The sequence below is a fragment of the Budorcas taxicolor genome, chromosome 3 (genome assembly GCF_023091745.1).
Source record: "Budorcas taxicolor isolate Tak-1 chromosome 3, Takin1.1, whole genome shotgun sequence".
NCBI classification, from domain to species: domain Eukaryota; kingdom Metazoa; phylum Chordata; class Mammalia; order Artiodactyla; family Bovidae; genus Budorcas; species Budorcas taxicolor.
Genome location: NC_068912.1, coordinates 59,456,087 through 59,515,169, shown reverse-complemented (window position 1 = coordinate 59,515,169; position 59,083 = coordinate 59,456,087). Strand labels below are relative to the sequence as shown.

The window sequence follows — 59,083 nt, the reverse complement described above, 5'->3', positions numbered from 1 at the left end:
GTATCTAATTCTTGCAAGCAAACAATTCTTATCTAAATTATGTAGAAAAAAGCATGACTATGAGTGTGTTGCAAATCATTTCAATAAAAATAATAGAGAATTGTGTCCTAAACAAGTCTCAGAGTCTCATAACATTAGGTGTTTTACATACTAACATAGAATATGGGTTATAAAGGAGATACATTTGATATTGTAGCATGGCATGGTAAATATGCTTTCACAGGAAGCACTTGATGGGATAGAATAATAAAGAGTTATGACGTAGTTTCAAATATTCAGACATTTACTAGGGGTCTCATCCAGCTAAAGTTAATTCTTGATTAACTTTTAGTTTAATACACAGACAATTTCATCTCCCAAAGAGCAGATGAAGTGCCTAGAGGAATTTCAACTCTGAACCAAAACTTGCCAGAAAGGAGGAGTTTGTTGGTGAAAGGAAAGTAATGGTGTCCCAAGAGAAAACTCTGGATGATCATCAGGAAAACAGAAGTTGAATATAGCCTAAGATTGGAAAGCCTGAGATTGAGGTACAGAAGAAAATATGATTCCATGGCAGAAGATTCTTTAAGGGGATATAGTTTAAGGGGTTAAGAAGTTATCAAAAATGAAGTTCTGACTATGTGGTTTCTCTATGAGAAAGAAATGGAAAAGCAATGCAATTATACAGTTTTCTCACGAGGTTATATATAACAGTTGCATACAAAGCATAAGAGAAAAAGACCAATGAAAAAAGAATAAAAGAATGGCATCAATCTATATAAAGAATTACATGAAAGAAAAAAGGCTACTTGTTGCAAAATACGCTAAGGTTAACAAAAAAATGTTTTATGCTTATATTTGATCAGGATACACTGAAACAAATAGTAGTTCGTGAATACCAAAAAAAAAAAATCTTTGCCTCTTTTATTTCTGTCTTTTCAGTAAAGGTGAATGGTATTCAAACTGAGAAGGTATGGAAAAAATGGACAGGGATGACTAAATCAAGACTTCTGCAAAGTAATTTTAAGAAAGCATGTTTTAAGGAAGTTTCCTTACCTTGAGTTCATGTTTTCAGGCCCAATAAATTACAGATGAAAACCACTGAAAGACCAGAGATCTTTGCAGAAACATGGAGGACAGGCAAATATCATCTTAATTTCCAAAACAGGATGGAAGGTATGGTCTGAAATTTAATCACCAAAATGATCCTGCAGTGAATCTTTAAAGGGCAAGATTGTAAGCACTTAGAAAATGATCAGCTAGACAATCTGCAGGTGTGAGAATGAACCAAGCCCTCTAAGAGTCAGGCATCTCTGACCACCTCATTCCATGTGGACAAGAGTTACAGGTGGATCATTGGTAAAGAATCTGCCTGCCAATGAAGGAGATGTGAGTTCGATCTCTGGATGGGGAAGATCACTGAAGAAGGAAATGGCAACCTACTCCAAGTAGTCTTGCCTGGGAAATCCCATGGACAGAGGAGCCTGGCCAGTTAACAATCCATGGGGTCACAAAGAGTAGGATATGACTTAGTGACTAAACAGCAGCAACAGCAAAATTGTAGTAGGTAGGAAATCCTTGAATAGCAACAAAATAGATATCTCTCAATATCCTGTGGTCAAGATGATAACATTGTGTGAATGTGCATACAGACTGATGAATTTACACATTATTCAAAGTGTAGTCAAGTTGAATTTATGTCCATTTAAAAGGAAGTTCTTGGTGTCATACCAAAGAGCCTAAGCACTTTTTCCAATTTAATCCATCAAACATAGTCTGTACCAAACACTGTGATGAGCAAAAGGAACAACAAGGAACAAGACAGACAGTTTCTGCCCTTACGGATCTTAAATTTGAGTCTGTCAGGTCTGTTCATAAACATTTTTAGATGACTTTGGCGAGTATCCAGAAAACACATTAATTACATTTTTATATGACAAGCAGGTAAAAAAAAAATAGTAGATCCTGCAGATGACGAAATTTATTCCCAAGGAATCTTGAAAGGCTGGTGTAATAGATTAAATTAAATAATAATGAATATAGTAAAGATAAATATAATTCTCTTCCCTTGAATCCAAAATTAACAACCACAAAAACCACAATGACCATCATAGAGGTAACAGGTTGAAGGAACAAATAATTTAACAGCAGATGACAGAAAATGATTCATGGACTTTGCTAGAAAACACAATATGACTATGCAGTGTGACTGGCTGGAAAAAAAAAAGAAGATACTATAATACTGAGATGTGTGCATCAAACATATATTAGAAAGAGTAAGTAAATAGGCAGTGGCCCAGGTATCATCTTCATGAGATATACACAAACAGTGAAGGACGTGTACAAGAAATGGGCCACAATAAAGACAGCTTCTGTGACAGAAGAGGAAATAGTAGAAAGAAACGGAAATGTCTATCCCCAAAAAGGGTCACTGGGAACAGGATATAAATCTTCAAATATATAAAAGACTGTTCTGTGGAGGAGGGTCTATACTTGTTCTGTATGACATCTAGAGGCTAAGGTAGGATAAAGCAATGAAAACTAGAGTGAATCACATTCAGCTCAAATGAAGTACAGACCATGTTGTCCAAATATTTACCCGTGGCCAATGAGCTCTATGGGATCTACCGTACTAGGCTTCTCTCTAGCCACTGTCCCACTGCTCTCCCACCCATTCATTACAGGTCACCTACTGTCATCCTTCCTATTCCTCAAACTCACCAACCCGACCTCAGCATCATGTTCTTGCTACTCCTGCTGTCTGAAAAGCTTTTCCCCCAGACGTGTACATGGTTGGCCTTTTATCATTAAGGCCCTTAGCATCAAGGTAAATGCTGATGAGAAGGCATTTCTGGTCACCCTATCTAAGTTAGCATCTCCAGTCACTTTGCAATGCAGCACTATTTTATTTTAGCATTCATCCCTATATATTATCTTCATGGTGGTACATGGACTTTTGCTTCCTATCCACTGTCGAATTCCCAGCCCCTTGTACAATGCCTGGAACATTGGGTGCTCAGTGAATACTGGTCGAATGTATGAATGAATGTAAAGTTGGTGAGATCTGCCAGAATATACGTTTGAGTGAAGAGCAAAAGCTCATTGGGAAGGCTATAGTAGGGGAGTTAGCACACAGATTAAAAAGTATAACTGGGTGATCTTAAAGACCTTTTCAGTCCTGAAGTTCTACAATTAATCCCTAATTTATGGAATGCATTATAATTTCACTAGTGGTTCGAGAGAGATGATAAATGGAGACTGGAACAGCCAAGAAGGCTTCATCAAAGATGCAATTGTTGTTGTTCAGTTCCTAAATTGTGTCTGACTCTTTGACTCCATGGGCTGCAGCATGACAGGCTTCCCTGTCCTCCCAGAGTTTGCTCAAACTCATGTCCATGGTGGAATTTAGACAGTAGGAATGGGAGGAAAGATGTTTTAGGAGAAAGAAATATCATCAACAAAGTCTCAGAGGCAGACCTGAGTACCATATGAGTGAGAGACAACTGTAAGAAGTTAGGGTCATCTAAAGGAGAAGATGTGCTTTGGGAACTTGAGAAAAATGAGACTAGACAGATAGAGTAGGGCCACAATACAAGGTGGGACCTTAAAAACTATGAATTACACTCTGTGGGAAAATCCTGAGTATCCTTGAGAAGATAGGTGAACACCATGATAAGGCAATGATTTAAGAGATTTTCATCTCTGGTAGAATCTGAGCCTTGTAATTGATTTGAACTAAATGATATCCCTTCAACTATAAAACAATTTATTATTTTCTAATCTATTCCATTTTAGGAGGCTCTAACAATAATCCTGATGTAAAATATGAGGTCCTGACCTAAGATAGTAACAAGTGAAACAAAAAGATTAATGTGAGAGATTTTTTTTAAAAGCTATCAGGATTTCATGCCTAAATTAATAGTAACTATAGTTATTTCCATAATGGAACCCAAAATATAGTAGGTGCTCGATAAATATTTGCCTGTGTGCCATAAAAAGATTCTATTACTGAACATTGCAAGATACCTAGAATCCTTTGTGTGACAATGGCAATGAATTTGCACAGATCCTCTCACTCAGAACCCACTGTCACCAGTGTGCTGCAGGTGGCTGGGTGAGCATGGTCAGGTGAAAACGATGTCCTCTATTGTAAACTGTCCCTATGACTCAAATGACTGTGACCTTATTAGAAACATGCTCCGTTCAGAACAGTTGTTACAACCTCATGTGACCAGGCCTCTGTGAGGCAGCACCATAAAGGGATCAGAATGATTTCTTATCCATCTTGCCAGCACTTATACAATAAATACAGTCCTTTCTAATTAATCACTTTAAAAGCCCATCCCTTTCGTCTCATTCTTCCCAGCCTTCCTGACACTTCTCTTTACAAAAGACTTTTAGAAGCCACACACCAGCCAAACAATTAAAATAACTCATCACTCAATAGGCATTGGTTCATGCCATGTGACTCTCTGCCAGATCTCCTTAAAAGCATCAACACAACTCCCTGCTTCAGGCAGCAAGATCCCAATTGACCCCCACCCCCTTTCACTTCTTCTCCCTTGTTAACTGGCCTTTCTTCTTCTTCTCTCTCCATTTGATTCATTTATTTCTAATATTGCTTGATTTTTGTTGCTGTTTTCCCCCCCACATTTTTTTGCCGAAGAAATGTCAAATGTATTTGTTATGTGAATGAATTCAGTATGCCACCCTAGAAGAGCCCAGTTGAATTTGGGAAGAGGTGTAGCACAGTGTAACAGACTCCAGGAGATAGTAGCGGACAGAGGAGCTTGGCTGCCATCCATGGGCGTGCAGTCAGGCACGACTTATCGACTGAACGACAACACAGGGCAACTGCTCTGGAATCACACAGCCTGGGTTTGAAAGCTGGCTCTGTTGAACTTGAGCAACTATCAGCTGTATGACCTTCTACAATTATGTAACCTTTCTAAGCTAAACTGAAAAACAAGAATGTTAATAAAAGGAATAAGACAATCTTTGTAAAATACTTAGTTCTTAGCACATAAAAAATTTCCCCACCTTCCATTTAAAACTATCACACCAATAATAAAGATTAACTACATTAATTAATCTTAATAATTCAGAGATTGAGGGAAAATCAACTGCTCTGTCTGTACCACACTCTAACAACTACTCAATCCCATGAAGAAATTGGTCTAACAGACACAGGTGTAAATACAGTAAAGGAACTGAGAATGCCATTTATTTGAATTGTTCTCTTTCTCCTTGGTGATAATGTTTTCTCAGTAATAAACAGATGAATAAATAAAAGCCAGTAATTTTTCACTTTATCTCACATTTGAGGAGTCAAGAGGAAAGGATATAAGAAATACTCTCAGAGAAGAGAAAGGTGCAGGCATGAGCCTTACAAATATCCATGAGAATTTTTTGCAAGTGCTTTCAATACAAGATTAATAAGTAGACTAAAGGGCGCTGCAGCCATATTTGCAGAGCAAACAGGAATGAGGCCCTTCATGAGATCAGGGCTTTGAAGGTTTAAATTCCAATTCTGCTGCTTTCCATGCAGCCTAAGCCAATTTGCTTAAGCCTTCAAAGCCTTGATTTTCTCATCTGTGAAATGGAGACAATCAAGAAAAATAATATATGTAAAGTTCTTATACAAGATAAGCATCAGTGTTTATTGTATCCTTACTCCTCTAGGGCAATGTAAACTAAATAAAATAGTTTTGATCAGGGCTACTGGGCTACGTCACTCAAACTGTACATGGTACAAAGAGGATTTTGTATCTGGATATTAGGCAGGCAGGTCTTCAACAAATATTTGATCATTTGTTTTGGCTTTAATGGAATTACTTTGCATATCCCAACAGCTAATCTCAGATCTGCTTCATAACCTTTGTAGGTAGAGATGCTACCAGCTTCCTAGGTCTGCAGCATCCTGACCTAATCCCAAGATCCTGTCTATTTGATTCACCACAATTTCCTAATTTCCTTTAGTCTCAGAATGTTTCTGGTGGTTTGGCAGAAGAGCTATCCATGGAAGACAATCTTTTTAACATATTTGGACTGTGTTAAGCTTCCACTGTATTTAATTATCACTCTGTGGTCAGGAGGTATTTCAAAGAGAATTGAAGGAAGAATAATAATTTGAATGATTGCCCTGTACAATAAATTATATCAATGTCATGTATCTACAAACATCAGAAAAGAGGGCTATCTCTCTTTTTTCCATTTTGGGTGAGAAGATTGTTATAAGCCCTAGAGACTAGGGAGGGGAGAGACTGGTGGGGAGCTCCCAACTTTGGGGAGGTTTGGGCTGAATGACTCTGGGTCAGCTAAATGACTGGATTGTGGGTTGGGAGATGGATGGGGAGGTCCTTCAGAGTCAGGGGCAAAACAGGAAAATGAAAATCCTACTCTTTGGTGCATATTTTATGGGAGAGAAATATATGAATAAATTTGAAATAACTATTTCATAGACTAATTTTTTTGTATTCCTTTCCTGTTTTAAACATAATTTTTGAATTTTAAAATAGCTTTTTTTATTAAAAAAAGATACATGTTCACTGAAGAATATTATATAGACAAGCAAAAGGAAAATAATTCAAAATACATCTGCAAAAAAGCAGATGAGTGATTGCCTGGGCATGGAGGGTGGGGGAGATAGAATTGATTAAAGGGGACATAGAGAAACTTTTTGTGGTGGTAATGATTATGAATTCTTATATACTGTCAAAATTCATCAAACTGTATACTCAACCTGGATGTGATTTATTGTATGCAAATTATACCTAAAAAGCCAATTCATACTTTTCAAAGTACTTCTGTCATTACCCATACAAAACTATTGTTAATATCCTTATGTACATTTCTTCAAATGATTTTTCTATGTGTTTATGTATATACATGTTTATTTGTTTATACAAAAACGGTATCATTTTTATCAAGTGTAACAGCTTTCTATCAATTTCAATTTTTTATTCTCTTACTTGGAAGTAGATTTTACCACCATAACCACAAAGCATATTACATAACACAGAAGAGAAAAAATTGCTTTGGAGAAAGAGAAACAGGGGAAGCTATTCTGACTTTTACAGCCTTCAGGATCTCATTATAGATGATTCAACAATCACTGTACACCTAATAGGCACTGTATAAATGCTGGATAGCAACACCTGCCATTAGTAATGTCATGGTAACTGAGTGCTAAGAAGCCCACTGGCAGCCCCTGCCAATACCCCTGACTACATCACCTCTGCCTGTGAAAATGTGAGTCCACCTGTAGGTTTATGCCTGGTGTACACCCATACAACCCTCTGCTTCTAGAGATTTACTAGATATTTTAAAAGGTAGGAGAACAGAAAATTCTGACCACTTCTTCCAGAGGCGAAGCTATCATTTTCCAGAGCTAATTGTAAGGCAGGCAAAACTTTACCTCTACCCTCTTAGTTTCCAGCCAGGACTAAGAATTTACCTGATACAAGAGAGTGAACAGTGGGAAAATAATACAAGTTTTATGTAATATAAGTTTTACATAATAAAATTTCTAAGTTTATGGGCGCCTTCACAAGGAAATGAAGACCCAAATAAGTGGCAGAGCCTGAATGATTTCACACTAGGTTAAACAACTAGAGGCAATTGTAGAAAGTAACTAAAATAAACGGGGAGGCTAATGGAAGAAAGGAATCATTTAAACCAGGCCTGTTTGTACAGAATTCTCTTAGCTTCAACTCCTCACTTCAGGTGATCAGAATGTTTCTTTCCTCTTGGTAGAGACATGACATCTTTCACATGGAAGTTTTATCTCCTGCTTTTAGGAAGAAAAGGGGAGATCAGAGCACTCTTCTTACACTTGCTGTTTTTCAAGTACGTTTAGCTTAAAATAATCCTTCTGCAACAGTATCATATTTTGGAGTCATATTCTGGTTTCTTTTATAATTCTGAAACTCCAAGAACCAATTCTCTTATCTATGTGAGGATTTGAGAATAGAGAAAGAGCTGGAAGAATTAAAGTCAAAATCATCCCAGCAGTTAACACAGATGTCAGGGTACAGATACAATTACAGGGAAAGCAGCAGCAATTACCTCCTGGCTTCTGCCTCTGCATCTCTGGATATCTGTGTGTGTAGGTGGGCTACTCAGTCCAAGAGAGAGAATTATACCTCCTACCAGGGGTATTAAACAAAGATTCTAACTATGAGGTAATCTGTCTCTGGGATATATGGTTCCTAAAGAACAGAAAAGGAAGCTGTTAAACTCCAGCCACTTTTACCAGAGACAAAATAATCTGGCTTCATTGACAGAAAAACAAGAACAGAACACTAGTGAGATTTCATGACTCATTTAGAGCAGTACCATAGGCAAATGAGGGTTTAATCAGGGCTCCCTGATGACTCAGGTGTACACACCTCCAAGATGGAAGAGTGCCTAGTGACCAAGGAGAGGCTAAGCCAAGCTGGAGGCTTGCCAGGTGTACCTCTATATCCAAGAAGTCAGATTTCTGCACCCTCAGCTCTCACCTGAACCCAGGGAAGAGACCTGGAGAAAAGAAGGCCTGAATCCCTTTGGGCCAGGGCTCTGCATAAGGGCACCTGAGTGGCTGAACAAGCTGTTCCCCACATCTGCATCTGGACGTTGTATGGCTGGAGCTGCTCTTGGGCCCTCACTCAGCAAGTATGTACAAAGTGAGGGCAATGGGTGAAAAGCAGGGAGTCAGGACACACTGAAAACAGCAGAGAAGTGACTAAGGACAGGGTGGAGGACAGAAGAACTGCAAATGCACAGCTGTCTGGAGCCATTTAGCATTGGGCTAAGAGCCCTGAGGACCTCAAATATTCCTGAGGTCATGGCAGCATTGTAGCATTGAACAATGATTGATGTTCAAAGCAAGTCATCAAGATAAGGTCAAATTATATTCAGAATATTTTGTTTAAGAAGGCACAGTAGAGCACTTGGGAAAAATCACTTTCCAAAATGAAGTTTTAAAGTTGGCATTTAAGTTCAGGTTATATCATGTTGGCTGTTAACAGCACTTCCACTTAAAATATTAAGTATAATCCCCCAAAAAGAATAAAATACTTAGAAATAAACCTACCTAAGGAGGCAAAAGACCTGTACTCAGAAAACTGTAAGATACTGATGAAAGAAATCAAAGATGACACAAACAGGTGGAGAGGTATACCATATTCTGGGATTGGAAGAATCAGTATTGGGGAAATGACTACAGATTTGAGGCAATCTACAAGTTTCAATGTAATCCCTATCAAATTACTAAAGAATTTTTCACAGAATTAGAATAAATTTATAATTTGCATGCAAACACAAAAGACCCCAAATAGCCAAAGCAATCTTAAGAAAGAAAAACAGAGCTGGAGGAATAAGGCACTCTGACTTCAGACTATACTACAAAGCTACAGTAATCAAAACAGTATGGTACAGGAACCAAAAAAAAAAAAAAACGGAAAATAGACCAATGGAACAGGATTGCAAGCCCAGAGATAAACCCATGCACCTATGATCACCTAATCTATGAAAAAGGAGGCAAGAATATACAATGGAGAAAAGACAGTCTCTTCAATAAGTGATGCTGGGAAAACAGGACAGCTATGTGTAAAAGAATGAAATGAAAACACTCTCTAACACCACACACAAAAATAAACTCAAAATGGATTAAAGACCTAAATGTAAGGCTGGACACTATAAAACTCTTAGAGGAAAACAGGCAGAACATTCTTTGACATAAATTGCAGCAAGAATTTTTGATCCACCTCCTAAAATAATGAAAATAAAAACAAAAATAAGCAAATGGGATCTAATTAAGCTTAAAAGCTTTTACACAGCAAAGGAAACCATAAACAAAACAAAAAGATAACCATCAGAATGGAAGAAAATATTGCAAACAAAGCAATCAACAAGGGATTAATCTCTACAATACACAAACAGCTCATGCAGCTCAATATATACATTAAAAAAAAAAAACCCAATCAAAAAATAGACGTTTCTCCAAAGAAGACATACAGATGGCCAAAAAGCACATGAAAGATGCTCGACATTACTAATTATTAGAGAAATACAAATAAAAGCTACTATGAGGTATCACCTCACATGTTCAGAATGGCCATCGTAGAAAAATCTACAAACAATAAATGCTGGAGAGGGTTTGGAGAAAAGGGAACTCTTCTACACTGTTGGTGGGAATGTAAATTGGTACAGCCACTATGGAGGACAGTATGAAGTTTCCTTAAAAAACTAAAAGTAGAACTACCATATGACCCAGCAATTCCACTCCTGGGCATATACCCAGAGAAAACCATAATTTAAAAGACACAAGTACCCCAGTGTTCATTGCAGTGCTAGTATAAGAGCCAGGACATGGAAGCCACTGAAATGCTCATCAATGACGTGGTACATATATACAATGGAAAATGACTCAGCCAAAAAACAGAACAAAATAATGCCATTTACAGCAACACGCATGGACCTAGAGATTGTCATACTGAGTGAAATGTCAGACACAGACAAATATCACATGATATAGTTTATATGTGTAATTTTTTTAATTGGCAATTTAAAAAAAAATGAACTTATTTACAAAACAGAAGTAGAGTCACAGCTGTATTAGAAAACAATCTTACATTCCCAGGGGATTAGGGGTGGGAGGGGAGAGGGATAAACTGGGAAACTGAGACATATGCATACTACTACATATAAAATGGAGAAGGCAATGGCAACCCACTCCAGTACTCTTGCCTGGAAAACCCCGTGGATGGAGGAGCCTAGTAGGCTGGGGTCGCTAAAAGTCGGACACGACTGAGCAACTTCACTTTCACTTTTCACTTTCATACATTGAAGGAAATGGCAACCCACTCCAGTGTTCTTGCCTGGAGAATCCCAGGGACGGGGGAGCCTGGTGGGCCTCCGTCTCTGGGGTCGCACAGAATCAGAAACAACTGAAGTGACTTAGCAGCAGCAGCAGCATATATAAAATATATACCTAATAAAAATCTACTGTATATCATAGGGAACTCTTCTCAATACTCTGTAATGGCCTATATGAAGAAAGAATCTTACAAAAAAGAAAGAGTAGATGTATGTAGATGTATAACTGAGTCACTTTGCTGTACACTTGAAGGTAACACAATATTGTAAATCAAATATACACCAATAAAAAAGCTTTAAATATATATTAGGCATATTCAATATTACTATGCTAAAATCCCATCCAGAGAATTTATTTTTATCTATATAGTCTTGCTGATATATAAATATATATACAGACATTAGACACCTATTTTTAAATCAAACGAAATCTTGCCATTTCTTCCAGGAACTGATGCCATTAATTACTTCCAGCTCCTTGATCTCTACTAGATCTTTCTCTCCAACATATAAGCATATTCAAGTCTCTCCTAAACAAACCAAAATAAGAAACTCTGCCTAGGTCCTACTGCACCCCACCCTCTCCCAGCACTGACCTATACCTTTCCTTTCCTTCATAATCAAACTTTTAAGAATAGCTCTGAATCTTGTGGCCACTTCTCTAAGAAATTCTTTGCCATTTTCCAATGCTTTATTTTTATTAAATTCTTATCTTCTGCATATTTGCATTTGCAGTTGACTGCACCCCCCTTCTTAAGCCACGCTTTCCTCCAGGCCCCTGTGATACTCCCTTGCTATACTTTCTTCCTACTTCTGTCCTACCCAGGTCCCCTTTCAACTTTACCTTTCCTGTCTGAATCCTCAATATCAGTATTTCTTAGGGTTCTATCTCTGAATATCATCTCATTGGAAACATCCTCCCTGGACAATGTCTCCCACTCTTTCTTGGATGACACCTTCATCTATATATTTCTGCAAAGTTCTTACTTGTGTCCATTATTTGCATGTGACTGTGTAAACCAAAGTGAGTGACCATCTCCACCTGGATGGCACTTACAACATCTCATATTCAAGTCTTGCTCTTCAGACTTCCTCTTCCTTGGTTTTTCCCTATCTAAGAACCACTCATCAATAACCCAAATTTGGAGACACTATAGATTCTTCCCTTTCTTTCATTCACTCATCCAAACAACCACTATCTCCTCTTGATTCTACTTCTTTAGTATCTCTCAAATCCTTTAGTATCTCTCAAAGCCAGCCTCCAGCCTGGCTCCTGTGTGCTGCTTTAGTTGCATGTTGGATCAAGGTAAGTCTTCAGTTCTCACCTTAATACTTCAGTTATTGTTTCCTGAACTTTTTGCTGGTAATCTTTGACTTTTCTTTGGAATTTTGTATTTGCTAATCTAGATTTCTTCTCACTCACAATCCAGGACATGAGGCCCCTGTCTGGCTATACAGTCCAAAGATCATTCTTCCTTTTATCTTACCACCACCATCGTAAGGTGAAGAGAAACAGGATAAATGCTCTTGACTGAGGATACTCCCCCATAAACCATAGATCAGTCATACATGATCATCATTCTTCATTGATGGTGCCTTTGTTGGCCTCCCATTATGCTCTGAATTGTTTGATAGTTCCTGACTGCTGATTTCAATATTTAGATAGTCAGTGGGTCCACTCCTGCTGCTGCTGCTAAGTCGCTTCAGTCGTGTCCGACTCTGTGCGACCCCATAGACGGCAGCCCACCAGGCTCCCTTGTCCCTGGGATTCTCCAGGCAAGAACACTGGAGTGGGTTGCCATTTCCCTCTCCAATGCATGAAAGTGAAAAGTAAAATGAAGCCGCTCAGTCGTGTCCAACCCTCAGCGACCCCATGGACTACAGCCTACCAGGCTCCTCCGTCCATAGGATTTTCCAGGCAGGAGTACTGGAGTGGGGTGCCATTGCCTTCTCTGGGGTCCACTTCTATGATCTGCCTTTTCTCTTGATTATTAGCTACATTTTATTGCCTTATTGAATGTCCATTATTTTTATATTATATGCCAGACATTAGGCATAAAAATGTCATAAAGATTCCAAATGTTCCCTTCTACCAAAGAGAGCTCACCCTTTCCTCTATTAGGCTAACAGGATAAGGAGTTGATCACTTTCATTACATGAGAATATGATGTGCATTGGGCATGATTGTAGTTTTACAAAGACTTGCTCTACCTTGGATCTGACCCTGTTTTGAGCATATGGCTCTCCTGGGCTTGTGATTGTGAGCCTAAGGGTCTTCAGCAACTTAGCCCTGGAAGACTACAAGAGATCTCCATCTGCCCTTCAGAAATTCTAGCCCAGCTCTTCAGCCTCCTGTCCCACAGCACTTAAAGTCAATATCTTGAGGAGATACTGAAGGCAAAGCCTTCCTCAGAGGGCTTTTGTTTCCTAAGCATTTCAAGACTAAAGGAGGTAGATTTCACTTTGTCTTTTGAAAAATTTTCCCCTGGCTTTGTAGCCTCCTGTGCAGTACCTGAATTCAGCAAACATGTTATGGGGGAGCTCTGCCATATGGGTCTTCTTTTTCCTATTTTTCCCATTATGGCATTATACTTGCTAAGAACCTCACTGGTTTTTCTTTGCCCCAGCAGAGGTTTTCTGCCTAAACAAATCCTTTGACCACACTCAGAATCAGCAAGTGTCTTTGGGAACAAATAACAGACAGTGTCAACTCACTTTGGAAAGTACTCTATTCTCTCTCTGAAATTTTAGTTTATCTAATCCTTACTGCTTCCATAGCAACTTGTTGCCTTTAAAATACAATTATTGTCATTTATCCAGGTTAACCTAGTTGTTGTATTCGGAGGAGTGTTGGCTTGCCATGGTGTACTATATCTTACCCAGAAGAGAAAATCTCATGAGACTGTTTGATCCCTATCTCAATATTTTGTGCACAATACACAGTAATGTGCCATGAATTTTTAATTCATGAACAAAGAAATCATCTCAGTTTTCTTAGCATCATTTTCTCCTAGTGAGATAGTAATATTTTACATGAATCTAATGCTTAATGGTATATAAAATATTTTCAATTCAGGAAATAATTCATTTAATTCTCATAATACCTCTTCAGTAGGAGTTATAATAATGATTAGTAGGATAAAAATGGCTACTATTTATTGAGTACTTATCCTGTGCCTGCTGCTAAGCTGCTAGGTCACTTCAGTCATGTCCAACTCTGTGTGACCCCATAAACGGAAGCCCACAAGGATCCCCCGTCCCTGAGATTCTCCAGGCAAGAACACTGGAGTGGGTTGCCATTTCCTTCTCCAATCCTCTGCCTAGTGTTATGTTAAGTACTTTACATATATTATCTTATTTAATTCCTGCAATAAAGTTGGAATATAGTTCTCTCCCTTCTTCCATGAGAAAATGGATGCTAGACAATGCTAAGTGACTTGTCTAAGTGCTCAGTGGAAGAGTTGGGATTCAAATACAGTATGTCTGGTTCCCAGCCCAGGAAATTTTTCACTGCATTTCAGCTTTTTATCTGAGATAATATCAGTTTTCCTACTAGGTTCAATTAACATACCTGAAATTCTTCAGTCTATAACCTTTCCTAAGCACTGTGCTGTGCTTAATCGCTCGGTCGTGTCCAACTCTTCACAGCCCCATGGACTGTAGCATGCCATGCTCCTCTGTCCCTGGGGATTCTCCAGGCAAGAATACTGGAGTGGGTTGCCATGCCCTCCTCCAGGGGATCTTCAAAACCCAGGGATTGAACCCAGGTCTCCTGCATTGCAGGAGAATTCTTAACCAGCTGAGCTACCAGGGAAGCCCTTCCTAACACTACATAAACACAAAATATAATTGTGTCCCAACTGTACCAAGATTATACCAAAAACATTTAGAAGTAGGGTAAGGGAATTTAGTCACTTTCCTCTTGTTAATAATGATAGTTTTGCCTTATGTGGATGATATTTCATTGTCTGGTCTCAGTTCTGGACAGTAATAATTATTTGTAGGACAAATGACTAGTTAGGATTAAGGATGTGTGTGTGTCTGCTTATGCAACAGTAATGCATAAACCTAACTTCATAGGAATTAAATTTATTCTTTGAATTCATTAGCACTTCAGTTTGAATCACTGAGTTAACTAGCCACAGATCAATTTAATTCCAATTGCATTTCAAATGGAGGAATATATTGCTAAAACTGAAAGCTATTCCATTTGCTTTCTTAAAATTCACTACTTTATAATCTTAATGTCACTTGTTAAATTATTTGTTGTCATTTGGAAACAAAGAAAGATTTACTGAAAAAAAGCAGCCATTTTAGAAACTAAGTGGATAAAATGTACACTTTTCATCATATTGAACTAGATTTCTCTTTATTAGGAATCATGTATATTTCTTAATCATTATTTCTCTCAAAATGCCTACAAAAATATTTTGATTCTGAGCTTCTATTCAGAGCACAAATAAGACAAGGGGAAAGTGAACAAAAGTGGCAAAGTGTTTTATTAGGTCTTATCAGGTTTATTTTGAGGCCATGGCAACCCACTTCAGCATTCTTGCCTGGAGAATCCCCATGGACAGACGGGCCGAGTGGGCTACAGTCCATGGGGTCACAAAGAATCGGACACAACTGAACAACTAAACACACATCAGGTATATTATTAAATAAGGATAAATGTATATTATAAGCTTTAGTTAAAGCATCATCTGTAATTTTTTCCTTATAAAATGTGCATAGAAAAAAAATAAAATGTGCATGGGAAATAAGAGATACAAACTTTTCATCACCAAGTAAGAATTTTAGTAAGTAAATGATCATCAATAGAGACCTAGATTCTTTATTCAGCCTGTAAGCTATTATTATTCTCAGTGAGTAGAATAATTATTATAAACAATACAATATTTTCAGAAAGAACTGTCCTTACCTCCTTACCTCCTGTAATGTGTATAGACTTCATACTTACATATATACGTACATACACAAATCTATAAACATTCATATATATACATGCGTATCTTATACAGACACATCCACCTATATCTATATCTATATACATACACACATACATATATATGTGCACATAGGGTATATATGCACTGTGTATGCAGTGCATACATAACCTACATGCAGACACATATGTGTCAAACTAGATCTTTGTGTAAATTATTATATAGATATTTCCTGGTCTTTCAAGGTATTTTCAAACCTATCACATCATTTCCCCTTCATAATAGAGTGTGAAGTTAATAAAAGAAGAAATCGAGGTATAAAAAGTTAAGTTAGTGTTTTGTCCACAGTCACAGAGCAGAATCCAGATGAGAGCCTGGTCTCCTGACTCCTTTCACAATGCTGCCACCCTTGCTCGATAGGCTTCACTCCAGCTCAGTCTGAGAAGGACACTATGTCCCACTGATATCCTTGTATCAGTTCACTCAAGCAAAAGGTCATTTTAGACAGAAAACCGGTTTGACTGATTTATTCCACCGTGTTGACCAATTTAAATAAAATGAGCAAACCAGGGTGTTTGTTTCTGTGTCAACAGACATAGCCTAAATACTGACTCAGTGCTGTTACACTGGCTTCCATGACCCATTTTCGACCCTATCCCCTAAATAAACACCTCTCTAATTAGAAAGTGACTGAAAGACAGGGCAGAGAAGATGAAAAGGCAAAAGATGACACCTTCCTAAGCAAACACTACTGAATTACAAAAGCAAAAAAAAAAGCTATCTTTAAAAATTGCAACCACAAGGGAGCAAATGTATCGATCGTATCATTGTTTTTTTCCTCCTCGTTGCTAGGATGTGGTCTATATTAAAGATAGCGGTTACCCTGGTGAAAAGCTTCCCAGAGAAAAGTAGCAGTGCTCCCCCTGCTGACCAAGAAGCCCAAGTTATTTTTTGTTTTGTTTTGTTTTTTGTTTTAAAACAACAAAAAAATAGGGCAATTAGACATTGTTAATAAATAGCTTTAGACTTTACCTGCAAAACTGTATTCCAAAGATATTTAAATTTATTTAAAAGACACTGGAAATTTCCTTTCCTGTTCCATATGATGAAACATAAGGCAAATTCTGACTAGGTGCCAGGTTTCTCACATCTTCAGGCTATTTCTTTGTTTGGTCTCTTCAACTCAGATTGAACCTGGAGATTAAGACTTTCCTCACCTTTATAATTTAAACTCTGAGTTCAATTTGAACTTTTGAAATGTCCAGGGGTAAGAAATTGCTTGTAATATTAACTAGTGATTTTTGAAAATTACTAGTTACTTGTAATGGAGACGAGAGGGAAACAAAGAGAATTCTATAAAGATCCTGATTTTTTTCACCATGGAAATTACTGAAAGCATCTAACACTGAGCTGAAAAGTTGCAGGGATTGGATGATCAAATTATGGAGGGGCAGGTAAGCTCCACTGAATTTGAAGGGTGTACAACCTATCCAGTTAGCTATTAATATAACCAGAGAGAGTAGAATTTAGGGGAAGGATTTGGAAATGGAGTTACAGATTTTAAAAATCAACTTATATATCACAGTTAAAGTCACGTGTATGGGTGAGATCATCCACAGAGAAAATAAAGAAAAAGAAGAGAAAAGAGCTGAATATGAAAACTTGTAGAACATCACCAACATTTAAAGAATGGGCAGAAAAGGAACCATTAGTAGAAACAGAATCTTCAGAGATTTTGGAGGAAAACTAAAGAAATGATTATAAGATTGACCAAAGTGGAAGAACATGTCAAGAGGGAATATGTCAATGGTGTCAAAATCCAGAGAGGCCAAGAAGGATCGTCCTTAAAGAAACCATCGGCTTCGCTATGAACCCTGGTGACCCCAAGAGAGCACAGTGGTGGAGGCCAAACTCAATTTTAGTAACAGCTTAAATGGTAGATTATAAAGTAAAAGTAATGAAAACAAACAACACTACCGATACATCTGGCAGTGAAGAAGAAGAGAGAGAAAGACAGTGGTGTCCAGAGGAGAGAGTAGGGCAGGGGAAACTTCCTAAGACTTGATTTGAACATGCCTGAAGGTTAATGAAGGGCCAATGAAGAGAGAGGGACAGATGAGAAACGATTGGTCCAGACAGGCTAGTTGGGAGGGGAAAGGATCAAGAGCCCAGGTTGAGTCTTCAAAACGAATAACAGTACATGTTCTTGGACACCTGGGGGGTTAAAAAAGGATGTACAAACGACTTTTAGATAGCAGTGGGGGTGATGATTTCAGAAGAATGGCAATGAGATGAGGGCTTAAGGAGAACAGTAAAGGTTTTATGCTAGAGCAGTTCTGCAGGAGGAAAGGAAAATCAAACCAACTAAAAGTTTGTAAAAGAATCCCTGGGCAGTATTGAGAGGACAGTGAGACTGGAAATGTAAAGCGAAGGAGATGAGTGTTGGCACAGTTGAATGCTTTTCTACAGCAGCAACAGGTAAACCAAAGGTATGAGAAGGAAAAAAAAATCTGTAATTGGGCTGATTAAGTGATAGATTACCAAGCAATGCAATAAGTAATATCCTGGTGAGCCTGCTGCAATGAGTTTGGCTGTGGTGTGCAGGAAGAACGTGGAAGGAAATGAAGCTGCGGGCAGAAGGGATGGGATGGGATGTGGAAGGTTGACAGTCTGGGAAGCTGAGATGAGATCCAGAAACCAGGGATGTCAAAAGAATTGAAAATCCCATTTAGTGGGAGAGTGAACTTGGAGAGAGAGTTTGAAGGATAGAAGCTGGAGTATGGAAGGGGTTTTGAGAATCCAGCATCTCTGGGATGGAGCCATGGCTGGCCTATGAATTGCTGACTGGGGCAGAATGAAATTAAGAGCCAGATGCCAAACCCCTCAGAGAATTCCTCATAAAATGTGGAAAGATGAACCTGAGTCAGATTATAATGACTATAAAAGATGTGAATCTATAACAAGTTCCCATTTTTTAAGCCCCTACTCTGTGCCAGGCACTCTGTGGAGGTAACTTACACATGTTATCTCATTTAATTATTTCATTGTTGCTACTCCGTGTATACCTACTATTGCTCCCATTTTATAAAAGAGGAAACTGAGGCTCAGCGATATTAAGTGATTTGGCAAAGGTCATTTAGTCAGTAAATGGCAAAGATGGAACAGGAATTCTCCTGAAGCACCATACTGTGTAATTTAGTGTTGTGACCCCAGCAGCTAGCAACACCAAGCACATTTTAGGAGACAAAAACTACTGTCAAGAGAAGAAGGAAGGGAGGGAAGAAAAGAAGGAGAGGGGGGAGGGAATGGGGAAAAATATAGATTAGTGAAGATGAACTAAAAACCTCTTGATGAAACTGAAAGTGGAGAATGAAAAAGTTGGCTTAAAGCTCAACATTCAGAAAACGAAGATCATGGTATCTGGTCCCATCACTTCATGGGAAATAGATGGGGAAACAGTGGAAACAGTGTCAGACTTTATTTTTGGGGGCTCCAAAATCACTGCAGATGGTGACTGCAGCCATGAAATTCATAAATGCTTACTCCTTGGAAGGAAAGTTATGACCAACCTAGATAGCATGCTCCAAAGCAGAGACATTACTTTGCCAACTAAGGTCCATCTAGTCAAGGCTATGGTTTTTCCAGTAGTCATGTATGGATGTGAGAGATGGACTGTGAAGAAAGCTGAGCACCGAGGAACTGATGCTTTTGAACTGTGGTGTTGGAGAAGACTCTTGAGAGTCCCTTGGACTGCAAGGAGATCCACCAAACCAGTCCATTCTGAAGGAGATCAGCCCTGGGATTTCTTTGGAAGGAATGATGCTAAAGCTGAAACTCCAGTACTTTGGCCACCTCATGCTAAGAGTTGACTCATTGGAAAGACTCTGATGCTGGGAGGTATTGGGGGCAGGAGGAGAAGGGGACGACAGAGGATGAGATGGCTGGATGGCATCGCTGACTCGATAGACATGAGTCTGAGTGAACTCCGGGAGTTGGTGATGGACAGGGAGGCCTGGTGTGCTGTGATTCACGGGGTTGCAAAGAGTCGGACACGACTGAGTGACTGAACTGAACTGAATGACAAGAAAAAAAAATGAAAGAAAGACTTGAAAGCTCCCATACTTTCCTCCCTATCCCATTGCCTCTGCAGAAGGGCATGGTCTATTGTGATGGCAAAATTTAATTACCAGGAATAAAAAACAAAGGAGCCTTCTATTTACTTCCCTCCACTTCCCTCACCATTAAACATGGGTATTTATTTTAAATCAGAAGCCTAAACTAAATTAAGTTGCCTACATCAAGCTTCCTGATTATCTTCTATCTGTCCTAAATTGTCCTGTGGGCCAAGTAAAGAAAACAATGTGTTCTCTAACATAGACTTTTCCAAAATATGATCACTGCTATTAGCCTGGTGCCAAGCCTCCCTCCACTTTCATTAAAGAAATGGAAATGGGCTTAGATTTCTCTAGGGACACAGACTATTGATACGAAGGGCAATTCAACTGGATTTTGCCTGTCAAAAGCTGAAGGGAGAATGAGAATTGTTTTGTGTCTTTGCAGACTCGAGTGCTTTCTCACCACAGTCACTGGAAAGGAGAACATTTTCACAAGTCTCTATTTTTGTTAAAATATTTTTAAGAGTGTAATGCTGTAATAAAAGAAAACTTAGCCCTTGTATGCTGGGTCTTGGAATAGTTTCCACGACCCTTATCCATCAAAACTAGCCTCGTGACATTCACCATAGTGAAGTGTTGTTAGCCTCCAGGCAGGTTGCTGCTGCTACTGCTGCTGCTAAGTCACATCAGTCATGTCCGACTCTGTGCGACCCCACAGATGGCAGCCCGCCAGGCTCCCCCGTCCCTGGGATTCTCCAGGCAAGAATACTGGAGTGGGTTGCCATTTCCTTCTCCAATGCATGAAAGTGAAAAGTGAAAGTGAAGTCGTTCAGTCGTGTCCAACCCTCAGCGACCCCATGGACTGCAGCCCACCAGGCTCCTCCATCCATGGGATTCTCCAGGCAAGGGTACTGGAGTGGGGTGCCATCAGGTTGGGGGCAGGTAAATAACAGCCTCAAGTTTATGAAAGCAGAGATCAGACCTCCAAAAGGCAGGAGGAAGTACACAAAATGAAGCTCTTGGGCAATCTGCATCTAGCAAATCAGGCGGTTTGCAGAGGTCTCTGTGGGAGAGTGTTTCTACCATGTCTCTAGGGGCTCTGAGGCTGTGGAGAGTGAGAAATTAGAACATGTGGGGACCCATTACACCTCCATCTAGCACAGCTCTACTCTCACTTGTTTTATATGCTGGGTTTCTAAATAAGGTTTCTTTTAAGTAAAGATCATGAGTACTAAAAAAGCAAACAAACAAAACCAGAAAAGCCTAAGGTTCTTTCTAGTTCTAAAAATATGCTCTGGTTATAAATCTATAGTGCAGCTACCCCAAAGGGGGAATGTTGTGATTTTACTATGGTTTGACGAGATCCATGAGGATTTATTTGTTTGCTCAAAAATTGTTCCTATAAAATTCTAGATGAAGGACTGAAGAAGGAGAGGTTAGGAGAGGTTCAGATTGCTCTCGGGAGGAAGGAGACCTCTCAAGTGAGCCTGAGGCACCGCCAGTAGCCAAGGGACATCACGGAGCCCAGAGGGCCTGCAGTGGAGAAGGGCCTCAAACAAGGCTTTGAGCACCTAGTAAAGTCCATGCTTTAACAAGACTGGCCCTAAATACAGCTTCAGCAAAGAGCCTGAACGTTTTTTTCCAGTATCCAGGGAAACATAATTGAAGGAGCGCAAGTGGTAATCCATCCTAGAATTGACAGGGAAATTCCTTAAAGGCATGAATACTGAGTCTGTGTCAAAAAAACAAGCTTGGCTAATCCGAGGGAATCAGCAACTATGATCACAGAAGACAAAATAAATGTTTAAGAACTTTGGGCGTGGGCTTCCCCGGTGGCTCAATGGTAAAGAATCTGCCTGCCAGTGCAGGAGACAAGGGTTCGATCCCTAAATCGGGAAGATCTCACATGCTGTAGAGCAACTAAGTCCGTGAACCACAGCTACTGATTCTGTGCTCTGGAGCCCGTGAGCGGCAACCATTAAGGCCACAAGCCACAACTACTGAAGCCCACGCACTCTACAGACCGCACTCCACAAGAGAAATCCCCGCAGTGAGAAGCCTGCACAGTCTGAGAGAGTAGCCCCCATCTGTCACAACTAGAGAGAAAGCCCATGCAGCAATGAAGAACCAGCACAGCCAAAATAAATAAACACAATTATAGAAACAACAGCAACTTTGGGTATGGGTGGGAAGTGGAAGGATAAGGGACAATAGATCCTTCTCTATTCTAAGCCTGAGGGAAAAAGACAGTTAATTCTCAAATACAGGGTCAAGATAGAATATGTAACATTCTATATCTGTATATTTTATGATTAAGATTTATTTTCAGTTTATAAACAGTAATCCCTAGGGACAGAAGTAAAGTTGTTAATAGTAGAAAAGTATTAGTTGAAGATAATGCATACATTTTCTAGGCTATTTCTTTTTTTTTTTCCTAAGAACAAGGCCAGTTTATTGTACACTGCCTCTCGAGGCAGTTAACCCGGGAAACAGCGGGCTGATCATGTAAATCATCTCTGACTTTAGCTTATTCAGCACACATCTCACTCTTGCTCATGAGGTCAAAATCCGAACAAATCAAGCCTGGGAGGGAAATCCAGGCCAAGGGAAGCATCTTCAAAAGCTACCATGTGGATCTTGACTTCCATAAATGGCTCGGCATCTTCCACAAATGGTGGGAGAACTTTATTTTAACAAAAACATCTTCTTTTGAACCTGGCCCCTTCCTGCACCACTAGAAAGCAGCTTTATTGGAGAAAAGCAATCCATTTACTTGAGCATACTCTTTTTAAGCAGTTGTAACTTTTTCCACCGTCATAACACCACTCTGTACTTCTCTGCTGATCTTCTTCAGCACTTTTTTCAGGAGAATCTACATCTCCTCCTCTGTTTCCACTTCTTTATCCTCTCCAATGAGAAGATTCAATGTATCTCCCACTTTAACCTTTTCCAATATCTAGGCCCGTCTTCAGGATAACATCAAACTGTAAAGACTGTACTACTTTGTCCAGGTCTTTACAGCTTTTGACCCCACTAGGGTCGTCCCTGGGCTCCTCTTCCAGCTCATTCATGTCATTATGGTACCTCTCTTCATCAGAGTGCCCTTTGTCTTCTACTTTTTGCAGTCCTTTTAGTGGATTTTTTAGAACTTATATTATTTTTGAGTCTTATGGAAAAATGGCAAAATATATTCTGGAGATATTAAAAGCCCTGGGAGTCTCACTGAGAAAATGCTACGGAGGAGTGTTTTATAATTTGATGCCTTTAACAAGCTGGAATCAAGATTGCCGGGAGAAATATCAATAACCTCAGATATGCAGATGTCACCACCCTTATGGCAGAAAGTGAAGAGGAACTAAAAAGCCTCTTGATGAAAGTGAAAGAGGAGAGTGAAAGAGTTGGCTTAAAGATCAACATTCAGAAAATGAAGATCATGGCATCTGCTCCCATCACTTCATGGGAAATAGACAGGGAAACAGTGGAAACAGTGTCAGACTTTATTTTTTTGGGCCCCCAAATCACTGCAGATGGTGATTGCAGCCATGAAATTAAAAGACACTTACTCCTGGGAAGAAAAGTTATGACCAACCTAGATAGCATATTCAAAAGCAGAGACATTACTTTGCCGACTAAGGTCCGCCTAGTCAAGGCTATGGGTTTTCCTGTGGTCATGTATGGATGTGAGAGTTGGACTGTGGAGAAAGCTGAGTGCTGAAAAATTGATGCTTTTGAACTGTGGTGTTGGAGAAGACTCTTGAGAGTCCCTTGGACTGCAAGGAGATCCAACCAGTCCATTCGAAAGGAGATAAGTCCTGGGATTTCTTTGGAAGGAATGATGCTAAAGCTGAAACTCCAGTACTTTGGCCACCTCATATGAAGAGTTGACTCATTGGAAAAGAGTTTGATGCTGGGAGGTACTGGGGGCAGGAGGAGAAGGGGACGACAGAGGATGAGATGGCTGGATGGCATCATGGACTCTATGGACGTGAGTCTGAGTAAACTCCGGGAGTTGATGATGGACAGGGAGGCCTGGTGTGCTGCTATTCATGGGGTCGCAAAGACTCAGACATGACTGAGCAACTGAACTGAACTGAACTTGGCACTAGACAAATACAAGTATTGATTTCAGGAAACACAGCCTTTAAGTGAAGGTGTCCCTCGTTGTGCTCTGCAGAGTCCAATCCAGGCATCTGACTTTCTTAAAGTGCTGCTGGGCAGTCTGACACTAGTCATAGCTATGGTACATACTATCCGTACATCAGGGATGTTCCTCCCTCCCCGCCCCCTCTTCCCCTAGGCTATTTCTTTTGATTCTTGAATATCTAAATTCTCTTACAGCAGCTTGCACATAATAGGTGTCCAATAATTATATGTTGAGTGAATAAATAATAAAAGATTTTCTTGAGCATTAAGTCATGGGATCATTGACAGCTTTTCTTACCTCAGGCCACTGACAGAATCTTTTCAAGGACATGAGGTATATCCTTGAGAGCTGCCACATCAGTGGTGGCTGAACACCATCAACACTATTAAAGCCTTTAATGCTCAAATTAATGATTCCCGAAAGTGAAAGAAGAGAGTGAAAAAGTTGGCTTAAAGCTCAACATTCAGAAAATGAAGATCATGGCATCTGGTCCCATCATGGGAAATAGATAGGGAAACAGTGGAAACAGTGTCAGAGTTTATTTTGGGGGGCTCCCAAATCACTGCAGATGGTGACTGCAGCCATGAAATTCATAAATGCTTACTCCTTGGAAGGAAAGTTATGACCAACCTAGGTAGCATATTGAAAAGCAGAGACATTGCTTTGTCAACAAAGGTCCGTCTAGTCAAGGCTATGGTTTTTCCAGTGGTCATGTATGGATGTGAGAGTTGGACTGTGAAGAAAGCTGAGTGCCAAAAAATTGATGCTTTTGAACTGTGGTGTTGGAGAAGACTCTTGAGAGTCCCTTGGACTGCAAGGAGATCCAACCAGTCCATTCTGAAGATCAGCCCTGGGATTTCTTTGGAAGGAATGATGCTAAAGCTGAAACTCCAGTACTTTGGCCACCTCATGTGAAGAGTTGACTCATTGGAAAAGACTCTGATGCTGGGAGGGATTGGGGGCAGGAGGAAAAGGGCACGACAGAGGATGAGATGGCTAGATGGCATCACGGACTCTATGGACGTGAGTCTGAGTGAACTCCAGGAGTTGGTGATGGACAGGGAGGCCTGGTGTGCTGTGATTCATGGGGTTGCAAAGAGTCGGACGTGACTGAGAGCCTGAACTGAACTGAATGGAAGGGTAATGTAAGGAAACTGCAAATTCAAAAATGTGTTAAGCTCTTTTTCTCTGTGTGTGTGTGTGTGTGTGTGTGTGTGTGTGTGTGTGTGTTAGTCGCTCAGTCGTGTGCACCTCTTTAGCCCACCAGGCTCCTCCATCCACGTGATTTTCCAGGCAAGAATACCGGAATAGTTGCCATTTCCTTCTCCAGGGGATCTTCCTGATGCAGGGATCAAACCCAGGTCTCCTGATTGCAGGTAGACTCTTTATTGTCTGAGCTACCAGAGTATATACAGAAACCACAGTCTGCTTTCAGGGACTAGCATTTGGGTAATAATGCTAAAGTTTTCCAAACATTAGTTTTTTAAAATGTGAATTTATACACATTTTTTTATAATACAATACAATACAATGGTGATGCCGTGCATTTAAGGTAGTTCTAGGAAAACATAATCAGTTGCAATGTAAACAAGACTCCTGGGAAGCAGAACTGCTGTGAAGGCTGAGTACTTATATATTAAAAGGAAAAGAGAACAAGTTTTTATTCCGTTTTTTGTCAAAAGATCTTCCTAGCTAAAATGTTTAGACTAGATTAACACATTCAGGAAAGGGTTACTCTTAGAAGATGAAGTATCCTAAGTTTCTTTCTACATAAGTCACAATTTTATAAAATAGGGTAGGTTTCTATAAACATAAAATACTAATTAAAATCATATTTGCATTTCTATTCCCAAATCTACTCATTTGCTGTTTAAACAAAAATTTCCTTGTTGATTACTGTTGAGAATTCTAAAAACTATTGCCTACTCAGTATTCAACTTTATTATATGGTAACTCATTATTAATAACAAACCCTTGATCATGACCAGTACCCTGTACATTATTAACAAATTCTTGGTTCATGAATGTATGCATACTCCAGAATAAATGATGGTATTGAAACGGAGAGACACCATATGGTCCTTGCCCCCTCCACCATGTCCTCTGGATGCCTTAGACTGTGGAAAACTTTAGTCAAAGAATAAGTTTAATCAGAGAAGTGGGAAATGCTGAAACAAAGAAAAACAATCAAAAGAAACTAAATAATGATAATAATGTAGCCCTTAAGCATAGTCAAGGACCTTTAGTTCTTTCTCAAAGGCTATGGATATAATATTCTGAGCTATATCCTGTGCTCTGTCTTATAGATACCAAAACATCAGGTAGAGAAGTTAACTACGTGATGACCAGCCTGGACCCTGGACTTGAGCTGCCACAACGCCAAGAACTGACCACGAAGAAATGGGAACAAGTGCACCCAGGAACTAAAGCTTAACTGTACCTAAAACGAACAAGATGATGCTAGTCAGACCACTGATGACCAGTTGAAGATGACTCTTAGAGATGACTATGTCGTTTCTGCTTGCAACCTCCCCCCAATCTCACTCCGTCTTTAAAAGCTCTCACCCACTGCTTGTTAGTGGGGGTAGTTGGCCTTTGGACAGATGTCTGCCAGCTGCTGGCATCTGAAATAAAGCAAACTTTCCTTTCCACCAACCTGGCCTGTTTATTGGCTTCTGAGCGGCGAGCATCTGGATCCCCCCCCCACACACCTCCTTCTGGTAACAGATTTTGGTGCCCAAAATGGGAGCGGGGGAATGACAAAGTCAAAATCCAGTCTTCTAGTCATATATTCTACTTTCACTCTAATCTGTTTTCATTCTATTCTGTTAAAAAATAAGTCAAAATGTCTCACTTCTCTGCTCAAAACCTCACAATGGCCTAAAATCCCAAATCCTTGCAAAGGCTTTAAGATTCTGCCTGGTCTCATCTTCTATGACTCTGCTGCTTGTTCACTCAGCTCCAGCCATGCTGGCCTTCTTGCTGTCACTCAAACAGGCCAGGCACACATTCCCTTCTCAGCACCTTTGTACTTGCTGTTAGCTGTGCATGGAACATTCCTCTCCCAAATATCCTCATGGTATGGTCTGCTCTTCCCCTCACCTCACTCTAATATCACTTCCTCAGTAAGGCGTCCCCTGACACCCTAGCTAACACTGCAATATCACTCCTCACTCTGGATGTTCACTACCCCCTTTCTCTGTTTTATTTTCTCTCCTTAGCACTTCCCACCATCTAAAATAATAGACTGAGCCCTTCAAAAAACAAAGGGGTTGGGGCGCATTATTTCTCTATATGTAACACATATAACCTCTATATCTGCAGATTCAACTAACCATCAGTCCTGTAGTACAATAGTATTTACTAATGAAAAAAAAAAAAACAAATAAGAGTGGATCCATGCAGTTCAAACCCATGTTGTTCAAGGGTTAACTGTATATTTTATTAGTATCTCTCTTATCTGTTTCCTCACTAGAAGATAAGCTCCATGAGGGCAAGGTTTTTCTCTGTTTTGTTCTCCAGCATCTGAAAAAGAGTGTTTCTAACAGATGCACCAGAGAAAGAACTGGCAACCCACTCCAGCACTATTGCCTGGAAAATCCCATGGACAGAGGAGCCTGGTAAGCTAGAGTGCATGGGGTCCCTGAGAGTCGGGCACGACTGAGCACCTTCAGTTTCACTTTTCACTTTCATGCCTTGGAGAAGGAAATGGCAACCCCCTCCAGCATTCTTTCCTGGAGAATCCCAGGGACGGGGGAGCCTGGTGGGCTGCCGTCTATGGGGTCGCACAGAGTCGGACACGACTGAAGCGACTTAGCAGCAGCAGCAGCAACAGATGCACATATTTGTTGGGTGAATTGCATGGAGACAAATAGCACCAATCTCCTGAACCAAGAGTAAATAGGAGATGGTGAGAAAATATGTGACTTAAATTCATCAGGCTTTACTACTTGGGATCAACCGTTTTCGATAAAGTTAGAATATCTGTATAATTGAATCTCTGATTAGTGGATTATTTTACCTTTTCTATCTTTCCTCCAACACAAACTTCACAAGATGATGTAATAAGTAGAAAAAGTACTGTTTTGTATTTCATTCACTTTTCTATTGCTTTCTACCACTTTAAAGTGATAATGAGAGGGATTAGAAGTAACAGCAAAAAATATCAAAGACCAAGATAATATCAAATTGGGCAAACAGTCCCTGAAAACAAGAGAGTTGACCCTACCAGTGGAAATTATCAAATGTGGGCACAAAGATATTTCTTCAGTGAGGCACCCTATCTGATTGGGGTTGTTTAAGAGCCTAAATTCAAACAAGGGGCTTCCCTGGCAGTCCAGTGGTTAAGACCGCATACTCCCAACACAGGGGACACAGGTTCCAAATGGTGCAGCCAAAGAAAGAAAAATAAATAAATTCAAATGAAAAGACATATTTAAAATTGTACAGATTAATGGGTTAGAAGGTCATTCTCATTACACAAGGAGGCAGTGTTGCTCAGAAAGACTAAAGATGCCACATCATTAGCTAAAGTCATGGCTGTGAATCATCATCATATACCAAAACGACTATGGAAAGAGCCAGCATAATTTTCCATTTGACTACTGGTCCACTTTCTCCAAAACTCACTACGTTTGAACTAAAGTCACAAAAAACCCAATACAGATGCATTCATAAAACTCCACTAGAAGGTGCTCTGTTTGAATATTCTTTCAAATACAACCTTGTTTCAGACCAGGACTTTGCCTTCCATAGGAACACTTCTTTCAAGAATGCTCTTTAAAATTTTTTTAATTATTTAATTAAAAAAAATTCTGTAAAACAATTATCCTTCAGTAAAAAATAAATTTTTAAAATTTAGTTGATTTACAGTATTGTGTTAGTTTCAGGTGTACGGCAAAGTGATTTAGCTATATATGTATAGATTTTCAGATAATTTTCCACTATAATTATTACAAGATATTACAACATATTTCCCTGTGTTATACAATATGTATGTTTCTTCAGTTCAGTTGCTCAGTCACGTCCGACTCTTTGCAACCCCATGGACTGCAACACGCCAGGCTTCCTTGTCCATTACCAACTCCTGGAGCTTACTCAAACTCATGTCTATTGAGTTGGTGATGTCATCCAAGCATCTAATCCTCTGTCAACCCCTTCTCCTGCCTTTAATCTTTCCCAGCATCAGGTCTTTTCCAGTGAGTCAGTTCTTCGCATCAGGTAGCCAAAGTATTGGAGTTTCAGCTTCAGCATCAGTTCTTCCTATGAATATTCAGGACTGATTGCCTTTAGGATGGACTGGTTGGATCTCCTTGCAGTCCAAGGGACCGTCAAGAGTCTTCTCCAACACCACAGTTCAAAAGCATCAATTCTTCTGTGCTCAGCGCTCTTTATCGTCCAATTCTCACATACATACATGACTACTGGAAAAACCATAGCTTTGACTGGACAGACCTTTCTCAGCAAAGTAATGTCTCTGCTCTTTAATATGCTGTCTAGGTTGGTCATAACTTTCCTTCCAAGGAGTAAGCGTCTTTTAATTTCATAGCTGCAATCACCATCTCTAGTGATTTTGGAGCCCCCAAAATAAAGTCTGTCACTGTTTCCATTGTTTCCCCCACCTGTTTGCCAAGAAGTGATGGGACTGGATACCATGATCTTCGTTTTCTGAATGTTGAGTTTTAAGCCAACTTTTTCACTCTCCTCTTTCACTTTCATAAAGAGGCTCTTTAGTTCTTCTTCACTTTCTGCCATAAGGATGGTGTCATCTGCAGATCTGAGGTTATTGATATTTCTCCTGGCAATACTGATTCCAGCTTGTGCTTCATCTAGCCCTGCATTTCTCATGATGTACTCTGTATATAAGTTAAATTAGCAAGGTGATAATATATAGCCTTGACGTACTCCTTCCCCAATTTGGAACCAGTTTGTTGTTCCACGTCAGGTCCTAATGTTGCTTCTTGACCTGCATACAGATTTCTCAAGAGGCAGGTTAGGTGGTCTGGTATTCCCATCTCTTTCAGAATTTTCCATACTTGTTGTGATCCACACAGTCTAAGGCTTCAGTGGAGTCAATGAAACAGAAGTAGATGTTTTTCTGGAACTCTCTTGCTTTTTCATTGATCCAACAGATATTGGCAATTTGATCTCTGGTTCCTGTGCCTTTTCTAAATCCAGCTTGAACACCTGGAAGTTCACAGTTCACAGACTACTGAAGCCTGGCTTGGAGAATTTTGAGTATTACTTTGCTAGCTTGTGAGATGAGTGCAATTGTGAGGTAGTCTGAGCATTCTTTGGCATTTCCTTTCTTAGGGATTGGAATGAAAATTGACCTTTTCCAGTCCTGTAGTCACTGCTGAGTTTTACAAATTTGCTGACATATTGAGTCCAGCACTTTCACAGCATCATCTTTTAGGATTTGAAGGAGCTCAACTGGAATTTCATCACCTCCACTAGCTTTGTTTGTAGTGATGCTTCCTAAGGCCCACTTCACTTCACATTCCAGGATATCTGGCTCTAGGTGAGTGATCACACCATCATGATTATCTGGGTCATGAAGATATTTTTTGTACAGTTCATGGGAATATCAGACCACCTGATCTCCCTCTTGAGAAACCTGTATGCAGGTCAGGAAGCAACAGTTAGAACTGGACATGGAACAACAGACTGGTTCCAAATAGGAAAAGGAGTATGTCAAGGCTGTGTACTGTCACCCTGCTTATTTAACTTATATGCAGAGTACATCATGAGAAATGCTGGACTGGAAGAAGCACAAGCTGGAATCAAGATTGCTGGGAGAAAATATCAATAACCTCAGATATGCAGATGACACCACCCTTCTGACAGAAAGTGAAGAGGAACTAAAAAACCTCTTGATGAAAGTGAAAGAGGAGAGTGAAAAAGTTGGCTTAAAGCTCAACATGCAGAAAACTAAGATCATGGCATCTGGTCCCATCACTTCATGGCAAATAGATGGGGCAGTGGAAACCATGACAGACTTTATTTTGGGGGCTCCAAAATCACTAGAGATGGTGATTGCAGCCATGAAATTAAAAGATGCTTACTCCTTGGAAGCAAAGTTGTGACCAACTTAGATAGCATATTGAAAAGCAGAGACATTACTTTGCCAACAAAGGTCCATCTAGTCAAAGCTATGTTTTATCCAGTAGTCATGTATGGATGTGAAAGTTGGACTATAAAGAAAGCTGGGCACCAAAGAATTGATGCTTTTGAACTGTGGTGTTGGAGAAGACTCTTGAGAGTCCTTTGGACTGCAAGGAGATCCAGCCAGCCCATCCTAAAGGAGATCAGTCCTGGGTGTTCATTGGAAGGACTGATATTGAAGCTGAAACTCCAATACTTTGGCCAGCTGATGTGAAGAGCTGACTCATTGGAAAAGACTCTGATGCTGGGAAAGAGTGAGGACAGGAGGAGAAGGAGACAACAGAGGATGAGGTGGTTGGATGGCATCAGCGACTCAACGGACATGAGTTTGGCTAGGCTCATGGACAGGGAGGCCTGGAGTACTGAAGTTCATGGGGTTGCAAAGAGTTGGAGACGACTGAACGACTGAACTGAACTGAATGGTCTAGTGGCTTTCCCTACTTTCTTCAACTTAAATCTGAATTTGACAATAAGGAGTTCATGATCTGAGCCATAGTCAGCTCCTGGTCTTGTTTTTGCTGACTGCATAGAGCTTCTCCATCTTTGGCTACAAAGAATATGATCAACCTGATTTCAGTACTGACCATCTGGGTTATACAATAAATCCTTGTTGCTTATCTATTTTATTTTTTATTTATATTTGGCTGTGCTGGGTCTTTGTTGCTGCGCTGCCTTTTCTCTAGTTGCAGCGAGCAGGGGCTACCCTTTAGTTGTGATTCACAGGTTCTCATTGTGGTGGCTTCTCTTGTCGTGGAGCATGGGCTCTAGGGCTCATGGACTACGGTAGTTGCAGCTCTGGCTCTAGAGCATAGGCTCAGTATTTATGGTTCACAGGCTTAGCTGCTCTGTGGCACGTGGGATCCACCCGGATCAGGGATGGAACCTGTGTCTCCTTCATTGGCAGGTGGATTCTTTACCACTAAGTCACCAGGGAAGCCCAGGAATGATTTTAAAAGGTAACTTTAAATGAAAAAGGTAACCATTTAAATTCTATAGCTTTAGAATTCTATAACTTGTTTCAGCAGGAATTGAAATCCTACTCCATCTAAAGTAAGCCTGCAGGCATCCAGGGCTTTGTAGGCTGTGCCAGTGGTGAGGACTGAGGATTTCCCTTCTCCTGCTCTATCAGTGTCTTATTAATTCACTCTTAGAAATAAGGGCACTGACGAGGTATACCATGGAGATTAGAGTTACAGCTGAATTAAATAACAAGTCAACTAGAGTCATGAGTTTTGCTTATAAAATCAACTCTCAATTATTCCCTATGTGGGTTACTATTTGTTAGATTTTCCACAAGGAATGTTAATATCAGGCTGACTTTCTCATGCTATCAGCATTCTCTCAAACCGACAGCCTGTCCACCCCCTCCCCCCCCCCCCCCCCCCCCGTGAGTGCCTCTCAAGGGAAAGTCATTTTAAATGCCACTCACCTAAAGCAAATCATAATTAGGAAGGGAAATTAGGTTAGGAATGCTGTGCATCCCCAGGCCAAATACACTATTCATTCAAAAATTTTGAATCATTAGTACCAGAGTCCTGCTTCCTATAATAGGGAAAAACTGGTTGCTGGTAGAACTGTACTTTTCTTTAAGACAGATAATATTTTGGAAGCAGGGAAAAACTGAGTCCTGCTTCCTATAATAGGGAAAAACTGGTTGCTGGTAGAATTGTACCTTTCCTTAAGACAGATGTTATTTTGGAAGCATACTTCTAAAAGTCTAATCCAGAACTTTGGGTGACCCAATAATCTGCATTTTCACAAGTGGGTTCTAGAGGACAACAGGGCATGTTTAGGGCCTTCATTGTATTCTAAGAAGTAGATTCAAGGAGCATTCTTCCAGTTGTTGCTTATCTTTTTTTCAGTTCCCCCTCCCTTCCAAACCAATGTTGTGTAACAGGAAAATCAAAATGGCATCAGTATTGCCAACAGAGCTGTCTAAAATAGAGGTGGGAGGCCATCAAGGAAGAGTGACTGACATATGTCTCAGCCCAGATGGGGCTTCCCCAGTGGCTCAGCAGTAAAGAATCATCCTGCAATGCAGGAGTTGCAGGAGATACAGGTTCAATTGCTGTCAGGAAGATTCCTTGGAGTAAGGGCATAGCAACCCACTCCAGTATTTTTGCCTGGAGAATCCCATGGACAGAGGAGCCTGGCAGGCTACAGTGCATAGAGTGCCAGAGTCAGACACGACTGAAGTGACTTAGCACCCATGCATGCACAGCCCAGATGAAATCTGAACTTCAATCACTATTGTCTTAACATAGGCATCCAGAACATCTTCCCAATGATCCAGAAACTCAAAATACTTATTTGACCCTTACCCTAAAATAACTCATGACAGCTTATCCATTAAGGATAAATACTTCCTTTCTTGTGTCATAGTTAATCATAATTCCTGCCAGACAATTTTAACAATTCTGTGGCTTTTGCCTTATAAGCCCCTGACTCTCTTTCCAGGAACACTCTTGTTTTACCAAATCTGTGTCTCCTGAACTGCAAATCTTAAGACCCCGAATAAAGTTCTTTGTTCTTTGCAGCCTTGATACTGATTATTGTTTGACATTTGATGTGTTTTAACTTAATGAAAAGTAAATTACAGGAAACACCTCCAATCTCAGGATAAAAAGTAGGATTTTTTAAAAGTTGAACATTCAAAATACTATAAAATCCATTGAGGCCAGATACGATTTTTCTTCTATTATGTATGAGTGAAGAGAGTTTAAACCTGTGTTCTTGACTAAATATGCTATCCACTTATTTCCCTTGATTAGTGATTTTTTTCATTTTTTAAAACCCAAAGCTCTTCCTTCAAAAAATCTTATTTAGGATCCCAATTTTTAAACAGATAAAACAAGGCTACCCTGGTTGAAATAAGAATGGAGGCTCAGAGCCACTTTTATGCTCATCACTTAGCAACCTGCAGATCCCAGAAAAACTTCTGTGCAACCCTAGGTTTCTGTAAGCAGTGGTTTGTTCCACTGCTCAACATACTCTTAATTTTATTATTGGATCAAGACAATCTTCAGAGAAATACATATTTGAAAAGTGATTTGGGCCTTCATATAATTGTCAGACTTCCCAGATAGCACTAGCGGTAAAGAATCCGCCTGCCAAGGCAGGAGACACAAGAGACACAGGTTCGATCCCTGGGTCGGAAAGAACTCCTAGAGAAGGAAATGACAACCCACTCCAGTATTCTTGCCTGGAAAATTCTATGGACAGAGGAGCCTGGCAGGCTACAGTCCCTGGGGTCACAGAGTCAGACATGACCGAGCACACATACACAGAACTGTCTGAAAGTATAGAATTAAATTTATTCAAATTGCATTGTTACACTATTTTTTAATTAAAATATATTTACTTAAAAAGTAACCCAAGGATCAAGAGTTATATTTAGTATAATGGTCAAAAGCATAGACTTTGGAACTGGATTGACCACGTTTCAAATCCCAGCCTTTCCATTTATTAACCACATGACCTCAAGCAAGTTACTTGACTTCCCTATGCCTTTGCAAAAAAGGAGATGAGGACAGTAATACTATTTACCTCAGAAAACACGGTATTAACATGCTATATATAAATGAGAAATAAATGAATTCTAGTTTATAAAGCAATCAGAAGAATGCTATAAAATGCAATAAAGTGAACAGTCAGAAAATTCTTTTCTGTAGCCTCAGTATTAAGAAAATTTCTTTCACCCAAAAATATGTATTTTTATACATATACTGTGATTCTTATAAATGAATACTTCATTGCGGCAAAAATACGAAGATATGTCTCCACTTCTCCCTCTAAGGCCCATGGGAGAAAAATTAGATGACTTCTCACTGAAACTATGCAAAGCCCCAGAGTATTTTTAAAGTAATCCACATACCTATTACTAGGTCAAAGCTGACACATAAGTATATAAAACCTATTACTCTCTTTGGGCTACAAGTACTCTTTCCATTACACCACCCTGCGTTCTAGGTGGAAGGAACCACAAGCCTAAAGAAATGAATACAGAGTATGTTTATAAAATAGTAAATATAAGAAAATAGCATAGGTTTTTATTTATCAAAAATTTATATTAACTTATTATGTATCATTAATTTAAAATATTAATATTAAATAATATAAACTTCATAATAGTCTATGGGAAAACAATGGAAACAGTGACAGACTTTACTTTCTTGGGCTCCAAAATCACTGCAGATGTTGGCTGCAGCCAAGAAATTAAAAGGCACTTGCTTCTTAAAAGAAAAGCAATGACAAACCTAGACAGCACATTAAAAAGCACAGACATTACTTTGCCAACAAAGGTCCGTATACTCAAAGTATGGTTTTTCCAAAAATCATGTATGGATGTGAGAGCTGGACCATAAAAAAGGCTGAATGCTGAAGAATTGATGCTTTTGAATTGTGATGCTGGAGAAAACCTTGAGAGTCTCTTGGACAGCAAGGAGATCAAACCAGTCAGTTGTAAAGGAAATCAACCCCAAATATTCATTGGAAGGATGGATGCTGAAGCTGAAGCTCCAATACCTTGGCCATCTGATGCGAAGAGCCAATTAGAAAAGACCCAGATGCTGGGAAAGACTAAGGGCACGAGGAAACGGGGGCGACAGAGGATGAGATGGTTGGATGGCATTACCAACTCAATGGACATGAGTTTGAGCAAATTCTGAGAGATACTGAAGGATAGAGAAGCCTGGCATGCTGAAGCCATTAGAGTCACAAAGAGACAGACATGACTGGGCAACTGACCAACAACAAAATGTGTTGAATACTTCTTCAGTAGGTACTCTATTGAATATTTTACACATATTCTGTCATTTAATTTTCACAACAGATCTTTGGAGCCAATAAAATTATGATTCCCATTTTACAGATAAGGTAATTAAGAGTTGGAGAGATTAAGCAATGACACATAGGTAGTAAGTATCAGGGTTAGGACTCAAACCAGTTTTACCTGACTCCAAACCTATGTTCTAAACTGCTCACAAAACATGACTTCATGTGACACACATGAAAAATAGGAATGAAGAAAAGAAAACTAATATAAGACATGTTGCAAAGAAGGAATCCATGGAGTTCAGCAACTGTTCCAATGTATTAGAGAAAGGGAGGGAGTTAAAGATGACTCATGTCTGAAGTGTGAGTAACATGGAGAATAGGGACAGTGTTCAAAGGGAGAAGTCAAGAAGAGCTGGCTTTTGGCAGCGTGATGAGTTCATGCGTAAACAGCACTCCTTCCAGAGCAGGAAGCAGTGTGTACAGCAGTGTTACTATTTTCACATTCGCTTATGCTACTCAGCCATCAGATTTTCCAAAAGCCTAGGCAGAGGCTAGACTGGAACTCCTACTTCTTGACAGTCTGAACAGATTTTTCTATCCTCCTTTACTATTTGAAAAATAAGCATGATTTTAAAAGTGGTCAGAAGAAAAAGAAATTAAAGAAAGGTGCTAATTTCTTAAGGAATGGGTAGTCTTTTTCTCTAGAAGTTAAAGCAATGAACACATTCTTCTGCACAACAGCCACCAGTATTTTGGCAAGAGCTATACAGGGAATATCAAAATGGGCAGTGCCATCTCAGCAGAAATAGAAGTTCCACTTTTTGTGAAAACTTCTGTTTCTTCCACAGCCACCGCCATGACTACCCCCACCAACATCACAAGATAAGAGGAAATTTTTTTGAGAAAAAAAAATTCATGATTGATTAAAAAAATGTTAGGTTTCTGCTTTTAATTAGTTGTTGACTTAGACTGACTTTTCTGTGCTTACCAAGTTCCCTCCTCTACAGAGGAGATTGTAGGTGGTAGGTTGTTTAGATTTTATTTAGCTCAGTCTTCACTTTAACTGAACTGATGCTACAGTTCTGTCCAATGTTTTATATTCCATTATTCAAAAAGGTGGAGAGGACAGACCAAACAATATTAAAGCTGAAAGTACTGCTACTGTTTATTTTGTACAATTCCTTCAGTTTATTAGCAAACAAAAAAATGAGGCACAGGGTCTTGATTCAGCTGGTCAGCAACAAAGTCCACTCTAGAACTGAGCTACTGATTCACAATTTTGGGCTTTACCCAGTGCACCACTGTGTCTTTTCTAACCAGCTGGTTTAGAAATATTCACCTTGGGACTTCCCTGGTGGTTCAGTGGTTAACACACCGTGCTTTCAAAGCAGGGGACATCGGTTCAATCCCTGGCCAGGGAGCGAAGATCCCATATGCTGCGTAACACGACTGAAAAAAAAAAAATTCACCTTGGATGAACTCAAAGTGAGTCACAGGGAAAAAAACAAACAAAAAATACAAGGCCTCACTGACTGGAGAGAGATTTATGTGTATGACTTCAGGTTCTAATAAAATGAAATCTCATAACACTTCACTTGAGACATAAAAAAAACTGTGTTATGTGCTGTTTATAGCACAGTATAATAGCAAAGTCTTCAGACAGAATCTCCGGTCTCACCACAGCAGACACAGCATACCCTCAGAAAACCTGTTCCTGTGACTACAAAAGGAAAGAGATGGTACCTTTCTACCTGGGAGTGCCCACAACAAAATCTGCAGTTGGTTCCCACTTTGACTTTGCTGCTAGAAAAGGAAAAAAAAAAAAAGACAATGTTCTGAACTAGGCATATAGGAAAGAAAATGGGTGATAGCGGGTGCCAGCCAAGTCCTCCAGCAACATCCCAGGTCCCCATCTTCAATTCTCTTTTTCTTTACTGCTGACCTTTAGAAGGATACAGAAATACTGTTGTAAATAGAAAACTCAAAAATGGAAACTCTAGTGAGAGTCAGCTGGCACTGGTGAAGAAGCTGTGTGCAGAAGTACATGCTGTCTGCACCAGGGGCTGGCTCTGCTCACAATCTCTGTGGTGAGCTGTAAAGCTTAATACAACCATCTGGTGGACACCCTGGAATTCCACAGAGATAGGCACTAAATGAACACAGAAAAGACTTATAAAGCTAATTCATTGTGTTTATAGATCAGAATCTTTTTACCATCTAGACAAGAGTGAAAATGAAAAAATGAAATTAACTGCTTCCCCCTTTTGAGGTAAAAGCAATCTGGAAAACAAAATAACTGCCCACTCTGAACATAAAGGAACATATCTCCTCTGACACTTGCGTGCCTCAAGTCTTCCAAAGGGTTCTTTTCTTAATGATGGGCTTTATGCCGTTTACAACCCCAGATCCAATATACTTAGTATATCTCTTACTCTAAAACAAACTTTTTTAAAAAGTTGCACTAATATTCATTTATTTATTCATTTATCAACAAATTTTTATGAGTGTCTCTGATGTGCCAGGCACTATTTCGGGTGCTATGGATATAGCAGTGAATAAACTAAATTCCTGTCATGGAACTTATATTGTTTGAAATCTCTCCCTAGATGTTTGTTGGATCAATGAATGATAAATAATACTGGGGGTAGCCTGTGAGAATTAGGTGAATTAGAGCATAAAGATGTGCTCAGTTGCTCAGTCGTGTCCAACTCTTTGAAACCCCATGGACTGTACCCCACCAGGCTCCTCTGTCTATGGGATTTTTCATGCAAGAATACTGAAGTGGGTTGCCATTTCCTCCTCCAGGGGATCTTCCAGACCCAGGGGTCGAAACCCCATCTCCTGCATTGGCAGGCAGATTCTTTGCCACTGTGCCACTTAGGAAGCCCAGTATAGAGATGGGCTGTGAGCTATATAAAACCTAAGATTTAAAAATATATACATATATATTTTTTAAATTAATCCTTGAATTTCGTCTCATTCCCATTCAACTCTCTCTTTAGGTTTGGCTAGACTGCTATAACATAAAATAGAAACAATTCCTAAGAAGTATTTCTCCCAAGACACTGAGCATAAAATAGCAACAAAGGAAAAAGAGGTCCTTATAAACAGAAAAGAAAATAGAACCTGGTAATGATCACCCTCATCCAGTGAAGTCCTACATGCTTCTACAACCATCACTTTTTTTAAAATCCAGTGAATCTCAAAGACCAGCACTAAGATAAGTAACAACCTGGTCGAAAACTTACTTCAAGGAGGTTCAGAAATGACCTTCCACAGCCTGGACTTTGGGGTTCCATGTTGGTTAAGTTCATCTGAACCAGTGGACTACTGCTGACCTCCAGTCGGTGGCATCTTAATTTTCAGTGTCCTGGGTGGTGCAGCCAGTGGAGGGATGGGTCAGACAAACTCAAGTGTTTCATAATGTAGTCAGGCACAGAGCAGGTCCTTTGCCTCTGGGAAGTAAAGTTATGAGGATAAAAGCTTATGACGGAAATCACTTCAAGCATCAAGGAATGTTAACAAACAGGGCAACATAGACAATAAAGCCTAGGTAATTATTACAACAAATCTCCAAAGAAAGGCCATCACTGGATGAAGCTATCTCTCACTCTACCCTCCTAAGCTCACCAAATGAAAGAAGTTTATTATTACATCAGGAAAAGTTTAAAAAAAAAAAAAAAAAAAAACCAAAGCACATAATATTTGCTACCAAAAATAATGCTACCTTCATCTCAGGGTAGTTTCTCCTTAGAAGGCAAACCTAAAATAAAAGGAATGAACTAGGTTTTATTTGCCCTCACTCTTGTACAAAGTAACATAAATATTACTATTGGCTATATTCATATCCAAGAAAAGAGCTGAAGTCAAAGAACAGTTTTCAAATAATACCAAAGAAATGCAGGTTTAAAAAAAATCCTTAAAAAAAAAAACCCCAAATATAAGCATGAACAAGAATATAAAACAACTTGATGAGGTCCAGAGTACAAGTTGCTTCCATCCTGAGGAGAGAATTAAGAGGCAGTCTCAAATCCGGATTTGCTCTCTGGATCATCCTCTCAGGCGGAAGGACAACTTCATTACCAGTAATGATAAAGCAGTTAGAAGCAGTTCTTAATTAGAGGAACCCAAGTAACGATGAGCAGTAGATAAAATACATGTACTGAAAGAACATGTACAAAACCAGTATTATTTTTGTGAAGTATCTTGTATCAGAAAGACTTGGGGAGGGGGAGATAGATGCGGTGGGGGTGGGGGCAGGAAGCAGATGTAAAATGAGGAGAGGAAGCATAGGCAACACTTGTAAAAATGGTTGTTAACTAATTCTAATCTTTTGCTTTTTAAAACTTTCAAAATATTTGGAGTATAGGTTCTCTTCTTCTCTTTCAAGTTCTCATTCTTTTTTCCAGTTTCCTTTTCTGGGGCCTTTTCCTTTTTCTCCCTTTGGGGCCTTTTCCTTTTTCCTTGTCTCCGTCTCCTCCATACTGCTAAGCTCCGAGGTTCTGTGGTTAAGAAAGGGATGATATGAGAAGAGAGAATGAGAGTGTGACCAGAATTAGAGACTGAAGCATTTACCTCCCTTAAGCCCTAGTTCTACAAGGATGTCTATATAACCTGGTAAACACGATCGCAGAACATGGCAGAAATGAAGACTTAGGAAAGAAAGTCCACCATTATAAAGTCCAGTCATGAAACATGCTCAAACATGCACAGTCATCTGCTGCACTTCCATACATTCCACCATCTGGATTTGATATTACACAAAAGCATAATAGGAAGCATTGACTGCCAGAAGGTGTGCATGAAAGAGATGACTAAGAACAACACCTCACCAGTGACCGAAGTCCAGTGTTTAAGATGGACAGGTTGTTGTCCATACATTCTTGGAAAGCCAAGAAGTGTGGCTTTCCAGAGCTGTTTCAGATGATTTCGTACTTCAAAATGCATGAAAATTGTTCATCTTGTGAAATAGGCATAATCACTGCTGGCATTACAGGGACTTAAAAGGGCCACTATGTACCCAGAAAAACAACCGAAATACACCTAATAATAAATGTTTACCCTCCTTCCACGAGTAAAGTATAAAATGAAACAAAATACACAAACAGAAAAAATAAAGAATGCTAATGAAGGTATCTTGAAAGGTAACCACCAGGGGCTTCCCAGGTAGGGCTACTGGTAAAGAACCCATCTACTAATGCAGGAGACATGAGACTCAGGTTCGATCCCTGGGTTGGGAAGATCCCCTGGAGGAGGGCATGGCAACTCACTCCAGTATTCTTGCCTGGAGAATCCCATGGAGAGGAGCCTGGTGGGCTACAGTCCATAGTGTCACAAAGAGTTGGACACAACTGAAGCGACGGCATGCACACCATTATTTTTATTATTAAGCTACTGGAATATTTTGAAGTGTTAATTGCCTTTCTTTTCCTCCTCTGTGTCTTTTTATTTTTCTTCCACTTTCAACTTGCTTCCCAATTCAGGCACATAGAAATGATACATTTATTGCCTCCAAGTAGTTTTGAGACAAGACAGAAAGTGGAAAACGGCAGCAAATCATTTTCATCATTCTTCCAGGATCTTAAGAGAATACAGTGGTTTTGTGAAGGGGACATATGTTTCTTGCTGAAGATTGAAAAAGTGTCTTGGCTAAAAATAAAAAGGGAAGAAGACTGTCATAAATAGATTTCCTCTGATCTAGGTTGGCGGCTGAGGGGAGGAGAGAGAGAGGCAGAGGCTTGCGATTCTGAGAGCAAAGTAGACCTGAGCCCATGTCCTACCAGAATACTAGTGCACCAGCAGGACCCAGAGAGAAAAGGCTGCCTGCTGTGTCTGGGCTGGGAGAGCACAACAACCTAAGTACAAAATTTTCAGCTAAAGTCCGCAGATAAAGGTAAAGCAGATCATTCCCACAGGTGATGTATAAATTAGGGCTTTTAGCTTGGCAGCATATTGCACCTGGTTTGAGCAAGAAAAGAATGTATTACCTTAAAAGTGGGATTTATTGGAAGGTTATAAGGAAGTTCAGGCTTTCGAGATGGTGCTAGTGGTAAAGAACTTGCCTACCAATGCAGGAGAATGAGAGATGTGGGTTCAATTTCTGATTTGGGAAGATCTGGAGGAGGGCATGGCAACCCACTCCAGTATTCTTGCCTGGAGAATCCCATGGACAGAGGGGTCTGGCAGGCCACAGTCCATAGGGTCACAAACAGTCTGACACAACTGAACTGACTTAGCATGCATGCATGCACAGAGGGAAGTTCAAGGAACCAAAGGCAATTTGGGAAGATCTAGCTTCAGAAGAGGAAGATTGAAGTAATTTTGATGACCTGAGTAACAGGAAGTACAGGCTTCCTTCAGGGTGCTGACACCAAGTTCATCAGCTACAATTTTTTCCCATCCTGAGTCACTCCTCACAAATTTTAAATTCCAGGAAGAGCTGGATGAAACTTACTTAGATCCCTTTTCAGCTAAGGAGGGTAGAATAATTTGTCTGATACTTGCAGGAGCTGGTAGGTATTGGAAGGGTTAACTCCTGAAAGGAAAATTTAACTGCTATTACAAAAAATGACAGAAAGAATGGATGCTGGGCAGGCATAAATAATATATGCCAACTATAGGTGCCAACTTTATATATACATAAATCTCATATGGTTGATCACTTTTTTAAAAAGGTATTTATTTATTTGATTGTACTGGGTCTTAGACTGGGCATGAAGGATCTAGTTCCCTGACCACGGATGGAACCTGGGCCCCCTGTGTTGGGAGTATGGAGTCTCAGCCACTGGACCACCAGTGAAGTCCCCATGTTGATTACTTTTTGATACACTGTTCATGTGTAATAATCAACTGGAAAAAGCTGAGGTTCAATTTTTTTGAGTATTCATCATGTCACTCTCCTGTTTACAACTATTTACTGATCCTTCATTCTCTTCAATTTCTTTATATTCTTCCAGTCCTTGCCTATCCCTCCAGCTTCGTCCTCAGTCCCCTTCCTTAATACTAAGGGACATGCAGTTCCTTGAATACATTATCTTATTTCATATTCACAAGTTTTTACACATGCTACTCCCATTGCTTGGAATGATCATCCCTATTCCTTGTCTGCCTGCAGAATCCACTCACCCAAATCAAACATTTCCTCTTTAGGGATATCTTTTTCTCCCTAATATTCTTTCTCCATCACTTCTCTTTATCATGTTATCCCCAAATAAAGTCATTTTTCTATTGCAATTATTTGCTCATATATTTGCCTCACCTATAGATACATGAGCTTTTAGGAGTAGTTTCTGAATAAATAGTTGTTGAATTGGGACTTCCTTGGTGGTCCAGTGGTTAAGACTTTGCCTTCCAATGCAGGGGACTTGGGTTCAATACCTGGCTAGGGAGCTAAGATCCCACATGCTTCAAGGTCAAAAAACCACAACACAAAACAGAAGCAATATTGTAACAAATTCAACAAAGACTTTAAAAAAATGATCCACACACACAAAAAAAATCTTAAAAAAAAAACTTGTTGAATATATTAGTGAATTTTCCAATCATATACCAATATTCACCCAGGGCTCACACTGCTTGGAGTTATATACAGGAGATATAGTAGGGATTCATACAGAATGTTTACTACCACATTAATTCCCTGTTAGGGGTATGCAGTGGGGAAGGAAAAGTTTTATAGGCAAGACATAGGTTTTCATTAGAATCTCTGAATATTCACTATTCCTTAATTCCCATGTCTACCTGCAAGCACAATGCACCATTTCCTGCCTATTTTATTTGCTGATATTAATTTTGCAAATTTTATTTGTCTTCATTTCATTTCTGTAATGGTAAAGTTCATATTCCAAATTATTTACAAATTACTAATGAAATACTGGTTTTACATTTCACTGCACGGCACTGTCCCCTAAGAGCAAGGGTGCAGGAGCCAGATTGCCTGGGTGTGCATCCTGGCACTGGTCAGGTGACTCTGGGCCAGAATATTCGAACTCTGTGCCTCAGGCACCTAATTGATAAAAGGTCCGTAATAGTACCCAAGCCATTGAATCATTGAGAGGGTTAAATAGGTCACAGATGTAAAGCACTTAGAACACTGGTTGACAGGTAAAAAGTGCTAAATAAATGTTAGCCACCATTCTTATTGAAACAAAATGTATACCCTACCACAGTATCATTTTTCATCGTTAAAATAATACAGTACATGAGAAGTATAATTACAGAAAGCATTCAGAAAACATGAATTTGTTTCTATCACAGTAGGATTCAGGTTTTTTGTAATAATCAGGACACAAGAAGCAGTTCAAAACCACTGCAATTCAAAACCACCCTTAGTTCTATTTGCAATTTTTTAAGGAATCTCCACACTGTTCTCTATAGTGGCTGTACTAGTTTGCATTCCCACCAACAGTGTAAGAGGGTTCCCTTTTCTCCACGCCCTCTCCAGCATTTATTGCTTGTAGACTTTTGGATCGCAGCCATTCTGACTGGGGTGAAGTGGTACCTCATTGTGGTTTTGATTTGCATTTCTCTAATAATGAGTGATGTTGAGCATCTTTTCATGTGTTTGTTAGCCATCCGTATGTCTTCTTTGGGGAAATGTCTATTTAGTTCTTTGGCCCATTTTTTGATTGGGTCGTTTATTTTTCTGCAATTGAGCTGCATACGTTGCTTGTATATTTTTGAGATTAGTTGTTTGTCAGTTGCTTCATTTGCTATTATTTTCTCCCATTCAGAAGGCTGTCTTTTCACCTTGCTGATATTTTCCTTTGTTGTGCAGAAGCTTTTAATTTTAATTAGATCCCATTTGTTTATTTTTACTTTTATTTCCAGAATTCTGGGAGGTGGATCATAGAGGATCCTGCTGTGATTTATGTCAGAGAGTGTTTTGCCTATGTTCTCCTCTAGGAGTTTTATAGTTTCTGGTCTTACGTTTAGATCTTTAATCCATTTTGAGTTTATTTTTGTGTGTGGTGTTAGAAAGTGATCTAGTTTCATTCTTTTACAAGTGGTTGACCACTTTTCCCAGCACCACTTGTTAAAGAGATTGTCTTTTCTCCATTGTATATTCTTGCCTCCTTTATCAAAGATAAGGTGTCCATATGTGTGTGGATTTATCTCTGGGCTTTCTGCCTTATGACCCAGCAGTCCCACTGCTGGGCATACACACCAAGGAAACCAGAATAGAAAGAGACACATGTACCCCAATGTTCATCACAGCACTGTTTGTAATAGCCAGGACATGGAAACAACCTCGATGTCCATCAGCAGATGAATGGATGAGAAAGCTGTGGTACATATACACAATGGAGTATTACTCAGCCATTAAAAAGAATACATTTGAATCAGTTCTAATGAGATGAATGAAACTGGAGCCGATTATACAGAGTGAAGTAAGCCAGAAAGAAAAACACCAATACAGTATACTAACACATATATATGGAATTTAGAAAGATGGTAATGATGACCCTGTATGCAAGACAGCAAAAGAGACACAGATGTGTAGAGCGGACTTTTGGACTCTGAGGGAGAGGGTGGGATGATTTGGGAGAATGGCATTGAAACATGTATACTATCATGTAAGAAAAGAATCGCCAGTCTATGTTTGATGCAGGATACAGGATGCTTGGGGTTGTTGCGTGGGGATGATCCAGAGAGATGATATGGGGTGGGAGGTGGGGGGGGGGGGGTTGATGTTTGGGAACTCATGTACACCCATGGTGGATTCATGTCAGTATATGGCAAAACCAATACAGTATTGTAAAGTAAAAGTAAAAAAAAAAAAAGAAAAAACCACCACCCTTAGGAGCTAATGAATGAATGGGGGAAATAGTGTAATATGTGGGTGTGCTAATTCACCTCAGCCGTGTCTGACTCTTTGTTGATCCCATGGGTTGTAGCCTGCCAGGCTCCTCTGTCCATGGGATTCTCCAGGCAAGAATACTGAAGTGAGTTACCATGCCCTCCTTCAGGGGATCTTCCCGAAGCAGGAATTTAACCCACGTCTCCTGTGGTTCTTATTGGCAGCCGGGTTCTTTACCACTAGCGCCATCTGGGAAGCCCAAAATAGAGTAAACAGAAATCCAAACCCACTCAGGGATGCTTCCTCACACAAGAGCTTAGTGACTGGGAAATAACCAAATAGGAGTCCAATGAGATTACTTAACCTGAAGTGGCTAAGAGAGGAAGGGGATTGCCTCTAGTTGGGAGAATTGCCTCGAATGACCTTTGTTAAGGGAAATTTAAATAACTTATTTACTCACTTTAAGTCCAGTTGAAATGAAGTTGGTACCATATAAAACCGGCTTTCCTAGTTTTCTAAACATGTTGGTCACTCAGTAAGTTTTATGTAATAAAATATGTTATCATCTTGTTCAGGAGTTTCCAAATTGTCACACTGTTTATATGACAAGATGCTTGGAAAGCCAAACATTTCTGTAGTTTGTGCTTACTACAAATTAAGGACACTGTATCTTTTCGTAGTTATGAAAATAAGCATTGGCTCTAATGTCCTGGATTAAAAGCCAATTTATTTTTAAGGATAGTCAATCTTTAAAACAACTTAAATCACTAAAATGCCTCCCCTCCTCCCTAATCTCTCAGAGTTTATCTTTTGATGGGATGTGTATTAATGAGTAAAATCAGATTACTGGCTAGGGAAAAATAACTGGCTATTTTGGCATGTCTGGAATAACATGTGAGGATGCCTTACTGGTGAGTAAGATACCTTACTCTGGAAAGTATAGTATAGAATGAATAGTATTCTCTAGTATATCTATAGTAGTCTGTATTATTTATAGAATGAATAAATGAGTACTAGAACAATCTTACTTAATAGTTTATATGGACTAAATGTGCTATATTCATTAAATACATTTCTAAGTTTAGGAAGACTTCCATTTTTAATAAAGATGCCTAAGAATCAATGCCATGACTCCTATTTAAGTGTTTGATATGACAATACAATCATCCTCTGGAAAAGATAACACACTGTATTTTCTTATCTAGAACATCAAATCTGAGCAATCTATGTTAGATGTTAGTTTCAAAACAATTGTAGCAATGTTTCTGTTAATTTGAAAGTGAAAGTGTGAAAGCATTAGTTGATCAGTCACGTCCAACTCTGCAATCCCATGGATTGTAGCCTGCCAGGCTCCTCTGTCCATAGAATTCTCCAGGCAAGAATACTGGAGTGGGTTGCCATTTCCTCCTCCAGGGGATCTTCCTGACCCAGGGATTGAACTTGCGTCTCCTGCACTGACAGACGGATTCTTTACCACCAGGAAAGCCATGTTAATTTGAAATACAATATTAAATAGATGACATATTTTATTAGCTATGTACAGTACATTAGGTGCATCTTCATTTTGTACAATGCAAGAAGGCACTAAATCTCCCCATGAATGGTGTGAAAGTAAAATCTTATTCAGGCATTAAAAAAAATAATTTTATTTATTTGTTTACTTTTGGCTATACTGGGTCTTCAATGCTGCACGGACTTTTTTCTAGTTGCGAAGTGTGGGAGCTACTGTCTAGTTGTGGAACTCCATGGGTTTCTTTGTGGTGGCTTCTCTTGTTGTGCAGCACGGGCTCCAGGGCACGCGGGTTTCAGTAGGTGCTGCACATTAACTCAGTAGTTGTGGCTCCCAGGTTCCATAGCTGTGGTGCGTGGGCTTAGTTGCTCTACTGCCACATGGGATCTTCCCAGACCAGAAATCGAAACTGTGTCTCCTTCACTGGCAGGCAGATTTCTTACCACTGAGCCACCAGAGAAGCCCCTTATTCAGGTCTTTGAAAACTATTTTGTTCCTGAGGAAGAAATCTGGAAGAGAAATTTTCCTGGCTTCTGACCAATAATTTTGTTATTGTGTCACCCAAATAATTTTCAATTTATTATGTCAGGAAAGCATAAAGATAATTCTTTCCCACTTTTTACAACTGGGAACCCCTGAGGTTAAATCTCTTTTTAGTTACAAATATGGGAAAGTGAAAATGAAATGTGTCGGACTCTTTGAGACCCCATGGCCTGTAGCCTACCAGTCTTCTCAGTCTATGGAATTTTTCAGGCAAGAATACTGGAGTGGGTTGCCATTTCCTTCTCCAGGGGATCTTCCCGACCCAGGGATGGAACCCGGGTCTCCCGCATTGCAGGCAGACACTTTACCGTCTGAGCCATCAGGGAAGATATGGGAAACAATACATCAAATATATATATATATATATATATATTTGATATATATATGTAAAATCTTGCTTAAATTCATTTTGCCAAAATTCTATCATCTCCACAAGAGAAAACATGGTTTGAAATAATTAAATGAAAAACAAATATTGCTTTCACATTCACTGTTTCAAACTTCATGCATCTGCCTCTATTACAGGATCCACATTTGACTTCATCAAGGGCTTTGTTCCTGAGAATTCACTGCAGAGTTAAGAAAATGAGTTATATGCAGCTGTATGGGGTTGTGTTCAGTTAATCATTTACTCTAAGTCATATGGACCGAAAGGCATGACCCATGGTAAATTAAAAGAGCAATGGACTAATAATTCATAGCTTAATCTGGATGCTGTTTTAAATCTCTTTGAATTTCCATTTTCCCACTGGAAAAATGGTGAAAATGCCTGCCTTGCATCTACTTATAGGAATTTTAAGAGGACTGAGATGCTCTATCAGAAATACTTTGAAACTATCTAAGGTTAGTTGTATCATAATTCCTAGTATTTTAAAACAGCTTTGGTTTTTATTTTACATAGATACTAGTAAGGAAGACTGGGGAGGTAATGGTTCCTTCTATTACAAGCCTTTTTTAGAATTTCTTAACACGTATCAACGACCAGAACAAGATAATATTTGTGATCCTTGATTACTTTAAAAAACAAAACACAATTTTCAAAACGCACAAAAGTTAAGACTGATAACTTTCCGTTCAGCTCAAAATTTATTTTAGAAATGATAACTTCACAACGAACTATTCACCTTCAGTCTTAAGCGTATTTCATAGGGATGATTTAAATTTCTGATATTCTGGTTCCTACTGATGAATTCTCCATTTTGACAAGTTCTGATGAAGTCTATTCACTCTAGACAATTTATGCAAACCTAACTTGAATAGCTGATTTTTACTTTATCCCCTTGAGTTCCTAGAACTGCCCTGATTAAATTTTAAAATATAATTACAGGTAGCACACTGAGTCAGTCAGTTAGTCAGAGAAATCTGAGCTCTGAAAGCCTACTTCCTGCACCACACTGCCTTAAGTGCTCTGGAGGAGGGCGGGGGTGGATGGGAACAGTCATCATGAAATGATTTAAGGATTATTATTAACACAACAGATCACCAAGTACTCAAGTGGAAACTCTACACAGAAGTTCAAGAAATGGAGAATAAAAGCAGCACCTTTCCGGCTTTAACTGCCTGTCCTATATATTTAGTAAATGTGTTTTGTGGCTGCTAGTAGCTTTACTGGCATCCCAACAAAATAAATTAAACAACGTTGGTCTACTTAACAAATGGGCAGTCTGGGTTGGTGGAGAGCAGTTCTTTAATTTATTTTACCTGGTAATACTGCTACAGCTTTACTAAGTGAAGGGTCAGGGAGACATTAAAAAAAAAAAAAAAAAAACTTTTTATTCTGGAATAATGTTAGATTTACAGAATGTTGCAAAAATAATACAGAGTGTTCCAATATGCCATTACCCAGTTTCCCTAAATGTTAATATTTTACATTGCCATAGTACATTTTTCAAAACTAAGAACCAACATTGGAATATCACTATTGACTAAACTGTGGGATTTATTCTAATTTCATTTATTTATACTAATACCTTTTTATGTTTCAGGATTCAATCCTTATACCCTACATTGCATTTAATAGGAGTGTCTAATGTCTTACTGCTGAGATTTAAAAAATCAACTGTTTCTGGGCAATGAGGCTAATCAGTCAAAATATTAATGTGGAGCAGTAATAAGAACAAATTGAGTGTTCAAGAGCCACCTGGGCACACCATAGTGTCAAATTCTTAACCTTAGCAAAATGTATGATTTTGTAGGTAGCCATTAACCTCTTTTATTTACCTAAAGATGATTGTATCAAGAAAAGCTCTACCATCATTTCTAGAGGGCTCTTGGTCATTGTTGTTTGGTTTTTGTTTTGGGGTCTTTTTTTTTTTTTTTTTGTATATCCATGAGAACGTTTTGATAAGATTATTCTTTTGCTATCACTTAGTGTAGACAACTAAATTTTCCAAACGAAGACATGAGAAGGTGCTCACTTGGGTCCCAGTTAAGGAAACTTACCTTAGATACTGGAGAAATAAAACCTTAAGTAGTCTGCTAAACATGTATCGGGGGCTTCCCTGATGGCTCAGTGGTAAAGAATCCCCTTGCCAATGCAAGACACATGGGTTTGATCCCTGGGTAGGGAAGATCCCCTGGAGGAGGATCCCTTGGAGGTGGTTGCCACCCACTCCAGTATTCTTGCCTGGGAGAATCCCATAGACAGAGGAGCCTAGCAGGCTACAGTCCAGGAAACCTCAAAGAGTTGTACACAACTTAGCAACTGAACAAAAACAGAACATGTATTAGAAGATAATTATGAGTCAAGACCAATGGGTCTCTAACTTGGGCATGCACAAGGATTACCAGAGGGCTTGTTAAAATACAGATTTCTGAGTTCCATCCCCAGAGCATCCAACTCAGAGGGTCAGGGCTAGCCCAGGCATTTGCATACTAACAAGTTCACAGGTGATGTGGATGCTGCTGGTCCTGGAAATATACTTTGGGAATTACTTTTGTTGATAGTTGCATGAAAGAAAAATAAAGCCATTTTGTTCTGATGAGGTAAGTATAATCATAGGTCCTTGGATTTATCTGCTACCTACCAGTTCGATAAGGGATCTGTTAAATTTCATTTCATGTCTGTGCAAGGACTAAGTTAGAAAAATAACACAAAGATATGAGCTTTCCACAGCAGTTCTCACAAGTCTATCTTCCCTTCAATCAATTCAATCATTTTTAAAATATTTGTTGACAATAATAAATTATTATAAACCCACCAAAAGTTTTTGGCCTGAAACAAGGCCTCTGATTGATCAATGAAACTTAATAGGGTTGGGGGATGAAACACATCTTCAGCAGTGTTTCTGAAACTTTGCTGTGTTTATGGATCACCTAAGGATCTTTCAGGTGGTCTAGGTGTGGACCCTGAGATTCTGCATTTCTATCAAGCTTCCAGATGATGCATTGCTGCTGGGCCATGGATCATACTTCAGGTTAGGTATATGCCTTTTGATGATTTTAGCAAATACAAGAATCTTGGAACTTCCTAGCAATGCTCTGTCATAGAAATAGTTCTTTGGGTGCCTGATTCACTTTGCTGTACAGCAGAAAGTAATACAACAATGTAAAGCACCTATCAGTTCAGTTCAGTTCAGTCACTCAGTCGACTCTTTGCAACCCCATGAATTGCAGCAAGACAGACCTCCCTGTCCATCACCAACCCCCAGAGTACACTCAAACTCACGTCCATCGAGTCCGTGATGCCATCCAGCCATCTCATCCTCTGTCGTCCCCTTCTCCTCCTGCCCCCAATCCCACCCAGCATCAGAGTCTTTTCCAATGAGTCAGCTCTTCGCATGAGGTGGCCAAAGTACTGGAGTTTCAGCTTTAGCATCATTCCTTCCAAAGAACACCCAGGACTGATCTCCTTCAGAATGGACTGGTTGGATCTCCTTGCAGTCCAAGGGACTCTCAAGTCTTCTCCAACACCACAGTTCAAAAGCATCAATTCTTCGGTGCTCAGCTTTCTTCACAGTCCAACTCTCACATCCATACATGACCACTGGAAAAACCATAGCCTTGACTAGACAGACCTTTGTTGGCAAAGTAATGTCTCTGCTTTTGAATATGCTATCTAGGTTGGTCATAACTTTCCTTCCAAGGAGTACTCTAATTTAAAAAGAAAGAAAGAAAGAAAAAACAAACAAAAAAAGAAATAATGCCTTTGACTAAGGCACGTTTCGGAATACACAAATCTACATCCTGAACCCAAGTCTTTAGAATAAAGGGATAATTGTAGGGAAACTAAGTCAACAAAATCTCCCTGGAGTGCACTGGTACACGGTGGAAACTTCTTGACTCTGGTCACTTACTGAGGGGTCTTTTATCTTTAATCTATACTTTTTTACCCTAATCTAGTAAGTAGGAGTGACCTAGGGAAAAAATACAGAGGAGTATAATCCAGTTCTGCAATTTCTGCCTAGGTCACTGCCATGAATGCTCATCTCATGAACATGTCTTCAGTTCCTGAGACTGTTCTTCCATCTCCTTAACTCTCGATGTCTCAGAGGTCCTCCTGGCTCTTATGATGGAATTTCCAGGAAAGCTACTGACTTTTGTCATTTCCCCTAAATGAAGTTTTAGCCAATGGCCAACAATATATAAGACCTTATCAGACCTTATCATCCCTTTTAGAATATAAAGGGATAAAGGATAAGAAGTCTTTTATATCTATTTCATCTGGTTGCTATAGAGAAAAAAAAAGAAGCTTCAGAAAAATTGAAAGGTTTGCTGATTGCCTCAAGAAGAGGAGGACTGGCTAGGAGAACGTATTCTTTTCCATACTGGGTTGGAAGAGAAACCTTAGTCAGAATCAACTAATACTATACACTGTGGCTCTCCCAAGATGCTGCCTGAGGATCCATCACAGCTGGGATGGTAGCATGCCTCCTGAACAAGTGAATAGGGTAGAAGGACCCCTACAAAGCCCCCCTCAGACTGCATCTATAAGTAGACTCCCAGAATATATTCAGGTGAATGAAAAGGTGTCTCTACCTAACTAACAGTGGCAGTGGTATAGTCAGGCAACCTTCAGGGGTCCACAGATGAAAAAAGGTAACAGTGAGGTGGCCTAGCCCTGGGTAGTATACATCAACAAACGGCCCTCACTACTCACAAGTCTCCTAATTCAGTTTCTATCCCTGCATTGCATTATGGGCACTACCATCAGTAACCTGCAGCCAAAAGAAACCCCTATTCAACAAAAGCAGAACTTCAGAAAACTGTTCACTACTCTAAGCTTGACAACTTACTAGTACCAGAAGACTTCTCTGATGAGACTAGTAGTGATTTCAACATTGTGACTTTTTTGATACTGTATAGTGTGTCAACCTATAGAAGAAATGCAAACTCAGTGAACCAATATTTTTCAGATGACCAATGAATGCATGATGTTACAAAATCATGCATCAGTAAAAGATCCATTCAAAATGCAAAACAGACCAATAGATTTTAAGGTAATAGAACATAGAGAGCTTGTTGACATGATTTTAGATTATACAGTACAATTAATCTTTAAAATTAAGGGTCTTCCTGATAGCTCAGTTGGTAAAGAATCCTCCTGCAATGCAGGAGACCCTGGTTCCATTCCTGGGTTGGGAAGACTGCTGGAGAAGGGATAGGCTACCCACACTGGCATTCTTGGGCTTCCCTGTGGCTCAGCTGGTACAGAATCCACCTGCAATGCGGGAGACCTGGGTTTGATCCTTGGGTTGGGAAGATCCCCTGGAGAAGGGACAGGCTATCCGCTCTAGTACTCTGGCCTGGAAAATTTCATGGACTACACAGTCCATGGTGTTGCAAAGAGCTGGACACAACTGAGCGACTTTCATTTACTTTCAATCTTCAAAAAACTTACTAGTCAAATATTAATGTAATATCAAAAAGAACATTCTTGGTTATCTGCTAAAGTTCTTAAACACTCCTCCCTTTTCCAATCACAGACCTGTTTGAGGCCAGATTTTTCATTATATTCTTTAACCAAAATGGTATGTCACAATATGTTAAACACAGACATTAGATACAAATGTAGTAGTACCTCCCATTAAGTCAGACATAAAAGAGATTTGCAAAGCACGTAAAATGTCACTTCTCACTGGCCTTTTTGTTTGGAAAAATATATTTTCATAAAGTGTGTATATTACACATAATTGGTTTATTATCATTATTTTTAAATAAATTTTTCCTAAGAAAACTAAAGAAATTAAAATTTTCTACATGGTAAATATTGATAGATATAAAGCATATACACAAATGTTCTTTGGAGTCCCCAATAGTTCTTTTTAAGCTTTTTATTTAAAAAAATTTTTCCCAATAATTTTTAAGGATAAAAGCTTGAAAATTGCTACCCTAAGCTATGGGTTTCCCTTGTGGCTCAGCTGGTAAAGAATCCGCCCACAATGTGAGAGACCTGGGTTTGATTCCTGGGTTGGGAGGATCCCCTGGAGAAGGAAAAGGCTAACCACTTCAGTATTCTGGCCTGAAGAATTCCATGGACTGTATAGTCCATGGGGTAGCAAGGAGTCAGACACGACAGTGACTTTCACTCCATTTCACTTCAGCCTAAGCTAAGGGCTATGCTTCCATCAACTTTTTTTTAATATTGTGTCTGATAATTAAACAGAATGCTTGCTATATTTTGTTTGTGAAATGCTAACAGTAGAAAATATTTTACGTCACATTGTAATTCTATGATAATGGAAAATTAGAACATAAAGGTGGGGGAAAATAAACAGTATTGGTTGTAAACAACTGATATTTGTATCTCTGGTTTGGGTGATCTAATCACAACACATGGGTTAACATCTATGGAAAATATATTCTGAGCTACCACAAGTGACTTGCAAATACACCTAATCTGGTTCTTTGAAGAAGATGTGAGAAGAAATTTGGTCTTGATTATAAAACATGGTAATGGTCATAAAACCTCTCATACTCTGGGGATTTGATTCTGTACTTGGGCTCTCCCCACTGGAGTTCTTTGAGGACAAGGAGTTGCTTTTTGTTTTTTAATTCTATAAATACATATACTAAAAAAAGCCAGAGGATCTCGCATTAAGTATGACTTAATAAATATTTGTTGAATGAATCAATCAACAGAATACTCAATACTTAGATATACAAAAGTCATGCCAGGATGATTTTTAAATTATATTTATGCTTGCTCCACAGTCAGAAATATCATCCAGAGGCATTGAATACATTACAAAAATATAAATAAAAGCTTTTGTGATGAACTCAAACAACAAGAAATCACTTTAGGAGATGATATTTTAGTGAAACTGGATTTTTATTGTGGTGTTTCCCTGGTAAGGATCAGAAACATTTCTGATATGGTGGAACTACATGCACTCTGCAAAATTAGCAGGCAGAAAAAAGAAAAAAAAAAACCCTGTTTATGCCAAAAGCCCATCTTAATGATAAGGATAAGACTACTCAGAAAATAAAGTGAGGACTGTCCTTCCATCCAACACTATCATGGCGGAGTTTAGTGTCTACTGGAAAAATGTTAAAAGTCTCAAGGAAATTATTACAACCTATAAAGACTTACTTCTGGAAGAAAACTGTTGGTTTTCTAATATATTTCTGGTTTCTGGAAAGGCCAGGATATGCATTTTGCCTATTTCATAGTGTGGAGTACATAGAGATGACAGTATTAACCATACAATTGATCTCCAGGTTTTCAGTATTTCAGAAGTTCTCATATTTGAGTACTCTAATTCAGTTTTGGGTAGGAGTGTGTGTGGCTCTAATATCGCCTCACAAAGTTGTATTCATTCTACTCATTGACTTTTTTAACTTCTTTCAAAGGAGAGCTGACATCCTGAGAGTTGTACTGACACTGTGAATTCTTGTAATAACTTCTCTACCATCTTCATTAGTCACTAAGACAATTTAAGGTATACAATAAACAAAAAAAGAGGCTTCTCAAACTTCTATGAGATAAGTAATTTAATTGCCAAAAACAGGTCTTGGATACCAGGGAAATATTCACAGATGAAAAACTAGCTCTGTAATAGTTCTATTGTCCTGTCAAAAGAAAATCTGGAGAGCTTTACTTGATATAAGCATTTTATTAAGCAAGAAACACTGCTCAAAACAGGGAAATTTTGAGCTGAAATGTGGTTAGAAGCTCAGCATGCAAAGTGACAGCTGAGTTTAAAAAGCATGAATGAGGAAGCATGTGTGTGTGTGTGCTGTGTGTGTGACTGGTTACTAGAAACTTAGTCTTTATATGGTAGCAGCACTGTGTAAGCTTAACTGTCTATAGCAATTTGCTGGGAAGCTTTAAGGTCATACTGACCTGAAAAAAGCTGTTTTAGTTTTAGATCAGAGTTAGACTTTGGGTAAATCTGGACAGTTTAAAAGTTTTAGTTATATAATTATGAGTGTTTGGTCTAACAGTATATTCAAAATGAGGCTTCTATTTTGGTTTTTCTTTAACCAATAACAAACTGAATGGCATAATTCAAGCTCAGAGAGCATTAATTTATTACTTTGTGTTTCTTAAAGAGTTATAGCACATTGTAAACAAAAAAATTTTTATCCCTAAACCTGGTATTTCTTTTTCTTCATGCAATAAGACTAATATTTTGTACTTTTGGAATGGTTTATGTTATGTAAACAGCTTAAGTCATATTGTAAACATAGATCAAATTTTCTCAGCAGAATCTTAGGTTATATTTGTTTGGATCACTGAACTCATCTGGTGTCCATGTGTTGTATTCCAGGGTATTCTGGAATATCATGTATATTTTTATTCTCATATATCAAGTAAAAAAAGTTATTAACTATCAAAATTAAATGTGTTATTTTAAAATAATGTATACTCTATTAGGGGTAGGCCTTGCAAATAATAAACAATAGAGCAGTTACTGAAAAGAAGTACATGGAAGAAATGGACCTCAAACAAAGAAGCATTGAACATCGAACACTACTGAATACTTACACTAGAATTCTGTTTTATCTTCTTCCAAACTGTAAGCTACCTGAGGGCAAGCATGATGTCTTTCTTCCTCAACAATGTTTAGTTTAGCCTCTAGATCTAGAAGTAATAAAAATAACTAGTTAGCATTTATTGCACATGTATGTTTCTTTAATGTACGTTATCTGAAGAAACTACTACTGCGTCACTTCAGTCGTGTCCAACTCTGTGCGACCCCATAGACGGCAGACCACCAGGCTCCCCCGTCCCTGGGATTCTCCGAAGAAACTATGTGGTAATATTAGCCCAGTTAACAGATGAAGAAAATGAGGCTCAGAGAGATTATTGATTTAACTGAGATTTTATAGCACCTATGTGATTGAATCAAAATCTAAACACAGATCTGAACACAGGGCCCACTGTTTCCATCATACTTGCTGTCCCTATTCATTTGAGTAGTATTAAACACTTTTGCTGAATTGGTCAACACTTCTGTGATTTCTTCCAGATAAGAATTCTATTCTGATCATATAAATCATTTTATTCAACTCATACAACTATCACTACCAACAAGCAAGGAAGGCAACAAACAATGAAGGCAGCCTCTATAAACAGCTCTTGTATGGCACCTCCAAATAAATAAAGACAGTTATTCACTTCAGGACTATTTTATTTTTACAAGGAAAGAATGTACTATATGTAGAGAGACAGAAAATATTAAGACTAGAAGAGACTTCCAAAATATTTCAGTCTGTTTTTTAGATAAAGGTTGGTCTATCTCCTCCTGCTGCCCCCCCACCTCAATTACAATCTGATTATTCCTCTTAAAATAAGCCAAGTAATATTTTTATGACTGTTTGAAGCCAAACCTGTAGGCTAGTGACTTTTTAGCTCCACATTATTTTTTCCTTTTTATTGTATTGTATAATTCAAATCCAGTTTTGGATCTAAGCAGACAGGTTTTGTTTTCTAATCACAATTCTGGACTTGTAGCTTGGTAGAAGGTTTTGGTGGGGTTTGTATTCTAAACTACAGTTTTGATATCTTTAACATCCAGTTGAAAAGAACTTGAAAAGGTGAAAATGAAGGACGGAAACCAAAATATTAGATTATCAAAACACCCTATGTCAATATTGAAACATATAACTTGAAATTAAGGTAATTTCTGGAAAATCAACTGCTGACAGTGAACCAAAAAGAATTGTTTGGAGGTCATTTTCCTAAAATTAGAATGAGGAATATGGCAAAATTTACTCATTGGGAAAACATGTTCGCTTTCATGACACTCTACTCTCTTGATTTTCCATTCTCATTCTCCTTTACTAGGTCCTCCTTTTCTTTCTAGCTTTTCATGTGAGACTGCTTCAGGGTTCAGTTCATCATTCTCTTCTCAATTTCAGTTCTTTATCTACACTCACTATAATAGTTTGAATTACTATCCATTAGCTGATGACTCCCCAATTCTGATCTCCAGCCCATACCTCTCTCTCCAACCTTCCAGTCATTGAGTCAAAATCTTGGAGTCATCTGTGACTCTTCTCTTTCTCTTATGTCTTTCATTCAATTGTCAGGAATTCTACCCCCCAAAATAATCTGTTCACTTCTTACCACCTCCACTAGTACCACCGGTTCAAGACATTCATTTCTCCCCTCCTGTCACCTTCCCTCCCCTACAGTCTACTCTTAGAAGAATCTGAGTGATGCTTTTAAAATATGTCATCACACCATTCCTTTACTCAAAATCTTCCAAGAAATCTGCATCTCACATAAAAGCCAAAGTCCTTACAAAATCTTACACAATCTGTCACCCTAACCTCCCACGCCCACTCCCACCACCTTGACTCTCCTCTCTCATTGACCTCTGGCTTCATTGAGGTTTTCTGAACAAGCCAGGCTCGCTACTGACTGAAGCCTCGGAGCTGAACGTTTCCTTGGCCTGGACAGCTTTTCTCCTAGATGAAAAGCTTTGCTTTTCTCATATTAACAGCTCTTCCCCCAGATAACTGCACTGTATGTTCCATTTGTTGTTACTGTTCAGTCACTAAGTGGTGTTCCACTCTTTTCCGATCGCATGGACTGTAACGCCCCAAGCTCCTCTGTCCATTTGAATTCTGGGGCAAGAATACTGGAGTGGGTTGCCATTTCCTTCTCCAGAGTATCTTCCGGACTCACGGATGGAACCCCGGTCTCCTGCATTGCAGCCAGGTTCGTTACCCCTGAACCACCAGGGAAACCCATATGCCCTTCAATCTCTGCTCAATAATTAAGACCACTCTCAGAATCCTATTTAAGAGCTGTAACCCATCCCTTTATCCCCTCATCTTCTTTTATTCTGTCCTATT

General features: G+C 39.2%; 1 pseudogene; it reads right to left on the bottom strand.

Moving 5' to 3' along the window:
- Positions 1–22,669: 22,669 nt before the first annotated feature.
- On the bottom strand, positions 22,670–55,431 carry LOC128045574 (mitochondrial transcription rescue factor 1-like; annotated as a pseudogene).
- Between the last annotated feature and the right edge of the window lie 3,652 nt (positions 55,432–59,083).